The sequence below is a fragment of the Pseudorasbora parva genome, chromosome 8, assembly GCF_024679245.1.
Source record: "Pseudorasbora parva isolate DD20220531a chromosome 8, ASM2467924v1, whole genome shotgun sequence".
NCBI lineage: Eukaryota > Metazoa > Chordata > Actinopteri > Cypriniformes > Gobionidae > Pseudorasbora > Pseudorasbora parva.
Genome location: NC_090179.1, coordinates 40653824 through 40725912, shown reverse-complemented (window position 1 = coordinate 40725912; position 72089 = coordinate 40653824). Strand labels below are relative to the sequence as shown.

General features: G+C 41.6%; 4 protein-coding genes across 4 annotated transcripts; 1 reads left to right on the top strand and 3 right to left on the bottom strand.

Moving 5' to 3' along the window:
- Positions 1–36538: 36538 nt before the first annotated feature.
- On the top strand, positions 36539–38731 carry si:dkey-96g2.1 (uncharacterized protein LOC795315 homolog). The gene is given in 3 exon segments (XM_067450835.1): positions 36539–36607; positions 37694–37806; positions 37956–38731. Coding segments are annotated over 3 exon segments (846 nt in total). The 3' UTR covers positions 38620–38731.
- A 6497-nt stretch (positions 38732–45228) lies between these two features.
- On the bottom strand, positions 45229–48434 carry LOC137084545 (sentrin-specific protease 1-like). The gene is made up of 15 exons (XM_067450834.1): positions 48396–48434; positions 48207–48307; positions 47994–48113; positions 47824–47871; positions 47638–47721; positions 47466–47531; positions 47246–47334; positions 46892–46952; positions 46758–46808; positions 46554–46598; positions 46421–46482; positions 46175–46227; positions 46047–46087; positions 45793–45946; positions 45229–45464 (listed from the first exon to the last, which is right to left on the bottom strand). The coding sequence occupies exons 3-15, from the start codon at positions 48096–48098 to the stop codon at positions 45229–45231; spliced, it is 1095 nt and encodes a 364-aa protein (XP_067306935.1). The 5' UTR covers positions 48099–48113; positions 48207–48307; positions 48396–48434.
- Positions 48435–48460: 26 nt separating this feature from the next.
- LOC137084544 (uncharacterized) lies at positions 48461–50261 on the bottom strand. Its single transcript, XM_067450833.1, has 5 exons — positions 50254–50261; positions 50127–50200; positions 49219–49866; positions 48527–49121; positions 48461–48479 (listed from the first exon to the last, which is right to left on the bottom strand). Exons 1-5 carry the CDS (start codon positions 50259–50261, stop codon positions 48461–48463), a joined length of 1344 nt encoding a protein of 447 aa, XP_067306934.1.
- Positions 50262–51266: 1005 nt separating this feature from the next.
- On the bottom strand, positions 51267–53648 carry LOC137085312 (uncharacterized). Its single transcript, XM_067451864.1, has 2 exons — positions 53445–53648; positions 51267–53361 (listed from the first exon to the last, which is right to left on the bottom strand). Exons 1-2 carry the CDS (start codon positions 53614–53616, stop codon positions 51785–51787), a joined length of 1749 nt encoding a protein of 582 aa, XP_067307965.1. The 5' UTR covers positions 53617–53648; the 3' UTR covers positions 51267–51784.
- Between the last annotated feature and the right edge of the window lie 18441 nt (positions 53649–72089).

Genomic DNA, 72089 nt, shown 5'->3' with positions numbered 1-72089 from the left:
TGATGTTGTGTGAGACTTCATGCTCCCCACCGAGGGTTTGGGGATCACGATATCGTGGAGGACACCATAGGGCCCTGCAGTTCCCCTGTCTGGTGGCTAGAACAATTTTCTGAGATGCCATTATGTGGTCTGTTTAGTGCTAGCTTTGCTAGGAGGGCTGTGTGACAGTTTTTGCTTCCTCTCTGTGTGATGAAGCAGTAGTTGAGGCAACCGCTCATTCTTTCGGGAATGTGCTGTTGTTTTAGGCGAGTGTGTTCTCCTAGTCAAACAGGAAGCTCTTAGCCACCCCAGGGTAAAGGGGTTAGTGTTGTCCCTCGTGGAATTTCATAGACAGGAGGGTTTCAAATTGATGTCTAGCCTCGCAGGGCTCGGACAAAGTATTATTGAGGTTTTTTCGCTTCCCGAGCCTCGGATAATACTCATATGCAGGCTGGCCCTCTCCGGGACGCCGCATCTGTTGGCCTAGGCTTTTTCGGGGTGGGGGGGATTTCTTTCCAAAGAGGGAAAGTAATTATCGCCTGAGGCCCTCTTCTTGAATATTGCAGGGGTTTTTCTATTTTGCATTCCTAGTCAGCCTCCTCTTACATTAGTGTCGTCCGGCCAAGGCACGCCCCCTTCTCTGCTTTCTGGGGTTTTTAGTAATGCAGGTTGGTGTGAAGCAGAATGAACAGCGACTTAGCCAGTGGTCGTGGGGCGGGGTTTGGTGTCCCACGCTTGTACATGGGCGGGCTAGTTTTGCTGAAACCCTGCTTTTCAGAGCTTGTTGTGGCCGCCATAGCCAGGCCTGGCTACGGCTCTCAGCCGTGGCCTGGCTACGGCTCCCCAGACTGTCTCACTGGCTCATCCGTACCATCAGACTCGGTTACGCGATTCAGTTCGCTCACCGGCCACACAAGTACAAGAGCATCCTCTTCACCTCCCTGCGAAGCAGAGATAGTCATGTCTTGAGGTCAGAGATCAAGGTCCTACTGGTGAAGGGCGCGGTCGAGCCGGTTCCTCCAGCCGATATAAAGACGGGGTTCTACAGCCCCTACTTCATTGTACCCAAAAGGGGGGGGGGGGGGGGGTTACAACCAATCTTGGACCTGAGTGTCCTGAATCGGGCCCTGCACAAGCTCCCATTCTGGATGTTAATGCAGAAACGCATTTTCGAATGCACCTGTCCCCAAGATTGGTTTGCAGTGATCGACCTGAAGGATGCGTACTTTTATGTCTCTATCCTTCCTCGACACAGACTGTTCGTACGCTTTGCGTTCGAGGGGAGGGCATACCAGTAAAAAGTCCTGCCATTCGGGCTGTCCCTGTCGCCTCGCGTCTTCATGAAGGTCGTGGAGGCAGCCATTTTTTCGCCCAGCGAACGCATCCTCAACTATCTCGACGACTGGCTAATACTCGCCCAGTCTCGGGAACAGTTGTGCGAACATGGGTGCTCAGTCACCTCAGCCTGTTGGGCCTTCGGGTCAACCGAGAGAAGAGCAAACTCTGTCCCACACAGAGGATCTCTTACCTCGGTATGGAGTTGGATTTGGTCAATCGGACTGAGCGCCTCACAGAGGAGCGAGTCCAGCCAGTGTTGAACTGCTTGAATTCATTCAAGAGCAGGACAGCGGTCCCACTGAAACTGTTTCAGAGGCTCCTGGGGCATATGGCATCTGCAGCCGCGGTAACGTCGCTTGGATTGCTTCATATGAGACCGATTCAACGCCGGCTCCATGGCCGAGTCCTGAGGTGGGCGTGGCGGAGTGGCCGTTACCGGGTCCTAGTGACTCCTTACTGTTGCCAAACCTTCAGACCGTGGTCCAATGCTTCGTTTCTCCGAGCCAGGGTGCCCTTAGAACAAGTATCCAGGCATGCTGTGCTATTCACGGATGCCTCTGCCACGGGCTGGTGGGCCACGTACAATGGCCATCCAGTTGCAGGTCTGTGGACGGGGCCTCAATTGCATTGGCATATCAATTGCCTCGAGTTACTGGCAGTACACTTGGCACTGTGCCGCCTCAAGGGGCGGCTACGTGGCAAGCATGTACTGGTCTGTACAGACAGCACCACGGCTGTTGCGTACATCAACCATCAGAGTGGTCATCAACACCTCCTCCTGTGGAGTCAGAAGCAGCTGAGGTCGCTTCGGGCCATTCACATCCCAGGTGCGCTCAACCGGACAGCCGATGAGCTCTCTCGGCAGTCGACACCTCCGGGAGAGTGGTGACTCCACCCCCAGGTGGTCCAGCTAATATGGGACCTTTTCGGAGCCGCAAAGGTAGACCTGTTTGCCTCTCCGGACTCGACCCATTGTCAGTGGTACTATTCCCTGACCGGGGGTACCCTCGGCACAGATGCACTGGTGCACAGCTCGCCCCGGTACCTAGGCAAATATGCGTTCCCCCAGTGTGCCTTCTTGCACAGACACTGTGCAAGGTCAGGGAGGACGAGGAGAAGGTCTTGTTAGTTGTGCCCTACTGGCCCAACCGGACCTGGTTCTCGGAACTAACTCTCCTCAGGGACAGGGCACTCTATGGCACCCGTGTCCAGACCTCTGGAATCTCCATGTCTGGTCCCTGGACGGGACGTGGAGGTTCTAGGTGGGCTACCACAGGCAGTGGTCGACACCATCTCTTAATAATAATAATAATACGTTTTATTTATATAGAGCCTTTCCAGAGCGCAAGGACACTTTACAATAAACTACGACGCAGAGGATTTAGACCCCCTCTGCCATCTATAATACTTAGCAACGTGACCGTTGCGGAGCAAAATGGACGAGCTCCGTGTCAACATTAGATACTGCCACGAATACAGGGACTCGTGTATACTGGTGTTCACTGAATCGTGGCTAACAACAGATATTCCGGACTCTCTGGTGAAGCTGGAAGGATTTACCAGCTGGCGCTCCGACAGGAAAGAAACATCCGGGAAGAGCAGAGGAGGAGGCATATGTGTCTATGTGAGTAACAGCTGGTGTAAACAAGTCACTGTTAGAGACGTACTTTGCAGCCCTGATTTAGAACTGTTATGCCTCTCTGTGCGCCCTTTTTATCTGCCAAGAGAATTCGGCAATATCATAATCTGTGCTGCATATGTTCCTCCCAGTGCTAATGCTAAGAGGGCAGCTAGCCTACTCGCTGACTGTTCTCATACACTCCTTCAGCGTACCCCATGGGCTCCTCTCTTCATTCTTGGCGACTTCAATCACTGTAAGCAAGAAGTGGCACTGTCTGGCTTTTATCAGTTTGTCAAATGCTCAACCAGGCACAGCTCAATCCTTGACAAGTGTTACAGTAATATTAAAAATGCCTATAAGGCAAACTCACTTTCTCCTCTCGCAAATTCAGATCATTCTACTGTTTACCTGCTGCCCACTTATAAAACTGTGCTCAAGTCCAACAGGCCCTAGCACAAAACTGTGTTGCAATGGACCGAGGACAGCATCAAGACTCTGCGAGGCTGTTTCCATAGTACAGACTGGAGCATTTTTCACCGACTAGATCTCAACGAGGCAACTGAGGCTATAACGGATTACATCTCGTTCTGCACAGAAAATATTGTGCCTAAGAAAGACATTGTACACTATCCGAACAATAAGCCATACATAACAAAGGATGTTAAGATCTGTATTAACAAAAAGAAACAGGCCTTTAGGAACAAGGACAAAACAGCTTTAGCTGTGGCACAGAGAGAGCTAAATGTTGCTCTAAGGAATGCAAGAGTCAAACATCAAGAGGCTGTCGAGAGCAGTTTCAGCTCCATGGACAATAAAAAACTGTGGGACACTATGAAAAGCATCACTAACATGAACCCCAGCAGGATCCAGCTTTCCACCACTAATGACACTGAGAGAGCTGATGAACTCAATGACTTCTTTCTCAGGTTTGAGACCATGAATCCTCCCCAAGGGTGTGCTGGATTTTTTGACAGCTTATCGATTAGTGCTGCTTCTTGTTGTCCTACTATCTATCCTAAACAGGTCCACACAGTTTTTAGTAAGGTCTGCAATAAAAAATCAGCTGGACCGGATGGCCTTTCAGCCATCTTACTGAGGACTTGTGCCTTGGAACTGACTGCTGCTTGGTGTCCAATTTTCCAAAAATCCTTATTGAACTACTCTGTCCCCGCTCTGTGGAAGAAATCTGTAATTATCCCGGTGCCAAAAGTATCTTGTCCTACTGTTAACAATGACTTAAGGCCTATAGCCTTAACATCTGTGGTTATGAAGTGCTTCGAAAAGATTATTGTGGATAAGCTTAAGACGGATGTTCACTCTAGTTTGGATCCTCTCCAATTTGCATACATATAGCCTTAACATCTGTGGTTATGAAGTGCTTCGAAAAGATCATTGTGGATAAGCTTAAGATGGATGTTCTCTCTAGTTTGGATCCTCTCCAATTTGCATACAGACAGGGTCGCAGTACGGAGGATGCCATTGCTACCCTAATGCATCTTATCAACAAACATGTAGAAAACTAGGGTCTTATTTGTTGATTTTTCGTCTGCATTTAACACTGTACTACCTCTGCAACTGGTCCAGAAACTGTCTGATTTGAATGTGAACTCTTTTATTATCAAGTGGTTTTATTCTTTTTTAACAGGTAGACAACAGCAAGTTAGAGTACATGATGTCCTCTCTCCAATCAAATACTCTAACACAGGTGTTCCTCAGGGCTGTGTGAGCTCTCCTTTTTTATTTACACTGTACACAAATGGATGCAGAAGCCGTCTGTGTAACAATCATGTCATCAAGTTCTCAGACGATACAGCAATTTTAAGCCTACTGTATAAAGATGATTGCCCTTCTGTGTACATGAGATCAACTATTTTAAGAGTTGGTGTGAACAACACAATCAGGTTTTTAATGTAAAAAAGACCAAAGAGATGATATTTGATCCAAGAACAGTGAGAGATCATGCTCCTGTTATAATTGATGATAGTGTGATCGAGCAGGTCAGCACTTTCAAATATCTTGGTTTTCTAGTGGATGGTAACCTGAAAATGAATGAACATGTAGATTTTCTGTGTGGGCAACTGGCCCAAAGACTGCACTTCCTCCGCCGGCTCAGGCTGTTCCGTGTAAGCAGGGCAGTTATGTGGATCTTTTATTCTGCAGTTCTTGAAAGTATTATCAGATATGGAATGGCTGCATGGTTTGGTGGTATCTCAGTCCAACAAAAATCCAAACTTCAAAACATCATAAAAACAGCAATGAAAGTGATAGGCCAAAATGATGTGCCTTCTTTGCAGTCCATCTACGAAGGCACTGTTTCTAGACTGGCTCATAGGATTGTTAATGATCCCTCTCACATTTTATTTACAGAGTATGAGCTTCTTCCTTCAGGCAGAAGGTACAGAGCTTACAAATGGAAAACTAACTGTCTGAAGCTCTCCTTTTTTCCTACATCCATTACTCTGCTCAACAAAGAGGCCCATTAATTTACTTGATTTTATATTCCTTATATTCTGATCTGCTCACAGGAATGGTTTTATTATTATTATTTTTATATGTTTGTATTGTAGATTTGTTTTAGCCGATCCAAGGTTTTATTTTAAGAATGTCTTTGCTTTAGAGCCAGTTGATATTATTTACTTGTTATGCGGGGTTTGCACAGATTGTGTATGGTTACAGTACTGCTGCTGTATGTATGTATGTTGTATGTTGTACATTTACGTATGTATTTTGTTGTTTATCTGTGTACTGTATGTTCTACTGCTGCTGTGGCACTGCGCCTAAGAAAAATTTCCTTCGGGACAATAAAGTATATTTGACTTGACTCACCAATAGGTATTATATAGATAATAAATAATAATGGCCAAAGAACGGATCCCTGAGGGACACCTTGCTTCAGGGGGACAGTGGGTGAGTGAAAATTCTGAAGAGAAACGTAGAATAGACTGTCAGAGAGATAGGAGGAGAACCAAGAAAGAGCAGCACCAGAAATACCCACTTCCGAAAGACGCAGAATGAGTAGTTGATGGGAGATGGTATCAAAGGCAGAGCTAAGGTCAAGCAGCAAAAGCATAGACAGAGAACCAGAATCACCAGAGAGAAGCAAATCATTCAGTACCTTAACTAGAGCAGTTTCAGTACTATGCAAAGGGCGAAAACCAGATTGAAAAGGATCGAAAAGATTATTTTCAACTAGAAAAGACTGAAGCTGGGAGGCAACAGTACTTTCCAGTAATTTGGCTATGAAGGGGAGATTTGAAATGGGACGATAATTAGATAAAACTGAGGGATCAAGGTTGGGTTTCTTGAGAACGGGGGTAACAGCTGCAGTTTTGAGTGACAGAGGAAATGAAGCAGAAGTAAGAGAAGCGTTGATGAAATGAGAGATAGGTGCAGAAATGACTGAATGGCAACGTTTTAGTAGAGTAGCAGGAGCAGGGTCAAGATGACAAGATGTAGGGTTAGATTTCAAGATTAACTCAGAGACAGAAGAGGGAGTAGACAGAGAAAAAAGCAGCAGGGATTGACCAGGTTGATTCGGCAGATAACTAATGTTGGTGGCATCATTAAAGAGACACTGGTTTACGGCATCTGTCTTTTCAAGCATGTGAGCTAAGAATGAAGTGCAGAGTTCATCAGAAGCTAGAGCAGCATGAGACGGAGGTTTGATAAGTTTGTTTATTGACTTGAATAATGCTTTTGGCCTGTTGCTTGATTTATTAATTGTAGCCGATACAAAACTGGAACGAGCCAAATTCAGAGCCGATTTATAATTTTTCATATGTTCTTTGAATGCCGAATGGTGAACAGTCAGGCCAGTTTTCCTGTAGTAACGCTCAAGCCGTCTACCAGTGGCCTTTAAGATACGGAGCTCAGGAGTGTACCAAGGAGACGAATGTGTGGAAGGGACACTTCTGGTTTTGACTGGAGCATGCTCATCTAAGATATCCGAGATTATGGAGTTATAGTTGGATAGTATCAGTGAGGGTGAGGAGATATCAAAGACATCAGAGAGATTCGAAGAGGAAATAGAGGTACAAAATAATGAAATATCCACCGCTTTGAGATTGCGGTAAGATATGACTGTTGCAGAACAATTTTTATGGATAGGCAGGCTGAAACTAAAATCAAGAAATTTATGATCAGAAATACCAGTGTCAGTAGAGGTTATAATAGAAATATCAGCCCTTGATGTACAAATCAAATCTAGAGTATGACCACGAGTATGAGTTGGAAAATTAACATGCTGAGTTAGATTAAAAGATTCAAGAATAGAAAGTAACTGGTTGGTGTTAGAGCAAACAGCATCAACATGAATATTAAAGTCACCAAGCAGTAGAATGGGAAATGACAATGAGCAGGCAATGGTCAACAGTTCACTGAGTTCAGAAGATTATTGGCATGGAAGATTATTTTTGGTCCAGATGCAAGGAGGAGAGTCAGGCTTTGAACAATGTGAACTCAAGAGTGTGCGCTGCGAACGGTGTGTGTATCTTGGGCGACAGAGAATCCCTAGTCTCTGACAGTATTCGTACGTCACCGAATCAAGACGCGGGCGGCAGTTAAAGGCCCTCAGTTGAGATGTGGAATATTCAATATCCATCACAGATGTAAGATAACAAAAAAATAAGGCACAGGGAAAAAGTGTTTTTGCACAAGGCATGTTGATACTGAGAAAGTGAAAGCCCAACCACAAGCAAAACTATGTTAGCCAAACCTGAACGTCACTTCACCAAAACAGCAGACTAAATAGGAGGCAACGCACCCAGATAGTAAGCAGTAAACAAACGGCGCAACCGATAGAGAGAGAGCGGTAACTCACCCATCAGAAGAGCCGAGTGTGGTAGAGATGTAACAGGGAAGAAAGCTCGCAGCAGCCCGATGGCAGACTTAACAACAGTTCAGTTCAAAGTTTAAACAGTGGAAAAAGGATTAATCCAACTAGGCGCGAAACAGCCGCACAGTCTTCACAGCGTCTAGCATACAGCAGAGGTGGTCAGTCCAGAGCAGCAGAGGTGGTCAGTGCAGTGACAACAGTCCAGGCCAGGTGCAGTGACAACAGTCCAGGTCAGGGAAACGGAGTAGTCAACACTGAGTTCCGATGAAAAAAAAGAATAGAATATAAATAAATATATCCGAACCAGACAAACAGTACAAACAATCCAGGATACGAAGCGGCAGCACAAACGCGCACAGCATACTCGACCAGGAACCGGAAGTGGGGGTGGGGGGGTCTAGGAGGCGCCTCTACGCTCTGAATTGGAACCTGTTCATTGAGTGGTGCTCTTCCCGCCGGGAAGACCCCCGAAGGTGTTCGATTGGTGTCGTGCAAGATGGGTTGGAGCGAAGGCTGTCTCCCTCCACCCTCAAAGTGTACGTCACAGCAATAACAGCATATCACGACGCAGTTAAAGGGAAAGCATGACCTAATCGTCATGTTCCTCAGAGGTGCGAGGAGACTAAATCCTCCTTGTCCAAACTCTGTCTCCAAGTAGAGGTTAGCCCACTGGATAGTGGATGCTATAGTCTTGGCTTACCAGTCCCAAGACGTGCCTTGCCAATTCGGGGTGGGAGCACACTCCACAAGGAAGGGAAGATGTGATCAAAAAGGGAAGTCATGCAGTTAATGCAGTTAAATAGAAATAAATAAATAAATATATATATAACCCTCGTTCCCTGAAGGAGGGAACGGAGACGTAAGTCGGAACTGACCGACGATTTGGGATCACAGAAACAGCCTGACCTCCCTGCTTGGAGCCCTGACTTCCGTACCATAGTAGACGGTACAGTGCGCTCAAGCAGGAAACTGGAAGAGCCAGCCTCCTGGAATTTTGGTAGGGATCCCAATTGGTCGGTCAGTTCCGACGTACGTCGAACGTGACTGACTGAAAGGGAATGTCTCGGTTACATATGTAACCCTCGTTCCCTGAAGGAGGGAACGGAGATGTACGTCCTGTCGCCAGGTGCTGTGCTTCCGCTAGGAGGCCAAGTCACTAGTCGTCTCGTCAGCAGAAAAAAACGATGATCTACCATTCCACTTCCTTATTTATACCCGTGCTGCGATGAGGAGCGTGGAATGCGTGGATCGCATGCCAATCTCAATTGGCTCGATTTTACACACTCGAAGTATATTGGTCTCTGAAATCAGATCCCAATTCGTTGGTCAGTTCCGACTTACGTCTCCATTCCCTCCTTCAGGGAACAAGGGATACATACGTAACCGAGACGTTATTTAAATATATATATATATATATATATATATATATATATATATATATATATATATATATATATATATATATATATATATATGTTTTTTTTATTGAACGCTTCATTGATGCCTTAAATATGGAACAATTCCATATTATATGGAATGGTTGGCAACCCTAGTCTTAGCACATGCTGTCTTTGTTTGTGTTTGCCATATGTCCCTTTTGTCTTGCCTCCTTGTTTACTGTTACCACGCCCCCTTGTTTAATCCTTGTTAAGTCTTTGTTTCACTAATTGTGCTCACCTGATCCTCATGTGCTGATCCCTTTAATTGAGCTCCGTCCCTCTTGTATTTGGTTTGTTGTGTTCACGCAATTCTCTAGCTCCTTGTCAGTCAGAGTTAGATTTAGTTTTCCATGTCTGAGATCACCCTTTTTGATCAATTCTAATTTTTCTTTGTTCCTGAATTTTTACCCTTGTCTAGTTCTAGTCTTTACTTTTGATGAAGGTTTCCCTACCTCTATTATTTAGCTGTCTTGGTTTTAAAGGTGCCCTAGAATGAAAAATGTAATTAACCTTGCCATAGTGAAATAATACAAGTTCAGTATATGGACATCACATACTGTGAGTCTCAAACACCATTGCCACCTACTTCTTATGTAAATCTCGTGAATCAAAAACTCAACAGAAAAAAGTGCTTCTCAACATGAACCCAACCGTGACGTAAGCGTTGGGGATCATTTATATGCATGCCCCCAACATTTGCATCTGTTCAAACAAGCCAAATCTACTGATGGTAAACAAGACACTCGAGGATAGCAAAAACGGCTCTCATGACACATGGTTGAGGTTTATTATAATCCGATAACACAACAAATCGTTCGTTTGTTCTGCCCATTTCAAGCAAGCTTCACTCAGCGTCTTCACTAAAGAAAGGGGCAACTATATTCCTGCAAGCAGTAAGTAATTTATCCACTTATAGACTAGCTGTTTAAACAATTTCTGATTAAATTGAAAGTTTCTTAGATAGACCGCATTGTCTAGATGAAACAAGATGCTCGTAAAGTAACAATAGGAAACTCCAAGTACCAAACAAAACTAAATAGTGTGTCTAATGACAAAGGTTAATATTATTTTGTTTTACAAAATACAACCGTAGATACTTTGCTTACAGATCGTTCACGCAATCCTTCTAGCAAATGTCACCTTTTTTCACCATATAAGTTAAAATGATAGTCAATGGAGATTGATAAAATGCAGCTCACTTGTTTATTGGTGTTTTCAGATCATCCGCGCGCGAGAGAGAGCTCATGTGCATATGGTTGCCACATTGGACATGTTTAGGTAAAACACTGGATAGTATACGAGTTCCCTTTATCGAGGGAACTCGCACTACGTCATCAAGTGACGACACTCTGGGGAACGCCCTCAGCGTGAGGCGTCTGAAGCATGAATGAAATCTGTCACCAATCTGATTGGTGCTGCATCATGACGTAGTATGACGCAGCACCAGAAGAGGACACCGGCACATAGTAGAGATAGCTTTCGCTCTTCAGCGAGGCGCTCTGTGAATTAATTGTTTGTCTATTTGGTGCTGTTTGTCCAAAAGTATCTTGTGTAGTTGGCAGGCTCATGAGCCAATGTCGGTTTCGCATCTGTTGAGGCAGTGCGGCAGATCGGTGGGCTCGCAGCTAAGTATCGTGCAAAGTATCGAGGTAGCGAAGTAAATGAGAGCTTGCCGCTTCATAATGCAAGGCTTAATCTCGCGTTGCCAAGGCAGTGCGTAGATTACGGGTCTGCAATAAGAGTGAACACAAGCCATCGGTGTACAAGAGATACTGTTTGGCGCGAGGCGTTGTAGCGTCTATGGTCTCTCTCACATCAGGATCAAAGATGAGTCAATTCTGATGTTTAGGGTGGATAGCTTTTAGCCACATATAAATTAGGGGCCCGATACCAACGAGTCTGGGCAAGTGACATCTTAGACAGGTTTGTGGCCGAATTGAAATGAGACAGGCAGCATCTTTGGAAAACTGTGACAACTTCAATCAGATTGTTCTGTCTTATCTGGTCACATGACTTGAACCCTGTTCCCCCCTCACATTCTCTCAGACAGAGAGACGCCGATGATTCTCCCAATACACACAGACCCACAAACACACACACACTTTCCTTATGAAGCTTTAATTAAGACTATTCTAGACTGTATATGATGTATCTTTGTGTGTATGCATGCTCCTTAGGTCATACCAACCTAATCATGATGCATAAACAATGTAAGTTCATTTTAAATGCTTGTATTTCTGTGTAAGAATGTATCTCTGCTTTAATATCTCCCAGCCATAACGTGTTTGATATCTAAATATTCCTCTCTCTTTGTCTTAATCAACGATGCACAGAATAGGATTATGAAATGTATCATTAATACGTGTAGCAAACTTGGGAGTAAAACTGTATAAAATCAACACCCTTTACGACACCTGATAAAACATGCAAAGCAGGTCGTAAACCAAGACAAAGAGAATTTTTCCCACTCAGAATTCACCCTCTGGATTGGGTAAACTAACCCAGAAGGGGTGTGGATTAATTGTCTTAAAAGACAAGTGGAAACATTTCTTTGGGCTTTTTTCTTCTTCTCTACTGGTCCTCGGACCCTTTCCTCCCGTCCTCTGAAGCCGGCTCACCTCTTGCCATGAGGCTTCGGCCCTGGCTAAGAGGTGAAGTCAGAGTGGTTGTTTCCTTTGAAGTCAGCGTGCTCCGCTACTCAGTCCTTGGACAAAGGCACTGAACACCGTCAAGGAACTTCCATAACTTCGAAGGAAACCTTCCTCTCCTTTGGCAACATTCACTTTCAAACTACCTTCAAACTTCCCGCTGATCGGAGATCACTTGGAAGAACTGAGAGAGAGCGCTCCAGCTCACAGAACACTCCCTCTCTCTTGCATCGCATCAAACGCCTCAGAGCGATCTACCAACTTTCCAGCCCCCGAGGGCATTCTTCAGAGAGAGAGAACTCAGCCCACTTAAAGAGACCCGCCGCTCCACACCGACCTCAGAAAGAACCGCCGGACACGCAGGACATTGGAACTCAGAACACACGCACACACGCGAGAAGCCAAAACTAAAGCAAGTATTCTTATTTCTAAAATCCAAACTGCTGTTAAAAGGGTCGTGTTATTTCCCGTTGGGACAAGTTAACTCCGTGAGGGCTCTGTGTAACGAACTGAAGTGGACGCTCTCTCTCTCTCTCTCTCTCTCTCTCTCTCTCTCTCTCTCTCTCTCTCTCTATCTCTCTATTTTTGGTCTATTCATTATTTTCGTTTATGTACCATATTCTTTCGTTTACTATCTATATTTCTACTCTCTTTATGCATATTTAGTATGTACTTTCTATGTGAATTGTAGTGTTAATTTTAGTCTGTGTTTATTAAACTTCCAAAAGACATTTAATGAATTGAATCTGTTATTCTTCCACATACACGAAGTCAATGAAACTTACGATCCTAACGTTACCTAACTGCTTATGCTACTATTCTAGTAAATTAAACTGTACGACCATTTGAAATATTGATTTTGTCCTGATCAGTAAAGTTAATGTTTCTTATGCGCTCATAAAGCAGTAATCCCTTATTGAGAATTGATTTGAAAGTCTATAACTAATTTGCAGGACAAACTTAGTAAGATAATTTCAAGCAATTCCGTAAAGGGTTACTTGTATTTAATTAAACATTTTTCCTTATCAGAAAATTTTAATACGTAATGAACGACTAGCAAATTATATTCATAAATTCATGAATATTGAATATTGAATCCCTTTTGAGTTAATTATTCCCCGAGACATTAAACTCATAAGCATATTTGCTACAGCGTGCTGTCAGTCCTGAGGGTACTGGCTGTGTTCATTGAGAAATATCTCGATGAGCACAGCCGTGTGCTTTTCAGGTGTTTCTGCCTCACGCCTGTGGTCTTTCATCTCGAGGGATGAAAGCCACCTAGTAACGGTTCGAATCTCGCGTTGGCCGAGGCAGCGTGTAGATGTCGACTCCGTGGGAATACATATTAAAACAGTATCGTCTGGTGATTATGGCTGCATTTAATTCTGAGGACTTAAAGTGAAATATTATCTGACTTTGAGGAGTTAGATATGTTTATTCAGCCTATTATTCAGACCATATTCACTATATGGGTGATTTTGGTGGCATTTAATTCTGAGCAATTAAATGGGATTTATCTGACTTTGAGGAGTTAGGTATTTTCAGCCTATCATCCAAATTGTGTTCACTTGTATATATATTTATTGCTCCCGGAGAGTGATCGAGGTCGCCTTCTCCATGGAGTTTTCTGGAAGTCAATGCTGTGATCCACTGTCTACGATGCTCGGGCCACATCGATTTCCAGCAGACCCATCCTGCCCCAGCCGCCTCTAGAGAGACTTGCAGCTGGGCAGTGAACGCGTTCACACTCCAAAATCCCTCCTGACTAAGCTCTACCAGGTGGCCGCTTCAGGGGGTCGGGCAGGAGGTTCGGTGGGTTCCAGAGACCAGCCTCGAGTGGCTGGTTCCCCTAGCAGAAGATCTCGGTGCGTGGTTATGCCTCCCGAATATAGCTACTTGGGTCCTGTGTACCGGGGGCGAAGGGTACAGACTGCAGTTCAGCGTTCCACTACTGAGGTTCACCGGTGTGGTCTGGACTGTAGTATGCCCCGTCCAGTAGCCTGCGGGCCAGCCCCCTCTCCTGGGGAGCGATCGAGGTCGCCTCCGTCATGGAACTTCCTGGAAGTCGATGCTGCGATCCACCGTCTATGACGCTCGGGCCACATCGACTTCCAGTGAACGCATGCTGCTCCAGCCACCTCAAGAAAGACCTGCAGCTGGGCAGCGAACGCGCTCGCACACCGAAAATCCTCCCCGACTAAGCTCTGCCGGGTGGCCGCTTCAGGAGGTCGGGCAGGGGGTTCGTTGGGTACCAGAGACCAATCCCGAGAGGTTGGTTCCCCTAGTAGTAGAATATCTTGGCACATGGTTATGCCTCCCGAATATTTCTTTTTGGGCCCTGTGTACCGTGGGAAGGGGGTACAGATTGCAGTTCAGAATTCCACCACTGAAGTTCAACGGTGTGGTCTGGACCGTGGTCCCCCCTGTTATGGAACAAGAAGTATGAAGGAGGCCATAGAACGTATTCCTCCGCCAGACAGGGAGTCAGGCTTTTACAGCCGTTACTTCATTGTTCCCAAAAAGGATGGGGGGGGTTGCATCCTATAATAGATCTGAGGTACTTGTATCGGTCACTGAGGAGATTCAGGTTCAAGATGCTCACTATTCCAGACATCGTGAGTCAGAGCCAGTTCGAGGACTGGTTTGTCACGATAGATCTAAAGGACGCATATTTCCAAATCCCCATCCTCCCTGCCCACAGGAAGTTCCTGAGGTTCGCTTCTGGGGGCAAAGCGTACCGGTATCGGGTTCTTCGCAAATTAATTTTAACGGCACTACATATATATATATATATATATATATATATATATATATATATATATACAGGGCATTAACTTTTTTGCTTTGGTTTTCCAAAGTTACTAGCCACTCAGCATTTTCACCGGCCCCAATTTTGCTGTTTGGAAATTACATTGTATATGTTTAAAGTTGACTTTGGCATTCGTAAATTACTTGATTTTGAATCATTTTACTTTATTTAGAAGATTTAAAACCCTTTCAAGCTTTCAAATGCAGAATGACCCCCCAAATCTTGTATATCAGCTGGGATGTGCAGGTGGGCAAGGGGTGGGCAATATAATAGATTATAATAGAATATAATAGGCTAATATGAGAAAGGTAATATGACAGGCTTTGAGTTATTTTAGTTAGGATATATATATATATATATATATATATATATATATATATATATATATATATATATATATATATATATATATATATATATATATATATATATATATATATATATATATATATATATATATATATATATATATATATATATATATATATGTATATATATATAATTTAAAAAAAATACCCTAAGCAAATTACAAAAACAATAGTTATTAAAAATAAAATAAAATTTCAGATACTAATACATATTTATTTTATATGTATACATTTATTTAACATCTGTAGTCGTTTGATTAATATTAATGACAGACAGGTATTTAATTGGGCTGCTGAATGCATGGATGTAATATTTGTGACACATATCCAGTTATTACCCACCTGTTTACGTACACTTAAGCCATAACCAACTGTGTTCATGCGATGGAAATTTTGATGAATATATATATTGTTAGTATCTTAATTTAATCTTTGTTTTATTATTTTATTAGTTCTTTAACTAATTGTTATTGCTTCACTCTGCTTCTTAGCAAGGCTTTCCTCCTCTTCAGTCACATACTCATCCTATGGAAATGTTAAGTACACATTTAAAACTCAAGCAATGCCCATACTCATCACCTCAAACGGCCATACTTAGCGCATGAATATGTCCATTTGAGAGTGAAAAGACCATCATTATTATGGCTATTTGAGTATGAAAAGACCACCATTAATATGGCCATTTAAGTATGAAAAGATTTTAAAACTAGTTTTATAGGCACACTGTGCTTTATTTCATAAACATGCGAGCTCTGAGTTCTTCCATCATGCCCATGACCTCACATGTGATTGGAGGAGCCCGACAAGCCTTCTAGCCCCCGTCCAATCACGTGCGAGGGAATGGCCATGACGACTCATACAGCAGTACCTGCAAGACGAGCATAAACAGACGTATTCACTCCTGTACTCAAACCCTTTCCTCCATTCCCTGTGTTTTTGCTACTTTGCGGTGTTGTGATCTACAATGGCTGGACGGCGTCTCCCCTTCAACTCCTCTGCATGGACGCGATCAACCCCTTTCAGCCAGTCCGCAGACCGGCGGTAAGAAACATCTGAATGCTATCATTGGGCTATCTCGTCAGCTTGCTCAGTTTGCTGCCGATTTTAACGAGCAGTTCACTTTAGTAATCTCCAGGTTGCTGTCCATAGACGATAGGTTGCTTGCTTTGGAGTCGAAAAACTGTGTGGAAGCTACTAACTTTAAGAAGAGAAGACGAGTGCACAATCCTAAGATTGCGGTAAGACTGTTATCTAAGCTAAAGTAACCTAAAGCAAAGCTTTTTAAGTAGCACAAGCTGAAATTAGCCTTGTAAAAGAACAAATGTAAGTTGCTTTATATATAAAAGTGTTTTCTTTTTCTGGTCATTTTACAGGAAGCAGTACGCCGTCTTCACAACTTCGTCATAACACTCATTTAATTGTTTTCCAGCTGCATGTAAGACATAGAGACAGTACGCAGGAGGTACAAACATCCAGTTCTTGCATCGCAAACAGAAGCTGTGAAGAGTTCAGCTCGGAGTCGATTGAGAAGAAAGAGGGTAAGATTTATTAGATTAGATCAGTTTTTGGTCAGTGTGACTATTTTTCAGGTGCATTTTACGCAGTACATCGCGCAATACTGATTGTCTTTGTTGTTTTTACAGCTGCTACAAGCAAGAAAGAGAGTGTGTTAGCTGAGGATGAGGTGGGCCTTTGGAAGTGCGCTACCATAGACCTGATGTCTGATGAGGAAGACGGCATCGTTCGCGCGGTGTCTGGATGGACTGTTCGACCAGCCAGGAGCTCGCCGAGCTCTGTGCCACGCTGCAATCGAGATTAGAGGCGATTCCAAAGTACAGGGCAACGCACGACAGACGTCTGAAAAATGGACTGAAATCAGACAGAATGGCGCTAGTTACCTACAGCTCTGAAGCAGAAAACAGAGACTTCATGGTGCTGTAGGATTTTGGGCTTCTCGTGAGCTTCCTATTGTTGTGTGGGCAGATCTCACACGTTGTGCATTTGGTTGTGTGTTTGTGTTTGTTCTAATAAAGCTCTTTCTTTGAATAAACTGCATGTCCCTGGCATATTTTCCTTTCCTCAATAAATGAATGTCCTTGATGGTTATAATAGCGTAGTCCATAGGATAACAATGACATGAATATAAAACATAATAGCATATCACATGAATATAAATATATAAAATTAAAAAATAATATGCAAATCATAATTTTACATTATATATATATATATATATGTGTGTGTGTGTGTGTGTGTGTGTAAAAGTATTATAATTTGGGGGTTTAAATTTATTAATTTATTACCCAGGTTGACCAATAGTAACAGATCTGCCAACCAATCACGAGTGATATTTCTTGTTTCAATGTAGTAGTTTCAACCAATACTGAGTGAGGAAATTCAAGCCGTTCCGGCAAGGCGCCGCCCAGAGCTGCTATTCATATGCTAATTAGAGCCATTAGCGCCGGCGCCAGCATGACTCCGCAAGCTCCACATACGTCATGGTTCGTTTCCGTCAATATGTGGCACAGACGAACGCGACGTTCACAGGCTGTAAACTGACGTTAATTGTCGAAAATCAGGGAGATTTCCGGCCGTTTACGGGGATGAAAATCCCACTTTTCATGCAGTGAGGGGAAACTGTCATCTCTCAGAGCGATGTATGTCCCAGGGGACCAAAACCGGGGAGCAGACATCCTGTCGAGGCAGGGGCAATGCCCGGGGAGTGGCGACTCCACCCCGAGGTGGTGGAGGCCCTGTGCGAGAGGTTTGGCCCAGTGGATCTGTTCGCGTCTCGAGAGACGACCCATTGTCCACTGTGGTTCTCCCTCAGGCATCCGGCTCCACTGGGGCTGGATGCCATGACGCAGATGTGGCCGAGGCTACATTTGTACTCATTCCCCGATCGTTCTGCTCCCGGGGGTTCTAGAGCGGGTCCCCAGGGAGGGCATCAGCCTTCTCTTAGTAGCACCCCGGTGGCCGACCCGGGTCTGGTTCTCCGACATCACGGCCTAGGTGGCCTTTGTTGGCAGGTCCCTCTGAGGAGGGATCTGCTGTCTCAGGCAGGGGGTACAGGCAGGGGGCTCAGTACCTAGGGGATGGCCTGTCAGCCGGTGTCGTTAAAACCATTCTCAGCTCTAGGGCTCCCTCTACGGTTCCTTCGTGGGGCTAGGAGGTTGAGGCCTGCGGCTCATTCCAGGGTCTCAGCCTGGGACCTGGCAGTGGTTCTCGAGGGGGTGGCTGAGGCCCCCTTTGAGCCATTGGACTCGGCTGGGGTGAGAAACCTGACTCTTAAGGTGGCTATTCTCCTCACCATCACTTCTCTGAGAAGAGTGTGGGACCTCCAGTCCTTGGTGGTTTCGCCAACTTGCTTGAAGTTTGTTTGTTTGGCTGGGCTATGTGCCCAAGGTTCCATCTGTGGGGATGAGGTCAGTGTTTCTTCAGGCATTCATCCTCAGCCTCATGCGACGGCTGAGGAAGCCAGGCTTCACCTGCTCTGCCAGGTTATGGCATTGAGGATCTATCAGGAGAGGTCTGCACGGTGGAGGAGATTGGACCAGCTGTTGGTGTGCTTCAGTGGTGGAGGAAGTACTGAATCTCAGTACTTAAGTAAAAGTACAAATAACCAGAGCCATATTTACTTAAGTAAAAGTAGAAGTACTACAACAACAATCCTACTTAAGTAAAAGTAAAAAAGTACTTGATTTTAAATGTACTTTTAGTATTAAAAGTAAAAGTACTTTTTACAATTTATTCTCTTAATGTCTATATTCTAATAATTAAAAAGAAGAAAACAGTATGGGCTGTGGCGTTTTAATTAAGTTGGTTTTGGGTTAATAGGCTAATTGTGCGTATCATCTGTTGCCCAGTTTACATTCTGACTCACAATATCAGGGCGATCTGCAGAGTTAAATATCAATATTCATGTTACGTCACCATTAAATAAACATGAAAATGGAATAACATAACATACAAAGGCAAGGCCATAGAGACGCAATGACGGTGCAACAATTTTGTTTAATTAAAGATGGAGCTTAACAAAAACAGAGCATGGTGGGAAAATAACACACAAAAAAACAACCCTAACTACACATGTCTGTAAAAGAAAGGTGAAACTTGCCTACCTCCCGTCCAAACAAAAGACAAGTTTGTTGTGAGTCTTCCGGTTCCTCTAGCTGCTACACTAAACTACCGACAAGTTAAACAACGTGAAAACCCGTCACCTTCCTCCCACCAGCTCTCAAAATAACCCATAAACTAAGACAAACGATTATCCCTTTCAGGAGCATAGTAAGGTGTGTGAGAGCTGAGCTTTCGCTCCGTCTACGGAAAAGAGCAGGTGGAAAATAGAAGCCTCCATCCGGACATCAGACAGGTGTTTTTAAAGCGGTTGCCCAACCCACAATTAGCAATCAGCGGCACCCAGCGCGGCCTCTAGAGGAGACGGAAGAAACAGCAGCAGCACAACCGCAACAGAGCATAGTTCCTTTTCACTCTTTAGCGTAACAATTCAGAAGTAACATTTTCATCGGCTTTGATGTATTTAAATCTTCATATTTATGAGGATTAATCTTAAATATAGGATATGCTTCAGCTTTCCCTTTAAATTCTTAAATTTGATAAATAAATTAAATTAGAATAATGCTATATGGTTGTTAAATTAAATAATTTACACTGACAAATTACAACTGCATTAAATAATGTTATGAGATTGTTTTAACTATATAGTTTTAATACAATAAGAAATGTTGGAAAGAATGTTTAAACATGAAACTAAACTACCAGTAGGTGGCGGCAGGTCTTAATGAGTGAGTCAATGAGTCAGTTCGTTCAAACGGCTGATTCGTTCATGAATGAGGCAGTCGTTTACGGACAGATCATTGAATCTTTCATTCAACCGATTCATTCAAACGCTGAATCATTCATTTTAACACACTATTGCTGTGAGATGCGTGGTTCTGATCTTGGAAATATTTTCGCTGCTGTAATAGAACAAAAGCAGCTTATATTGCATCTAAAATGTAAGTGACTAATTTTAATGAATTGTTTATGGATCTGTCATGAAATCAGTGACACATTTTCAGTCCTGACGGTATTCATGAAAACAGCACTGTAAGTCGTGTCATGTGAAGTTTTTTAAATGAATTGTACGTTATAAAATATAAAAACCTTCACATTTTGACTATTTACTGCAGTATGTTACTAAGTTTCTCGAGCGGCGTTGGTTTGTTTTTCATTTCTCCTCGAGAGGCTGCACGATTGTCAACAGCGCAACCATCAGTTCATACATTAGCCTATTATTATCCATTAATTATCCAAACAAACCTTAATCTTGAGCCCTGAAACTGATCAGAAAATGTAACAAAAATGTAACGAAACGTTGTAGAAATGTAGTGGAGTAGAAAGTAAAATATTTGCTGCAAAATGTAACGAAGTAAAAGTAAAAAGTATGCACTACTGATTCTACTTAATATTTGTACTTAGTTACATTCCACCACTGGTGTGCTTTGGTCCACCCAAGAAAGGGCTGCCTGCTGCAAAGCAGACGATCAGTAATTGGATCGCCCAGGCTATAGCCGCGGCTTATTGGGTGCGCAAATTGCCTTCACCCGTGAGGGCTCACTCTACGAGGGGCTTGGCTTCTTCCGTGGCCCTCCTTTCTGGAGCTTCGCTTATTGAGATTTGCGAAGCGGCGGGTTGGGCTAACCCTCACTTCTTTATCAGTCTACAAGGTGGATCTCCCTGTTACACGTGATGCCAGGGTGCTTGCGTCCTAAGTGTGCCTGGGGGGCCAGCCTCACACTAGGACAGGCGTTCGGTGTGGCATAGTGGGTATTCGTTCCCCAGTGTCCTCACTCGATGATGCAGTGCAAGTTCCCCCGATAAAGGGAACGTCTCGGGTTATGACTGTAACCCTTGTTCCCTGAAAGGGGAACGAGACACTGCGTCTCGTCGCCACACCTTCTCATGTAGAGCGCCCGCTTCATCGCAAAGCTATCTCTACTATGTGCCGCCGTCCTCTTAATGCTTCCGCATATGCTGTCACATACTACATCATGACGCAGCACCAATCAGATTGGTGACAATTCCATTCATGCTTCAGACGCCTCATGCTGGGGGCGTTCCCCAGAGTGTCGTCACTCGACAACGCAGTGTCTCGTTCCCTCTCAGGGAACAAGGGTTATAGTCATAACCCGAGATGTTTTTTTTCACAGAAAAGCTCTGTTTGGGGGATTTAATTACTGAAATCTGGCAACCGCACGAACGCGAGCTCTTTCTCACACGCAGATGATCTGATAACACCAATAAACAAGTAAGCTGCATTTTATCAATCTCCGTTTGAGATTTTTTGTTGAAAGTGTGTCATTTGGCCGGTCTGTGTTCTGTCAGAGCGGTCAGGACTCACGAGCCGCTTCACTGAACTGCTGTGAACTGTAAGCTGCTGAAATAAGCCAATCAGAGCAGAGCTCAACATTAATATTCATGACTCTTCCAAATAAGGCACAAACAGAGCATTACATCCAAGGGACAATTTATAGGGTTGTAAATGGACCTGTAAAACTGTATCTGGACCATTTTTGTCCTTAAATAAGCCACATACCCTCTATGTTGATATCAGAGAACAATTTAACATATTGTTTCAAATCATTCTAGGGCACCTTGCCCTTTTATTTTATTTCTCTCCAGTTTCCTGAAAGAGTGCAGTCTTATTTTTTTCCCCTTTTTATTTTTAGTAAATTTATAGAGATTGGTTTTATATTATTTTTCTCTTTTCCTTGCTCCAGTTATTTAGGTTCATTTGTTTTCTTTAGTCGTGTGTGTGTGGCTTTGTGTCTTGTGCCCTGAGGTTCCCCTGGCCACTTACTGCCTCACAGCCAAGATTGGAATTGCTTCTGTGAGAGAATATAATAACCTCAAGTTCCTGCCTGGATTTCTCCACCATCGACTTGCCTGGTGTTGCCTTATTGTTCATTCTGCGCCTTGGCCCTCCCTTATTCAGCAGCCTTGACACTTATGGTTTTGATGTTAGTATTTATTTTTGATTAATGCATTACTAAAACCGCAGTGCTTCATTATGCAGTGAATACTGGACTTTTTTTTGACAACATAATAGTGAATTTAGTTTGCTATGTTCATTTTTGAGAGCAACTACATTCATTTGGAGAAATGTCAAATCGATTGAGAAACTATAATTGTTGTATTTCTTATTGACCATTTTGAGGAAGTCCATATGGTGAGACACAAAAATAATAAGTGACATAATTAAAAGAGTCAGTGACACAAATGTGAAGCTTTTTAATTGGTCTTTTCATGGTGTTGAAGAAGGGGGCTGGTCGTGTGTCAGAATAAAAACCATCTACTTCCTCTTCCTCATCACTCCTGATGACTCCAGCATCTCTGAACCTTCTGATCTGAACAACAGTTAAAATGGTAAGTTATACTCATACTTAATCACTTAATAATACCATTATTAGAGGCTCCAACATGATCTCATGGTAATGCATATCAATAGTATGACATTAGAATGAGAGTGTGACATCTCGTGGAATGGATACGCCAAAATGAGTTTTGCTGTGCAAATGCTTTTTTCGCGTGAATATGATACGCACTTTATGGCGTGTATATGACACGCTCTTGGGTAGGATTAGGGTGGTGGGGTGGGGGGTTCCTACGTATAATACGCCATAAAGTGAGTTTCATATGCACGCGAAAATCCGCGTACCATATGCACGCCACACTCGTACTATTGATATGCATTTACGGATCTAAAGCATCACTTTTGCTCATGTTGCTCTGGTCAAAAAAACCTAAAAAACTAAAAAGGGCACATACAAACTTCAAAGAACATTGCGTTATAAACAGAATGCCGTTTTCACAGAATATCTGTGCTTTAATGTGCTTTGTGTGTGTTTGCTTCAGGTTTTTGATGTACCGCTGAGGATCCTCCTGATCTGCCTGCTTCACTTTTGTACTTGTGCTGTGGGTGAGGATGTGGACCCAATAACGCTCATGCACATTGTGAGGACATTTGTTGATGAGTAAGTTACTTTGATTGAACATATTAGTACTATTTAAAATAATCAAATCATCAACCTACGCATACATGATCAAAATCATGAAATTACAAGAAATATACCCGCTGGGGTTCTTCGGGTCAAAAACGACCCGAAGCGCTTAAAAAAAAAATAGTTAAAAATCTTAGCTTCATCGGAATAATCCGAAACTTGGTGACTTTATTGGTACTTGGTACATGAACACCCCAAAAAAATTGGGGACAGGATTTGAAAAGTCTAAGTGGTCATAAAAAAATTAGTCACACTCAGTTCCTGAGTGTCAACAAGGTCCTGAGTGTGGCCCCAAAAATGAAGAACCCCAGAGGGTTAAGAAAAACTATAACAAAGACTGTAAAAGAGATTGTATTGAGTTCTAAATCAGGGGACGTATTCACAAAACATTTTAAGGCTAAAGGTAGCTCCTAACTTATCAATTTAGGAGAAACTCTTAAAAATAATGGGTGTGTCAGTCCTATTTTTAGGACTCCTAAGTTTTTGCTCTAAGAGTATTTCACAAAGCATTTTATCTCTAAAACTAGCTCTTAAATCCGTGAAATGCTACGAGTAGTCAAGAGGACACCTAAGTCACTAAGACCAAATCACAAACAACCCCCCTAATGAATGTTGCTGCAATCTGCCCAAAGACACTGCAATGTTGAAGCAATAGTGATAATTAATGCATCTTTAATAAAAAAAAAATAATGTCAAACTATCCGTTGTAGTTGTTTTTATGAGTTGTTTTATTATTAAAAAATGATTGAATAAAGTAAAACAATATAAGCATATTTGATGTGCTATCTGAAGTGATCGAGGGCTCTGAATTAAGCCCAAACCCAGAGTTCTGCCCCCTATTGCAGACCGAGAGGTATATACACTGTGGAGGTATAACGTTAGTTGAGTCGGATCACGCTGATTAGATGGACAGTTTGTCCTCTCACAAACGTGCTCTCACAAACTTTGTTTATAAAAAATCATTTTTGCTTGAATACTGCAATTTCTCGAGATGCAGACATGTTAAAGGCTGACAATTAGTTGAACATATAGTTTAATTAGTGACACTTGGCCTACGTTATAAAATCTTTCTTTGAATATGGCAACATTTTTATTTTAAAAATTTTATTTGAATATAGCAACATGAAAATATTTCTATAATTCAATCACCGACAGAGATTCCTCCCCTATCAGCCAATCACTGTGGTCATAGTTAGTAAGTGTGATGACATCATCCATAGCAACAAGGTCAACCACGCCCTAACTCTCTATTCCTTAGTAAAAGTTGCTCAGCAGTTTTGTTAATAGATTTTAAGAGCGCTCTTAAGAACTTTTTCCATTTACGAGAACTCTTAGCAGTAAGATAAAATGTTTTGTGAATACGGCCCCAGAATTATTTATATGTGTGTGTGTATATATATTGTTAACTAGGGGTTATGTGTGTATGTGTGTGTGTGTGTGTGTATATATATATATATATATATATATATATATATATATATATATATATATATATATATATATTAGGGCTGTCAAAGTTAACGCATTAATAACGAGTTAACGCAAATTCATTTTAACGGCACTACATTTATTAATGCGCGTTAACGCAGCGCGCATTATCTGTTTGATCCGTGGCATAGCCCGTATTTGGAAAAAGTGAGAGCAGTCTAGGGACCTATGTGATTTAGAAATTACTCCCACATCTGAGTTTTGCGTGGCGCATTCACATGGGATAAGCAAAGCCTGTGATTTTACTCAAATTTACTGACTTCTCCTGCTATAAATCCTTACATAGACCCATAATAATAATACTACTTTTCATTTGTACCTGTGCTCTTCCTACTTTTATAACAATTTAACAAGTAGGAAATATACATCAATTGTTATCATTTTGCTATGAATTATATATAGATTAATCCTCAAAGGTACTGAGGTTATTTAATCAACAGCAGAGCATATTTAGTGAGCAATTACTTTAGTTCTTTAAATTATCATTATATGTGGTTACTGTCACTTTAAAAGATCTTCCGCTGTTGCACATGGTGCGGATGTGAGATGCTGAAGTTGCAGTTATAAAATGTACAAAACGTACAAAAAGTGTGACTGTCCCCTTACTTGCTCCTCTTCAGAAAAATTAAATTAGCTGTCCCATTGATCAAGGTATTTCCACGAGGGTTTTGGTTTTTTGGCAGGAGTAAGATGGAAGGTCTTACGTCCATCATCCATCCCTTTTTTGTTTTTGTTTTTCCCCACGTTGTCACTCATCATCTGACCTCACACACTAACCTCGCGATAATAGCAACCTGCAGTACTGTAGGCTACTTCAGATGGCAGTTATCACGAGGCTAGTTACAAAGCTCAGATTGGAAATTTTATTTTTATTTTTTCTCCGGTATTATTTTTTAATAAAGCAGGTTAAAATACGGGATATTTACAGGAAAATACTAACACGGGAGGACGGCGGGAAAGTATGGTAAAATATGGGACTTTCCCAGCCAAAACGGGATACTTGACAGGTATGTCTATGACCTTTGATACGTCTAGTCTTCATGCTTCAGCCAAAAGTATAGTTTCACTAATAATAAATGTACATTTGCATAAAGCATGCATATATTTGTCATGTTGATTAGAGTATTAAAAACTTAATATAAACTTAATTTAAGATACATTTACAATTGCTAAAAATGTGCGATTAAATTGTGACAGTTAACAATCATGCGATTAAACACAATTAAATATTTTAATCGATTGACAGCCCTTATATATATATATATATATATATATATATATATATATATATATATATATATATATATATATATATATATATATATATATATATATATATATATATATATATATGCACATGCAGTTTCTTTCTATTACTATTTGTTATTTAACAAATGAGCTCACAAAATTCCCACTGCTTTAATTTCCAGGTTAAGGGACATGGGACAATTCACTATCGTGCTCAGAGTCGAGAAGGACCAATGTCGTCCAGGTTCTGACTATTCAGGTCCGGACTTAAGTCTAGTGAAAAACCAACTTAAATACAATGAGTCTTATGTGACCAATGACCTCATCGCTGCGAGGGCTGATAAAAATTCCAAAACTCATTCAGAGTACCACCTGAAGGATTATCTGAAGCCTGTCTTGAATGTAACAGATAAATGTGTGGTTTATTTCACTTTAAATTCACCCTGTTTGGCTAAATGCCTTAACAACTCAAATACACGCAACATTATAGACAGTATTTTAAGGTTACAAAACTATGTGGGAATTAAAGCCTTTGCATTCCAAGACATCTGGAAATATGATAAATTGAATGCTGTGATAACCAGACTGAGGGAAATAGCGTCTACTTTGCCATATTATAGGTGTCAGGCATACAGATCTCAATGTGATCCCCTATAGGAAGAAGGCTGATGCTTTTCTTCTACACAGGCAGTTTTATTTTGCTTTTCCTTTTTAATTCCAGAGCAACATTTAAGCTAGCAAATAAAATCTATAATCCGTAAAATGCAAATGTGATATTGCGCTTGATTAGATGCCAGTTATTATTAGACTAATGTCAGTATGTCTGTTTACTGCTGAAGCAAATAAAATACTTTTATCAAGCATCATTTGTGGTTCAAGTATTATTACATTCAAACACTCTAGATACATTAAGTGATGTTATTCAGTCATTTCAGATCAGGATAGCTGTATAGTTTTCTATTCATACAACTCACCCTGTGTGACGAAGTTCAGACCGAATTCAGACCAAAGACAATATTTTGCCAGGTCTTTCAAACAGGAGAAATATACAAAAAGGCCCAAAGAATGTTTTTGTCTTTAACACGATCTGGCAGAATGACACCTGCAGGAAGAATCTGGACAAAGAACTCCTAAAGATCAACGAGAAAGTGCCTCTTTATCGGTGTAACCAGTGTAAGAATAATGTGATGCAGTGTCAGTAATGTGTGGAGAAAAACACTGAAAATGTGATTCCTTTCTGTCTAAAGAAAGATTAGGAAAATGATTGTGTCAATGCATTACTCATTTTTAATACATTTAAAATCAACATTAATAATTGTATTTCTTATACATCTTTTATGAATCTTTTAAAGGGGGGGTGAAACACTCAGTTTCAGTCAGTGTCATGTCAATCTTGAGTACCTATAGAGTAGCATTGCATCCTGCATATCTCCGAAAAGTCTTTATTTTTTTAATAATTATATAAGAAAGATGCGCTGTTCCGAGTCTTTCCGAAAAAAGCAGAGCGGGTGGGGGCGTGTCGTGTGAGTGGAGCTAAATAATGACGTGTGCTCGCTGCTGCTATGTTGAGTCGAGTGAGTCGTAAAGCTGTGTCATCCCTAACAGCGGGAAAAAACTTTATTCAAAATAAAAATATGGCTTTTGATCAGATACAGCCATACATCTATGATCCGGAATCAGACCCAGAGGCTGCAGTTGAACAGGAGCAGCAGCAAAAACGACTAGAGCAGGACGTCTGTATGTGGTACAAGTTATACACTAACTATATAATATGCTTAGCGGCTTGTGTTATTTACATATTTATACTTGAATTATATCGTCGTATTTTTGTCTTTGAAGGTGTACATGTGGGAAGTGCAGTTGTGCACGTGTGTGTGTGTGTTTACGCGTGGTTTGTGTAGACAGTAAGCGGACTAAAAAAAACACAGACATTTGAAGCAGTCTCACTCACCCTTCTAACGTTGGGACTGCTCCATCCTTCAGCATTAGGCGATTGGGAAAATCCGGCGTCGAGCTGGGCCTTGTTTATGAAACAGTCGGCACCGAAATGCAGCGAACAGATATAAACATTCGCGCAACTCAGTTGCTGATCCGGAAAAGCAAATTACATCCACTGTTGCCTTAACGCGGGGTTTTTGGTGAATCTGGCCAGTCTTGGTCTGGCAACCAAAAACGCACTTTTTTGGTGACATTGTTATGTGCACATCATCTGTCCAGCATCCTACAAGCCAGCGCTTTGATGGGCATAGCCTGTTACTTTCGCTCTCTCCCTCTCTCTCTCTCACGCGCTTCCGGTAGAATTGTCCGTAAGGCCCATACAAGGAAATTCCGCCCCCATTAACGTCAAAGGGGACGCATGATCTCAAAAAACTTGCCGAAACTTATGACTAACCGGAAGTAGTATTTTTGACAAAGAAATACTCCCATCAAACGTCCACCTTAACTTTTGAAACTTTGTCTATGTTTAGTATGGGATTCCATGTCTTTAACAGTGTAAAAAGATCAGTATGCATGAAACAGCATTTCACCCCCCCTTTAATCTCTTTGATGTAGAGCACTTTGAATTACCATTATGTATGAAATGTGATGAATATATAAACTTTTCATCCGCTAGAGGTCACCTATTCAAAACAAAGGTGTGGTTTGATGACGCCAAGTTTAAGCGCAGCATCTTGGACATGTGGTCTTCACCTCACAGCCGGTGGAAAATAGGACTCAGGCAGAAATCCAGCCTAGGCTCATTGGAAATACGTGACTCTGCCTACATTTTTGCAACACCCAAAATATGTACCTCCAGGTACGTTTACCTGCACTTTTTGGGTGAAATGTCCACCAGAGGCGCTAAGTGGTAATATTTTTAAATATAAAATATAAAACCTTCATATCCGTGTGTATGTCTACGCCATGTGATTCCGCCAACCTGATCTCACAGAATGAATATTTATAGCCTAATTTTATATTTTGGAGCAACTAACTCCACTCCTACCCTAAACCTACCAACTCTCAACAATATAAAACACGTAACAGCCAAATAAATGTACAGTCACATGTATTTATTGCAAAAAACTGACCAAAAAACAGTATAGAAGTATTAACTCATTTTGCATTCCAAGTCTTCTGAAGTCATACGATATCTTCTTGTGAAGAACAGAGTTGATCTTAATGTTTTAGTCGTTAAAATGATGATCGCGCTCCTTTGCGAAAAGAAAACACACACGCACTGGTTCATTCATATTTCTAATTCAAATGATACACACGGCAAGTGACGCGATCGGTCACGAGACACACGAGAGCCAATGGCATTTTACAATCAAAGCTGATGTAATGACGCAATTGGTCATGAGACACACAACAGCCAATGCTGTCAAAGCTGACCTGACGTTTCTTCCAGCGGCAATATTTTAAATTTATTATTAATCTTTGGCGGATGGATTCGACGTTACTGATCGCTTTTGGGGATTTTCTTCACACAAATCAATCGTTTGGCCTCGGAACACTTGGGATATTTGTACTTTCTGAATAAATTATGTATGCAGTCGTATCTGCCTGTTATATCCTGTTTCTTATAATGCACAAATGGGTAGGTTTAGGGAAGAGATACGCGTTCAAAATGTGTCTGAATATGTGTGTCCACAAGGTAAATGGATTTATAAACATACTAAATTGTTTTTTTGAAAATGTAAAATTGCAGAATGTTTCTTGTGATGGGTAGGTTTAGGGGCAGTGTGTGTGTGTGTGATGGGTAGGTTTAGGGGCAGTGTGTGTGTGATGGGTAGGTTTAGGGGCAGTGTGTGTGTGTGTGATGGGTAGGTTTAGGGGCAGTGTGTGTGTGATGGGTAGGTTTAGGGGCAGTGTGTGTGTGATGGGTAGGTTTAGGGGCAGTGTGTGTGTGATGGGTAGGTGTAGGGGCTGTGTGTGTGTGATGGGTAGGTTTAGGGGCAGTGTGTGTGTGTGATGGGTAGGTGTAGGGGCTTTGTGTGTGTGATGGGTAGGTGTAGGGGCTGTGTGTGTGTGATGGGTAGGTGTAGGGGCCAGTGTGTGTGTGATGGGTAGGTGTAGGGGCAGTGTGTGATGGGTAGGTTTAGGGGCTGTGTGTGTGTGATGGGTAGGTGTAGGGGCTGTGTGTGTGTGATGGGTAGGTGTAGGGGCTGTGTGTGTGTGATGGGTAGGTGTAGGGGCTGTGTGTGTGTGTGATGGGTAGGTGTAGGGGCCAGTGTAGGTGTGATGGGTAGGTTTAGGGGCAGTGTGTGTGTGATGGGTACCGTATTTTCCGCACTATAAGGCACACTTAAAAGCCTTAAATTTTCTCAAAAACCGACAGTGCTCCTTATAATTCGGAGCGCCTTATATATGGATCAAGGCGCTCAGTCAAAATGTTTCAGTATGAAAAACCAATAAAAACTCGCGTCCGGTCTCTACAGTCACTATTTTAATGAAGGCAACAGCACTACTATGGGGCATGAACATCAATGAATTTCGAGGCGGTCCTTCTTGGTGCTTTCGTTTTATGAAAAGACGTAATCTCTCCATACGCAAACGTACTACCGTCTCGCAGCAACTGCCAAAAGATTACCAAGGCTGGGAGATATTGTTAATATGCACATCAACGTTTGAACAACGTTACCATGGGAGTGAATGGAGTTGTCAGAACGCTTAATAAAGTTTGACTTAAGCAATATTCGCAGGGGATTAGTATCTGGGATTTCTGTGATTTAGAAATTTCTCCCCCACATCTGAGTTTTGCGTGGCAGTGGCACATTCGCACGTGATAAGCAGACCCTGTAATTTTACTCGATTTTACTGACTTCTCCCGGATATGATGTCATTACTTGTAAATGTTTTTTCGTTATAGCTGTATGAAATCATAAACAGTCGTATCGATATCGTTTTGATAGTTTTATAGTAATACAAATTGTTTCGTTCAGTTAGAGAACACGCTACAATTAAAAACTGAACTGAGCACAGACCAGCGGCAGGAGTCAGATTTCATTCATATACGGCGGAAGATTGAGTTTCAAAGCTAAATGTAAAAGCGCCCATTTAAGCGAGCTTGTCATTGTACTGTTCTATTGTTATGTTTTTCATTAAGAATAGTATTGATGTTAATATTAAACACACCATTCAAGCAATTTGCTCCCAAATTGGTACTCATTCAAAAGTGAAAGTATAATCCGTGCGGGAATTCATAACGGTGCGCATAATGAATGCAGCCTCCATTCTTCGTGAAAGATAATTGATAAATATGCGCATGTAGTACCCTCACCGCCTGATGAGGGGAGATATAATTATTAACAAAACACAGGACACGGAGCTGCAGCTGCTTCACCATCAGAGTCTGTGTATTGTCTTTATAAACATTTTAAAAGAGTTCAAATATTATTATGTCAATGAATTACAGAGCATCAAGTCACAATATAAGAATACAATCACTTATACTCAGTTTACCTTGACTATTGAGTCCACAAATTAACATATATAATATAATATACATTTATAACAATATTACTCGTATATAAAGTTATACATAGCATCATAAACGTTTTCTTGTGTTTTACACTTGAATAAAAATTGGATTTCCTTTTAAATCACAGTAAACTGCAACTCATAACTCATAACTGTTGCCTTATTTATCCAAAACACATTACATTTGTCATTTCACTCGAAAAGCATGCTCTTTCTGAGGCCACATGTTCTCCATCATTAGCATGAAATGCATAACTAGCACATGCAATACAGACGTAACTCGACGCAAACTTTTACACCCTCTTTAACAGTAACTCATTTTTACACTTTAAACAACATACTTTACATTTATCGTAATTCTGACATGTAAAGAACATACTCTTATTGAATTTGTGTTTCATACCTGATGAGGGGAGATATAATTATTAACAAAACACAGGACACGGAGCTGCAGCTGCTTCACCATCAGAGTCTGTGTATTGTCTGAGCAGCGCGCCCCCTCCCCCTGCAGGTGAACACTCCCAAGGGAAAAACAATCAAATAATCGATCGATCATTCATTCAAGGCTGAGCAGGGAACATCAATCGTCACAGAAGTTAATACACAATGTAAAATACATTTTTTCCAACATTTATTATGCATTTATTTTTTGTAACCACCACACGCACAGGAAAAAAAAACCTTGCAAAAATGATATACGATCCGCCCAATCCTGGCCAAATCACAGAGATGCCAATTCGCACGGGACTAATATTATCACAGGACTTAGTGTTCGGCGAAATATGGTAGGTAATTTGCGGGGGAATTTTTGCTTTACAAATTACAGACATGGCCGATTTGCACGGGATTAAGATCACAGACAACCTCTGCAATTATTACAAATCACCAGAGGTCCCCAGATAATACTAATTCCGTGCGAATAGTCAGTTTGTCTGACTGTTTTGTTGACATTCCCTTTAGCACAGCTCCATCTAGTGGATGCATAACGCAAACCCAGTCCAACGTTTGACTGCAGTAGTTTCTAAGCTATTCTATGCGCCTTATAATCCGGTGCGCCCTATATATGAAAACAGTTTTAAAATAGGCCATTCATTGAAGGTGCGCCTTATAATCGGGTGCGCCTTATAGTGCCGAAAATACGGTAGGTGTAGGGGCTGTGTGTGTGATGGGTAGGTGTAGGGGCTGTGTGTGTGTGATGGGTAGGTTTAGGACCAGTGTGTGTGTGATGGGTAGGTTTAGGGGCAGTGTGTGTGTGATGGGTAGGTTTAGGGGCAGTGTGTGTGATGGGTAAGTGTAGGGGCTGTGTGTGTGTGTGTGATGGGTAGGTTTAGGGGCAGTGTGTGTGTGTGTGTGATGGGTAGGTTTAGGGGCAGTGTGTGTGTGTGATGGGTAGGTTTAGGGGCTGTGTGTGTGTGTGTGTGTGTGTGTGTGTGTGTGTGTGTGTGTGTGTGTGTGTGTGTGTGTGTGTGTGTGTGTGATGGGTAGGTTTAGGGGCAGTGTGTGTGATGGGTAGTTTTAGGGGCTGTGTGTGTGTGTGATGGGTAGGTTTAGGGGCAGTGTGTGTGTGTGTGTGTGTGTGTGTGTGTGTTTTGGGTAGGTTTATGGGCTGTGTGTGTGTGTGTGTGTGTGTTATGAGTAGGTTTAGGGGCAGTGTGTGTGATGGGTAGGTTTAGGGGTGTGTGTGTGTGTGTGTGTGTGTGTGTGTGTGTGTGTGTGTGTGTGTGTGTGTGTGTGTGTGTGTGTGTGTGTGCGTGTGTGTGTGTGTGTGTGTGTGTGTGATGGGTAGGTTTAGGGGCAGTGTGTGTGATGGGTAGGTTTAGGGGCTGTGTGTGTGTGTGTGTGTTATGGGTAGGTTTAGGGGCAGTGTGTGTGTGTGATGGGTAGGTTTAGGGGTAGGGGCAGTGTAGGGGGTTAGAATGAAACGGCGCTGATAAACACGCTAAAAAGCGATTATGCGTCTTGACAGCACGCCAAAATGGCATACGAATTGGCGTGTCATACATACACCATTTCATGAGATCAGTCTGGGAATGGAGAAAAAATATTACCACTTAGCGCCTCCGGTGGACATTTCACCCAAAAAGTGCAGGTAAACGTACCTGGAGGTACATATTTTGGGTGTTGCAAAAATGTAGGCAGAGTCACGTATTTCCATTGAGCCTGGGTTGCAGAAATCACATTCATGAATGCGGTTATTAACGTTACTGTAGTGTGAAGCAGAGCAGGGCCGAGTGTTGTGGAGCTGAGCACGGTTTCTGGAGCGATTGTTACACAAACACCCGACTCGCAAATACCGGGGCTTTTATTATGGCGGGACACAGTCGCCAGGCGCGCGCACTATTTCTGCTTTTCCGGTCATTGGTATGAGGTGATGCCATGGGCGTCGCTAGGCCCTTTTAAGGGGAGCTTCAGCCCCCCTAAAATGAAAATCTTAGAAACGTCCCTGGGTGATGCAGCTCTTTTTATCATATCAGATACATTTAAGTGTGTTTAAAACAATGTTATGATGTTATTCTGTGCTTCTACAGGATAAAACCGGAAACTGAGTGATATGACGCAATCGACAGGCGACTCCTATGCTAACACGTCCCGGCTCATTGGTTAAAATAGCAATTTTCTCATAATTTACAAATAGTTGGAAACATTTGTGATATTGTAAGTACTCAACTGAACAAAATATATAACACTGGCCTGCATGGTGTCTTTTGGATATTTTACTGCCAAAATACTACATAGTGCACCTTTAATCATCAAACTTTGACATGTTAAAGAATTATTTGCACCTCATATTGTTCATAAAACTCTTTTGCCTAATGGGATCGCTAGATGAGGGCTTATTAACCCATTTTTGTGAAAACCTCAAAATCATCCAAAACGGTAATTTTTCACTTGTTTTGCTGTAGTTTGAAATTATCCTGTGCGCATTCCGACTCATTTTGCCAACACGCGTCACAAATTATTATATTTATACATATATTATACCTTTATAATATATGTACTATAAATTGCATATGTGTGTGTGTGTGTGTGTGTGTGTGTGTGTGTGTGTGTGTGTGTGTGTGTGTGTGTGTGTGTATGTCTCTGTAGCCCTCTCACCAATAAATATGGCCTATTATGTCTAGGGGACCTTCCAAAAGACACTAACTTGGGGAGAGGCTCATTTCTAAATTTATTTAATTGCAGTTAAACACAAAACCCAGATCTTCAGATACCACTATTTTAATGAACCAGTGCGTGTGTGTTTTCTTTTCGCAAAGGAGCGCGATCATCATTTTAACGACTAAAACATTAAGATCAACTCTGTTCTTCACAAGAAGATATCGTATGACTTCAGAAGACTTGGAATGCAAAATGAGTTAATACTTCTATACTGTTTTTTGGTCAGTTTTCACAATTTAAATTGGAAGTAATTACAAACTGGTGTTCAACAGTTCACAACGTAAATGCTGTGCACGTGTGTGTGTGTGTGTGTGTGTGTGTGTGTGTGTGTGTGTGTGTGTGTGTGTGTGTGTGTGTGTGTGTGTGTGTTTACGCGTGGTTTGTGTAGACAATTGTAGTAAGCGGACTGGTTTTGCACGGCAGGCTAGTGTTTACATAGAAAGACACGGAATAGTAGCGCATTTGAATGAAGAAGCGTGCTTATTTAGTTCAACATATTTCCCCCCTCTTTGTGTATTGTTGTTTGGAGTGCTTTTACAATACACAAACATAAAGTTACACATATAGTGGCCAGCTAAACAAATGTACACGCACTACACATCGCATGCTCCATTGATCAATTAACTATACGTGATCATGTTTGGGCTACTTGATGGGACTAGGCAAAAACACAGACATTTGAATCAGTCTTACTCACCGCCTGCGGTTCTAACGTTGGGACCTTTATCGTTGGGACTGCTCCATCCTTCAGCATTAGGCGATCGGGAAAATCCGGCGTCGAACTGGGCCTTGTTTATGAAACAGTCGGCACCGAAATGCAGTGAACAGACATAAACCTTTGCGCAACTCAGTTGCTGATCCGGAAAAGCAAATTCCATCCACTGTTGCCTTAACGTGGGGTTTTTTGGCAATCTGTACAGGACTGTCTTGGTCTGGCAACCAAAAACGCACTTTTTTGGTGACATTGTTAATTTCTTGAAGTCACATCACCTGTGCAGCGCAGCCTACAAGCCAGCGCTTTGATGGGCATAGCCTGTTGCTTTCGCTCTCTCCCTCTCTCTCTCTCACGCTCTTCCGGTAGAATTGTCCGTACGGCCCATACAAGGAAATTCCGACCTTTTAACATCAAGTGGACCCATGATCGAAAAAAACTTGCCGAAACGTATGACTAACTGGAAGTAGTATTTTTGACAAAGAAATACTCCCATCAAACGTCCACCTTAACTTTTGAAACTTTGTCTATGTTTAGTATGGGATTCCAAGTCTTTAACAGTGTAAAAAGATCAGTATGCATGAAACAGCATTTCACCCCCCCCCTTTAATAACCGTGTGCATCTTTATCGGTGTGTGACAGAAAATAATCAAATTAAATGTTATAAGTGTGGAGATGCCGGCATTGAGAATGCCTTATCTTATCTTATCTCTTTTATATAACATAAATAATACACTGAGACAAGTGCCCTGATAACTCTAGTGTCTTTACTGAGGAACTCAGCTTCTTCATGCATTGGTACAACATACAAGTGGAGTGCTAGAGCGCCATCTAGTGCATAGAGACATTAAGTGCATATATCACATATTCCTCCTCACATAATGTCATTTTACCCACTTCAATAGAGATGTTACATACACTTCAGAAGGTGTATCTTTTCTTGTTTTTCTTTTTTGTTACTCTTCAATATTTTTTGCATGACCATGAAACCAGAAATAGAAAACAACTGTGATTGAACATTACAATCATTAGATTAACAATTGTGTTTACAATTGTGTTGCCAAAATGTATACAACTTATACCTCCTAGGTGAACCTTATGGGCTAAACCGTGCTTAATGGTACATTCAGGGTATCTCAGTCTCTCTATGTGAGCACTTAACACCTCCACCTTTTAGTTTTGGAATGAAACCACAGGCTGTGCCGAAGCAGTCCGTGGAAGTGATACTATCGCTGACACTTAATTTTCAATAGGATCTGCCTCATGAACATTTCCTGACTTCTGGTCCCAGTTCATCTACATTGTCAGAGTCAGCATCTGATCATCATGATGCCTCCAGTGAACTGGAGGCCTGACTTTGTGCGCAAACATGAAACCAAAGGAACAGAGGATGACTCAGATTCTGAAGACACCACTGAAGAAGAAGAGTTCTGAAGATGTGTGCTTTAGATAAGATAGATAGATTAGATAGATGGATAGATTGATCCCAAACTTGAAATTAAATGTTTGATATTATATATATATATATATATATATATATATATATGTGTGTGTGTGTGTGTGTGTGTGTGTGTGTGTGTGTGTGTGTGTGTGTGTGTGTGTGTGTGTGTGTGTGTGTGTGTGTGTTTTTCATGCCAACAATGTTAATAAAATAATCAAATGCATTTAGTGGCACTCATAATTTCTCTTATTTTCACCGAAAAACATTTGGCTGGTAAAAATTCTGATTGGCTGGTGATCAAAAAAGTTAATTTAGAACCCTGGTGGCCATACGTCTGAATTTTGGCCGGACAGTCCGGATTTGTGTGTATTATATAAATTTGTATTTATATAAATATATTTATTTATTTGTCCGCACTCATTATTTGTTTATGTATGTATTTCTGTGATTTCAGAATCACTGTATCATGATAGCATCAATATGATTAACACACAGTTGCGAGTACACCAGAGTTTTATATAATTATTCTTGCCCTATTAAATGCCGCAACGAATCCCCCTTTTTGTTTTATGGAAATGGCCACCCTAAATGCCACTATTTTTGGGGTATTTTTGAAAATATGAATTATTTGCAGACACAGTTTTTAATGTTTTATGTTGTTATTTTTATGAAATATTTGTATTGACTGCATGATAATTTGATAACTCTTTGGTGAGTCTCAATGTCATATTCAGGTCTTATTGGGTGAAAATGTTTAGGAACTGACCTATGTACTCACTTTATCTCTCAACAGTAAACCAAATGTTTGCAATGTAAATTGACGAATCCGATTTGTTAATTATAAACTTACATTTGGGTCTATATATGTGCTTCATTTCCTCCTTATCATCAGAAGAGAAACAACAGAGCTTCAGATCTGAAAATAAAAGCGTCCGTTTCCTCATAATTCAAGCAGTCTCAATGGTAAGTTTCAATTCAATAAGTAAACTTTCTTTTCAACTTTTAAACACGGATGCTTCAGATCATCTCCTGCATGAAAATAACTCAAGTTTTGTTCTGAAATGATTGATGTTTTTTCTTCAGGCATCATTGAAGTGTGTCGTCATCCTCTGCCTGCTTCATCTGTGTGTTCAAAACATTCAGGGCGACGTGAACCCTGCCGTCCTTGCTAGAATGATCCAGTATTTTGATGGAAAGGGTTAGGGTTAAGTAGGTCTGTTTCAAATTAATTGAAATCAACATAATTAGTTTTAAATTAAAAATGGATGTAAAAAGTGTTGAGTTTATGAATATAAAAAGGCACAAGGAATCGGGTGATAATCTTATGTTATGTAATGTCTTCCAGCGTCCAGCCGAAGACCCAGAAGGGAATTTGAGCTCAGTATGCGATAGCGATTACTGTCCCACTGGATAAGTGTACAGATGAAAAATTTTATATCCAGACTGTATTTAAAATGGAGGATGCAAAACATGTAAAAGATCTTCTCGAAAACAAACAGACATGTGTGCTCTGCACAAATTCACAAAATGTCATTGCTGCACGGCCAACTCAAGAAAAGGAACACGCTGAGCATGTTCTGCTCTATCCTTTAGGCATTTCTCCAATGGACAAACTTCTAGCAAAGGCAGATAAGAATAGCTGTGCATTTTTCTATTCGTACAACTCACCTTATGTGACGAAGTGCATTCAAAGCAAAGACAATATTTTAGATGGGCTTTCAAACTGGAAGAATAACCCAAAAGAGACAACAAATGTTTTTGTCTTTGAAAAGATCTGGCAGAAGGACAAATGGAGGAAGGATATGGAAAAAGATCTCCTACTGATTCATGCTAAAGTGCCTCTTTATCGGTGTGACATCATCAATAAAGTAATGCAGTGTCAGAATTGTGTGGAGAAAAACACTGGGAAGGTGATTCCTTTCTGTCTGCCTAAAAAGAAATCACTACTTTTCTATTTCCAGAAAACACTTTTGTCAATGATCAAACGTGTGGGCCGTATTAATGAATGATTTGCCCTTCATAACAAGCAAACATAAGAAATCAGAATTAATACTCACCAAACATGAATGACTATTGTTAAACACATGTTCTGTGTCTAATAAAATATAATCATGCATGTTTCCTTTGTCTATTAGCAGTTTATTATGTGGACTCTTGCAGACTCTTACACACACACACACACACACATACACATTTTTGGCGCATGTGGATGAAAAACAACAACTCCCAGAATGCACTTGCTTCGCTGCCCAACGAGGTCACTCCCAAAGCCACCGCTACGGAACTACTGGATCACTTGCCCACCGTGGCACCGCCTCTACCGCTGTGTTCATTTTCATAGTAATAAAACCATTTAGTTCAGTTAGAGAAAAGACACAACAAATAAAAACTGATTGTGTCTGTTCAATATAATGTGAGTGAGCCAAGCGAGCAGTCAGATTACATTCACCACGAGATCAAATAGCTGAGATCAGCTGAGCTAATCGCAGGCGTGGCAAACATTCACAGCGCGTGTTCAGTCTGGCGCATTTTAAGATCATGCCTATGGATTGGAAGCTTAACTTTAATAGGAATTGATTTGAAAAGTTGAAATACTCACTTTGCTTAATTTAACATTTTTAGTGAAATGTGCTTATTTATTTTAAAGCTGCAGTCCGGTACCTACCTGTCTGGCCTGAAATAGTTCCAATATAAACACTCATTCATTATAAGTGTACCATAATGATTCAGGGTAAGACAAAAACACGGTTATCATTGTATTATTATTTTGTAAATCTTGAACACAAAAAAATTATGGACAATAGCTTTAAATTGCCTTTAAAAAGGGGGTATACTTTAGAGTAAATTGAAACAATGTTTATTTTTGTTTTATTTACTTATATTTGAGTTTTCGTAATTAATAGACTGTTTGCTTTTAACACAGCACAATTACAAACAAACATGTTATTGCATAGGCAATAGCAAATGTATTGCTCATTGAACAAAGCAACGTGCATCAGTATGAAGTTACCTATGGAGCCAGATCAGCGTCAATAATAATGCATTTACAAAACAAAATTTATAAATGCACAGCACAATTCACATCAAAGCACTCCGTGGACACCGTAGTGGGGGAGGGGGAGGAGGGACCCCAGTGTAGCCTTAGGCCGCGACCCCATTGAGGGCAGAGAAGGCGGAGGAGACCACGGGAAGACACAAGGATCTCCCGGACCACGTGCACTCCTCATGCATTTCAGGAGCGAAATGGCATTCGGGGCGGGGCCCGCAGCTGTCGGTTGCCACCCCCCCCCAAAAAAACAATCGCCCAACCGCTAGCACTCGTGACAGAGCGGAGCTCCACACCAGCCCGAGGCCCGCGGATACCCGAGATAACATGGCTGTCAACTCAAGGTCGGATCCAACAGTGCTAACACACCTGGAGGCGGAGCATAAAATATTTTACGTAACGTTTGCAAAAACACACTTAAGGCAATATCTCCGCAACGCTTTGTCGTATTCAAACCAAACTTGGTACGTGTCAACACAAGCATGACCTGAGGCAGCATGCAGTGTTTCGGCGCAGCCCCACCTACTGGTCCAGAGATACAAAAAAATGCCTATTTTTGATTATAACTTCTTAACCATTTATCCAAAAATCATCAATTGGTCTCATTAGATTCAGGGCGTCATGCCCAGTCGACTGATATTCAATTTTACCATGTCGGCCATTTTGGATGTCGGCCATTTTGAATTATGTGCTAAAATGCTGTATTTTATGAACGCTTTGTTATGAAACTTGGTATGGGTCAAATGGACTGCATTTATATAAATGCACTGGGGCGGCAGTGGCTCAGTGGTTCATGTAGGTTGTCTACAAACCGAAAGGTTGGTGGTTCAATCCCCGGTTCCACCTGACCAAGTGTCGAAGTGTCCATGAGCAAGACACCTAACCCCAGCTGCTCCCGACGAGCTGGATGGCGCCTTAAATGGCTGACATCGCTGTCGGTGTATGAATGGGTGAATGTGAGGCAAAAATGTAAAGCGCTTTGGATAAAAGCGCTATATAAATGCAGTCCATTTACCATTTAGTCCATTTGGTATGGGTCATCACCACAATGCCCTGAAGTAGCCTGAGAAGTTTCGAAACAGCGCCACCTAGTGGATTTTTTTTCTTCAAACGCCTATAACTTTCGGTGTGGTTGACATATTTTAATGGGAGTGACTTTTTTGGTCTCCTGAATCCTTGCCGAGTCCAACGATACCAGCGTTATAATTTAGTGCTTAAAAAACATTTGCTGATATCTTCGAAACCGCTAGTCCGATCGAGTCAAAACCAGCGTCAGAAGTTCAGAAACATAGGTCGATAGCTGTAGGCTAATGCCCAAATCTCAAAATATTGATAGTAAGGGGTAGTAAAATCCAATCAAAGTCAGGTGTCAGTCATTGTTTACGTGTTTTTTCCTATAAATGTCTATAACTCCAAAACAAAATGAGATATTTTCACCAAACTTGACACACATATGTATGGGCTCACTCTGAGGACACATTAAAAAAATGGTGGGATTGTGCCACTTGGTGGCGCTATAATAAAACAAAACATGAAATTCCCATTGACTTCAATGCAGTATTATGGTTTAAAATGCTAATGCTATAATTTACGAATGCATTAGCGTATCGTTACAAAACTCGGTTTGTGTCTTCTGCTCCATGTCCTGAAGGTACTCAAAAAGTTTCAGGGCAGCGCCACCTTGTGGTCAAAAGTTGTAATAAAATGCACAAAAATGCTAATCATTTTTGATTAAATTAGCCCATTGTAATGAAACTGGTCATAATACATTAATTGGCTCATGCCGAGAACATGGATACCAATTTTGCCATATTTTGCAAACCTATCTGTCCTCCATCTTGTTATTTGTTAAAAACCTACATTTTTAAACTCATCCTAGCAAGTTTGTCAGATTTTCACCTAAATTCAACCATATCGTCTTCAGACCATGCTGACACATAGTTATGGATTTCATGTTGATAGACAAAACAGTTTTCATATACCACTGCAACAGAGTTGAGCCATGATGCAAAAATGACTCTTGAGGCTGTATCTCTGCAATGCTTTGACATATTGACACCAAACTTTGCATGTGTCATTGACATCTCAGTCTGACTACGCCGCATTAGTTTTGTAACAGTGCCACCTATTGGTCGAAAGTGATAAACCATTAAATCATTATTATTAACTGTATTTCAAATTGTACTGCTATTTTGCCTAAAATCAACTAAATAAGTCTTTAATGGCTCATTGTTGCAGTTGGTTTGACACTTCCAGCCATGCTGGCATGTCTTGTCTTCTTATTTGCGCTTGGCCCCCAATAATGGCTGCTTGCAGCTATATTTTGTTTTGTTTCTTTTTTTTAAACTTTTACAAACTTGTGCTGTCAACAACAGATCAAGGGTCTGTGACTTAAACTCTATAGTGTCACAAAGTTCTCAAAGTTTAGCTTTTATTTAGCTTTTGAACTTTTAAATCAAATGTACTAGACGAGAGCATATATTCTGCCATTCTGAATTTTGTTGACTGTCCAAATGTTCAGATGATGATGGCAAAAATCGTTTGGATGTCATAGAAAACCAGAAATGTTGCGTGCGTGCGTGCGTGCGTCAACACAGTTTACAAATATTTAAACATGTCTGTCTTTAAACCGCATTTAAGTATTATATTAAAAATTGTATCTCCAATACAAGGAAACCGGCTTTACAGGACGACTAGCTAGACCAACAAAACCATGTTTATATATGAGATCATGAATAATGATAATGTACAAATAGACCAGATATCTGAACAGAGTTGTTTTATTTCACCATTTCTTTTACGTTAATATTTTTTCATGACTATTTATGTCTCAGTGAAAAACTGTAATGAGAAATAGCCTAGTCTATGTGAAAGTGACAATGCAAAATATAGCAGAACTTTAGCTTCTTAAATTTAGCTTTAAGTTTTTATTTAATGCATATTTAAATTTTTTGACAACAATTAACCTACATTAGTTTAAGATTATCTGGTTAATTTGGTTCATCCCTGGTTTTCACGGTGCTTTGGGACTTTTTAATGAGACAGCCCTACACTGTTAAAAAAAAAGTCTCCAAATGAAAATTTTCTAGTGACTGATCACATCTAAATTTTTCAGTTGGCCGAATTGAATTTCTGTGAATTAAATTGCATCAATTCACAGAATTTCAATTCGGCCAACTGAAAATTTTTAGATGTGATCAGTCACTAGAAAATTTTCAATTGGAGACTTTTTTCTTTCTTTTTTTACAGTGTAAACATGTTTACTATAAACATAAAAAAATGCATGATTGCAAAATAAAAATTCTTATGTATTGATTAAATCAAACATTAAGTTGTAAACATTATTAAGCTGAGTTCAGTTAAAGGTGGGGTAAGAGCTATCTGGTAACCGTTGTTGATATTTCAAATCACCAAAACAAACACGCCCCTACGCCCAAAAAGGTCTCGCTCCTATTTTGATAGCGCCGCCCTACACATACATAAACCCAGAGGCATCAACGGCTATGGCAGAATCTCTGTGTATCTAATCCAGGTCGAATATTCAATGAAAAAGTAATCCCTTCTATCACAAAAACACAAACCGTTTTTGTGAACAACTAGATAGTACACGAGTAAGACAGTCCAACTAACGAACATATTAGGGTGCTTTCACACCTACCTTGTTTGGTCCGGATTTTCAGACTTTTCAGTTTGGTACGAACCAAAATTACAGGTGTGAAACCTCCCTCGCACCACGGTCTGGACCAAACAGACTAAATTTGGTCCGACGTCAAGAGGTAGTCTCGGTCCGGACCAAACAGAACAAAGGTTAATTCGGTTCGTTTCTTGTGTGAAAGCATTTTCTGTATAGTTCGGACTTTCAGACCATTTACAGGAAGTTCTGGTGTAGGATTAGTGAAAAAACACAGATTAAACTCACAGCACACGTGAGCAGCAGTGATCGCGCAGCATTTTAAACAGAACCGCTTGTGTAGTCATGTCAGCTCGCGTGAACGGCGTGCTCTGCTTGACTATATGAGTTTCAGTTTAGTTATGAGACCGCTCCAGTTCATGTGCAACACAAATGATCACTCCGTCACGGGATGTCTGCTATATTATTTATTTAAGCTTATTTATTAAATTCAGGCAAATGATGAAACATTTATTAAAATTAAGATACAAAATAAAGCTTTCTACAAAACAAATCTAATGAAGTGGTCAAAATTATTTCTGACTCGATGTCTTTGCATATCTGTGCACGTTTCATAATCAATATAGCCTAGATGAAATTTAAAAATAACATTATAATATTTAAACATAAATAGGCTATAAAATAAAATACATTGTTTGGTTAAAAAGCCTATCTTCTAGGAGCTCCTCCTTTCCTGTCGGCGCCGATAAAATGTTTGCATAACGAGGATGTTCATTTGGTGAATTTGCCTCGAGTATAGTTGGTGCTGCAGATAGTAATGCCATAATATTAACATTATTGGCAACGATATGTATCTGTTCATTCATTCCTGTCAAAGTTAGCCGCTGAATTGACAACACACTGACGTCAGACGCACGTCCGCTAACAAACCAATCAATGTTCAGATGCAGGCCACATAGATGATGACGACAGGACGCCAGTGCGTCATGTAAAGTTATTTGGTGCGCTGACATAACTGCAATGTGAAAGCAAACCAAAAAGAACCAAATGTCCAAACACAAACTTTGGTTCGGACCTGAGATACCCCTCGCTGCAGACTGTAGCGCGCTGACGTCACGAATATACGTCACGTTTGTTACGTATTGAATGTCTTTAAAACGCATGCGCTTTAACTTGGTGACAGCGCATGCGTGTCCTATTTGAGTCACGCGGTATTGTCACGTGATTTGGCGTCTTGTGTGACGTCCCACGTCTATAAAACGCATGCGAAAAGTTAATAAAATGTCAAAATGTTAAAAACGCCTAAGAAATAGCTTTATCAGAATCGGAAAGAGCTTTATTGCCATGTGTGTTTACACACAAGGAATTTTTCTAGGTGCCGAAGCTTCCAGTTCACATATACAATACAAACACAACAAGAACATGGTTATATAGATTCTAAGAATTAAAAAAATATATATAGGAGTAGCCTACACATATCCATGGTTTTGACCATGTCATTTGAGGTAAAATTATGTAATAAGGAATTATGGAGTATCTTTAATGTGTCTGTAGTATTTTATTTTAAAGGTTATTTTCACATTCTGTTGCACTTCACTGTGTATATTGCAGTATTACTGTAATGGCACCTTATGTACTTATTTAATTTTATCCTGTCATGGTTTGTTTATTTTTGTGTATTACATTTTTGGACAGTTTCCGTCGCTTTGGCAATACTGCATGCAAAATATTTATGCCAATAAAGTAGTTTGAAGTTAAACTGACTACATAGGGTGCATTTTCAGTCTCTGTATATCATACCAACTAAAAAAAATCTAAAAAAACTGATAACATTGATTAGTGACCTTTTATTTAAAAACAAAGCAGATCTCTCTTTTACAAATATAGAAAAATAAAAATAAGAATTACGCACATACAGATTATCACACTCAGTATAATTTTTTATATCATGTAAGTATGTGTGATTGTATATACCCAATATATAAAGTCAACAGAGCAATAGCCCTCAAAGTCCTTAATTGAATAAAATCCTCGCAGGACTCCCCTCCTGCCGTCGCCAACATACCCGGGTGGGCAGTCCTTGAACAGTGCAGAGCAGTGCAAGCACCTAGTCACCGAGTAGGACACCCGAAACTGTTGCTTGTATTGTGTCGAAAAAGCACACCAGTTCACAACACCTAAATTAGATAAAATACAGAACAAACAATATTGAGTCATTATGAAGAAATGCATTAACATAGTACAGGGTCATACAAGGACAATATTTTAAGTATTTTTAAGTTCATTATAGGAAGATGTTAGAAAAAAATATGCTTTAGTGTTATTGGATTTGTCTGTAAAAACATTTACTTTATGAACAACAAACTAGAGGATAAAATTGTCAAGACAAACTTTAGATTGAGAAAGCCTAGCCTGAAAGTTTTAAATAGTTTTAAAAGCAGACAGATAAACATACATTAAAGACAGACAGACATTAAAGACAGATAGTCAGAGAGACGGACATACTGTCCAGCCATATAAAGTGCGCCTGTTCCTTGAATTTGGGATTGCTGACAATGTCCCTGAAAATCTGGCATGTCAGCGAAAGCCTCAGGTAAGCCACATCGCCATCATCTATGACAACTCCCATCAGGATCTGCCACAGGATCTCAGGTGGCATCTGTCCAAAACAGCCAACAGTTAGTCCAAAATTTAACTTTACATAAGATATATTAAAAAGATAAAACTGATAGATTGATAGTTGTTTATACTGTACTTACCTTGGTCATGTAATCCACAGGCAATGGGGTTTCCATCACCTCTAAATTAGAAAGTAAACATAGGAATAGAATTAATTTCAAAACCCTGTTATTTGTGCTGTTTAAAAAATAAAAAGTGAAATCCATACCTGCCCTCTCCGCTCTTCTCTTCTTCAGGAGTTCCTTTCTTTCAGCGTCTGACCTTCAAATGTTTAAAATATAAAGAGGTCATGAAGACAGTTTGTACTTAATGACATCCCCAAGATCCACTTAGGTAGACTGATGTTTAATGGATATTAGTATTTATTTTAAAAAGCTACTTTTTTAATGCTGGAAAGCTATGTTCACAGTTAAGTTGACAACATTTGACATACAGTACAACTTGATCTACTTACTTTAAAGGGTAATTATTCAGTAGTAGCATGCACCACCACCGTCTAATTGTCAGCATGTCACTCTGTAAAACAGAACACTGATTAGCTATTGTTAACTGGATTTCAAAATAAGTTTTTGAAAATGAAAGCTTACTTCATTGAAATCAAAACGCCCCTCCATTACAACGTAGAGTGCGTACTACGATATGAATTGAAGCAAATTAGAGCAGACATTACAAGAAATGCACAATAGTATACTAAAATTATTTTGTATTCATTATAAAACATGCACAATCTTTCAGATGTAGGACATTTATAATATTTTCATGGTGTGACTTAGGTTACAACGCTGACTTACCATCAACACAAACAATCCACAATTATTTGAGTGATGTTGTCTGGGAATGCCCTGAGAATTAAAAAATAGAAGTGTTAACAGCTAATGCATCAAAAGCATGTAGGACTGTTATGCTTAGAATGGTTGCTGCTTACTGCAATGTCGTCACAGCTGTACTCCCTCCACGTCCCAGGATTTACACGTTTTGCTAGTTGTCTGCGAAGTGTGATATTAAAACACAAAAAGGACAAATGGAGTATGTTAATACAAACTTATATGGGTGCTTGACAAAGCCTACTCTGAAAGTATAAACCAATTTTAAAAAGCTCTGATATTCTTACAGGGCCTAAGGTCAGACAGACAATCAAATAAACACACAAAATCTGAATTAATTAATAAATTAAGATAGAAAAGGGAAACAAATAGCAACCCAAAATGGGGATATATGGTTTAAAACAGAACTACCATAACCCTGAACTCATGAACTCTGAACATTTCACTTGCAAGACCTGTAAATGTTCATGTAACGGGAATCGCTGAAGCCACGTCCGCAGAGGGAATCAAGCCAAAATATCTTTCTTTTTTTTGGCTTCATGATCTAAAACAGTGTAACTTTGACATCAACTGTCAAGAGCTAGCATTTTGCTTTACATTTTAAATGTTTTCAACTAAACAGAACATATAAACATTTTATGAATATTTTAACTAAAAAAATATTTTGAGACCTACACAGATCATCCAATGATTTCCCGTCCAGGAAGGCAGCAGAATGAAATCATGACTTGCTAGATTTTCCTTAAAAAAATAAATATTAAAAAAAAGATATAATATTTAGAATATAAATATATTTTTAAAGGGCTTTTTTAATGCCTCAATTACAAAGTCTTACAATTATACTCACAGGAACATTAGACATTGGGTCAGCAAATAAGGGTGGCAACCAAGTCACTGTCACATATGAGTTGAAAACATGGACCATTATGCCCTGTTAAGTAAAAGTGCAACAATTAAATAAGGAACCACACTCCTATTTTTACACCTATTTTATGCATACAAAATATATGATCAAGGTAATAATTTGCATTACCTGAAAGTGTGCAATATCCTTTACAGCTGAAAGACATGCATTCAAAATCTGTTAACATTAAAAGAAATGCATTTTAAAATATGTCCAATAACATTCAAGGACCCCATACTACTGTACTGTGCAGTATGTTTTAAAATGTAAAATACAGAAGTATGTTTGCTGCTTCTCACTGTTGCTTCAACATAACGAAGATGGCCTAAAGTACGGAAATCCTTCCTGGTGAGGACTGTGGTTCCACAAGAAGCCAAAAATTCACTTTTTGGTCCCTTCTCCATTAAGGCATGGTTCAGCTATGAAAATAATAGTGAAGTACTACAGTATGTCTCTTTTTATTAGTTGTAAAATAATAAAAGAAACCTAACAGTAATAAAAAATAAACTAACCTGCTTCAGCTGGACTCTACTGGGTGACTTGTTCCAGCATGCCTTGTTTGGTTGCACATGGCACAGCGCAGTGATACCCACCGTGGCACACTTAATAGGGACTGAGGAGCACAAAAGTGAGAATAAATTTATTTAAAAAAAAAGATCTGGATTAACATCACATTACTTTTTTTTTAATTACATGCATACATTGGTCATGCTCTGGTGTGTCTCCTGAGGGTCTCTCATGCCCTGGTGTGTCTCCTGAGGGTCTCTCATGCCCTGGTGTGTCTCCTGAGGGTCTCTCATGTCCTGGTGTGTCTCCTGAGGGTCTCTCATGCCCTGGTGTGTCTCCTGAGGGTCTCTCATGCCCTGGTGTGTCTCCTGAGGGTCTCTCATGCCCTGGTGTGTCTCCTGAGGGTCTCTCATGCCCTGGTGTGTCTCCTGAGGGTCTCTCATGCCCTGGTGTGTCTCCTGAGGGTCTCTCATGCCCTGGTGTGTCTCCTGAGGGTCTCTCATGCCCTGGTGTGTCTCCTGAGGGTCTCTCATGCCCTGGTGTGTCTCCTGAGGGTCTCTCATGTCCTGGTGTGTCTCTTGAGGGTCTCTCATGCCCTGGTGTGTCTCCTGAGGGTCTCTCATGTCCTGGTGTGTCTCCTGAGGGTCTCTCATGCCCTGGTGTGTCTCCTGAGGGTCTCTCATGTCCTGGTGTGTCTCTTGAGGGTCTCTCATGCCCTGGTGTGTCTCCTGAGGGTCTCTCATGCCCTGGTGTGTCTCCTGAGGGTCTCTCATGTCCTGGTGTGTCTCCTGAGGGTCTCTCATGCCCTGGTGTGTCTCCTGAGGGTCTCTCATGCCCTGGTGTGTCTCCTGAGGGTCTCTCGTGCTCAGGTGTGTCTCCTGAGGGTCTCACATCAATTTGAACAGATTCTGGAGGTGTGCCTATAGATAGATAGATAGACAGACAGACAGACATTAATGCTCTCACAATAAAAAAAAAACACATACACAAAAAACATAGTAATAAGAGAAATCTTACCTACAACAACTTGGCCATTATCATTTAATATCAGCTGATCATTTGGTGACACAATTTTTCGGAGGTTTTCTTTCACACGTTCATTCTGTGAATTGTTGTAGTGGTGGATGATGTTGCGCATTAAGAATACATGTGCTGAAGGTGTAAGCATGTTCATAAAGTAATTATTTTTCCGCATGCCAGCAAAGAGTTGTTCGGCCGTTTGGGTATTTAACCACCCACTTAGTTCAGGGACTAAGTCAACTCTTCTGAGGACATCTTTTGGGTCTTTTGTGTTACATTCGTGAAAGCGGTCATACAGAACATAATGCTTAGAAGAACCAGTTAGAGGATGGCAGGTGGGATCATTTTCCATCTCTTTAACGTTTAACCAGGGCAGATTTACAGTGAACTTGTTCTCTTTCGCCAGCTGAATGTTTTCAGGGGTTGGCTCTGCAAGTCTGCCTTCATGAGGGCTAAAAGGTATAGTCTCTGGTTCACGAAGGTTAGTGTGTGTTGCTAGCCCTCTGGCAAAATCATATATTGAAACATTAGGAAAGTGCTTCCATGACAAAAGCAAATCCGCAAAGTCTCTTGGAGACTCTGCTCTAATGTTAAATTTAATCGAGTATACTACTCCACAGGGACAAGTAATTACTGCCCATCCACCTAAAAAAAAAAGAAAGAAATAGTCAGTAGAAAGTACAATAAAGTGTTATGTAGTAGTCTATGAAAATTGCATAAACTTTTAGAAACATAACTATAGTTGGAAATGTACTCATGTTGGAAACGATTGTAGTATTAAGCATACTGAACCCTTTATGTTTTTATTGTTATCCATCAATTGTAAAGAATATAACTTAAATCAAATGTTACATTTTATATATATATATATATATATATATATATATATATATATATACACTTACCAGAAGCACCTTGTCGTATGAGGCACGGTTTTGCATCTCCTCTCTCAACCGCAACACAAGGTCCATCTTGGATCCTTTAGACTCCAAACCACATTCTTTGCAGAGTTTCCGTATGGCTTCAACCTACATCATCATTATGCCATAAATCAAAAGCATTGACTACTTTATTTAAAAAGTATTATCTAGGATCTCACCTTCATCTTGAAGAGCTCATCTCCGAGTCGTTCTTCAGTTATGTCAAGATCAAGCATGTCACATGGCTTGGTTTTCTGAATTTTCGCAAATTCAGTGTTCAACACCATTTCAGATTTTCTTGTGTTGACACCAATCCATGGAGCCCAAAAATCATAACTCGGAGGAACTACGAAGGGGTTATTCCTGCCACCTTGCATTTATAAAGTGTCTCCATATTAACAAGCACATTGTACAGCACACAAGTTAACAATTACAATGTATGTATGTATATGTATGTGTGTATATATATATATATATATATATATATATATATATATATATATATATATATATATATATATATATATATATATATATATATATATAAAAACAAGGTTAGGAAAGCAATCATGAAGGCCAGTGACGATGTAACAGCAGGGTTTTTGTGTTTTTGTGCAGTGTAAAAAGGACCGCAATATATTGCTATATTATGCTCTGACTGACATCGTCTTAACGTATACATACATACACACACAACATATGACATCAAAGAGAGTAGACGCTCCTTATGCTTTTGCATCGCAGTACTTTGATGTCATAAACCGATAGGTCTTGCAGTGTGCAGCGTTCAAGTCGAACAAGCCTAATTTCTTTTCTCTCACAATCTTAATAAAATGTATATAGGCTATATAGCAAAAAAGAAAAAAAAACATAAACAAGACCATCTAGTGGCAATGGGAAAGGAGTGTATCTACTAATGTCAGAGGGGTGAACCGCAGTTTAAAAAACAAGGCAGCATGTCCCAATATAATAATTCCCTACTAAAGCATATTAGCAATATCAGCTTATATAACTAGTAGCTAATGTTAGCATCTTACCTGCTGCACTGTCTGCTGCTTTCTCGTCGTCAGACCGATAGCACTCCTTTCACTGGTGACTTTGTGTTTGAGGCCACAAATGCTACAAAGCTGTCATTAAGTTGAAGTTATCGCACAGTCCTCGCTCAAGCCGCTCACTCGCTCCATTTGGTTTCATTAAAGTGTGCTCCTTAGCACTGGGAGCTCCCTCTGCTGTCCATAAGATGCATCTGCGCACCAGCTATTTCAAACCCAGCCTCCAGTATTTGGGCCACGCCTCCTAATTTGCATACACTCCCCAATCCTCAATCCTCAAATGCCCAATCCTAAATCCCCAATTCTCAATCCTAAATGGCTAAATGATTAAATGCCCAATCCTAAATACCAAATTCCCAATCCTAAATCCCCAAATCCCCAATCCTCAATCCTAAATGGCTAAATGACCAAATGCCCAACCCTAAATAGAAAATGCCCAACCCTAAATAGAAAATGCCCAATCCTAAATAGAAAATGCCCTATCCTAAATTCCAAATGCCCAATCCTAAATACCAAATTCATTTTCGACTTGGACTTTAAGTTTCAAATTTAGATTTTTAGTTTTGGTTTAAGACTTTTAGTTTTAGACTTTTAGTTTATAATCTGACTGAAAAATCCCTCCATACCTGTGAAGGTCAAAATCCTCGCTCTTGATGTTATGAGGATTGGCTCACTTAGCATCTGTTTGCCCTTGCATTGTGAGCAAAAAGTTTCCTGTGGAACTAGGCTGCGTGGGAATTCACACTTCGGTTGAAGGCCATTTATGAGCTCCTTTGGCAGGTCTGCAGGAAGTAGTTTTTCTGTCAATAAATACAGCACCATTTTCTTTATGCCTGCCTCATTAGGTGGGTATTGTGTATCTTGTTGAACTTCTGTTTTGTGGATGGGATCAGTCCTTTCTGTGGTCCTTACTTTTCTAAAAAGGGACTTCTGAGTTTGAAATAAGTGCCACTTGGCAATCGCTTTGTGCACACATGACTGTTTTGTCTTGTTACATGGGCAACTCCATCTGATTTTTTTGGAATCATAACCAACAATTACTCTTCCAAGCCGGCTATAATACGACATTTTGGGCTCATACACTGAAATATATTTACTTGATGAGGGTCCAGCAATTGTCACCTCCACTGAGAGTGGCACACCTAAAATACTTGCGGTCCGCTGCCTTTCAATGCACTTCTTCTTTCTGTCTTCTCCGAACCACTTTTGTTCTACCATCTCCTTCAGTACTTCTTCATTTAGAATGATAGTGTCATCAGTGCTTCGAGGACAGTAAGCCAAGGATTTAATATGGTCGCATTCAAACGCCTTCAAACCACTTCGAAATGCAAATTCAGTGTTTGTGTTACACTGGTCTACCTCACACTTGATTCTGTGGTTTGCCCCCCATGTCCTCTTCTGCACATGTATTGGCAGTGATGGCCCAAAGAAAGATTTTTGAACAGCAAAAATACCATTGTCACTGTCAATGCACTGGCTAAGAAAGTGGCGTTCAGATGTAATTGTTTGTTTCACTTCTGTGTGTTTTCTTCGAATGTGGAGGCGTAGGTTTTTCTTGTTAAGTTCAATTCCACAGTGAATACATTTCACTCTGATTTGTTTTGAACCACTTGGGACATGATCTTTAGGAGACACAAAAGTCTGCGGTTCACTTGGTGAAGGTTCAACTTGAAGTAAGGGTGCTGACAGATCAGACCCTGAAGATAGACGTTGGTTGGTACTCAGAGATGGAAGGGGTTGTATCTTAAGGACTTGGTTTTGAGATGGATGATTAATGGGTGTAGAAGACACACATGTATTTGGTTCACTTGGTGAAGGCTGAGGTTCAACTTGAAGTAAGGGTGCTGACAGATCCGACCCTGAAGATAGACGTTGGTTGGTACTCAGAGGAGATGGAAGGGGTTGTATCTTAAGGACTTGGCTTTGAGATGGATGATTAATGGGTGTAGAAGACACAAACGTGTGTGGTTCACTTGGTGAAGGCTGAGATTCAACTTGAAGTAAGGGTGCTGCAGTTCTTTGTGAAGATTGAATTTGTTCCTTCTTTTGCTTACAATTTGTGAGATGTATTTTAAATTGTGCCTTGCGCAGAACAGTGGCAGAACAGTAAAAGCAATGAAAATGTGAATCATCTCTGCATTTTAAGTTGCACCTGATGATGATGAAATCTGAAAATGTAAACAACCATTGTAAAATGCATATATAAAAACACAAAGGAATATGTTTATGGATGTTCAAGCACTACACACACCATCTTCCTCGATAGCTGTCTGCAGATGATGCTCAACATGTTTTGCAACACTGTACAGCTCTCTTGGTTTGTAGACCCAGGTCTCACAAAAAGGGCAGTGATATTTATCACAACATGATCTGCATTGATTTATTTTTATGCTTTCACCTTTCTTAAGGACACTAACATGCATCTAGAGGAAAACACATTTACAATCAAGTTAAAAGTTGCTTCACTCTACACGTCACATAAATGTCAATGTAAGATTTCCTTCAGCATTTTTTAAGAGAGTAAAGATATATATATGAGAGAGAGAGAGAGAGAGAGAGAGAGAGAGAGAGAGAGAGAGAAACACAATAGGCTTTATGACCATAAAGTATTTTTTAAAAAAAGTAAACTATTAAAGAAAACTATTTCAATAGATATCCATTACTTTTTAATTTATTTTACCCCCCAACCCAAAAAAACTAGTAACATAACCTACAACATACACTACATACTGGGACATAACTTTTACACTACGCTCTGATCATGCTGCAAAAATGCTGTTGTTCCTAGTGTCTAATGTTTATTTAACCAAGATGCATTTACTGGAGACACAAAATGACATAAAATGTGAATTCTTAAAATTTATCAAAATAAAGTGAGGTTATAATTAAGACAATAACAAATAGCATCCCAAAGATAGGAAAATTAACTTATTTTAAAGGGAAGGTCTTTGTAGCTCATTGATATTTTTACAAAAAAATCAATGAGTTACAAACAAAAATCCACACTTTTCAAATCCAGTCTTTTGAGATTCCAATTTTGCATCCCATGTAACTGCATCTCGGTTTAAGGATCTTTAAATATGTGTTTTGGAAAGCAGGATATAAATGCTGAGGAACAATGCAAAGCATTTTTTGCAATGCATGCAACAACAATCAATGACATGGCTTCATTGATTTAAGTATTTCTGCTCTACTTTATACATCTTTAAATCCTTAATTTGTTAAGAGGCGAATTAAGACTTTTACAGATTTTTTTTTTTAACACCAGAGAAACCCTGTCATTTCGAATGCTAACATGCATCATAAAACATGTAAACTTTTTATATGGCATAGTGTGTTCATAACACACTATATGGCATTCCTTTATAATTAAAAGACGTTAACACAAACACACAATTGTTACAAACGACATAAATAATGCTTATTGACTTACTGTCACGGAATCCATCGCTTTCGATCAAACTTCATCCACGTGTGAACTGACGCGCATGGGCGGAAACGTGACGTTATTTGCGCGCATGCGTATTACGTGCATACGAAACGTCATTTTGCGCATGCGCAGTAACACGTACGTGACGTCAAAATACGTGACGTCACCGCGCTACAGTCTGCAGCGAGGAGTATTTAGGCTTGTTCGACTTCACCTAGCGATGCGCAGACCGATCGGCGGCTGACTTGAAGCAGTGCATGCCGGTTAGAAATGTTGTCCGACTTGAGACAGCGCCGACAGCACGTGACTGTGACGCAGTGGCGGCTTGTCAATAGAGGGCGCTGGGGCGCCGCCCCCATCACAATTCCAGAAATATACATGTATACAAAAATTATATAAAAATGAAATAAAAATAAAATAGTTTACTCATATGATGTATGAGTGGGTAATTAAGAGCCTCAGCATTTAATAAAAAAAACTATTTTATATGTTTTTTAATGTTTCATGCGGTTTCATGGGCGAGGGACGCCGGACAAATGGATGTCTATCTCAGTCCATAAATCGTCGGGCAGCATGTGACCTGAAGCTGGTCTCTAATTGGTTTCTTAAAGATTCTCCTCCGGGCGCAGGTCGCTGCGTCCCTGGCGAATCAGAATTGCATACATGTTTTTTGATCCAATCTGATTGGTTCTCGTCAACTGTCATTCAATGTTACGCTCTTGGCCACTACTGCGAGAGAGCGTTGGTGACAACGTCACTCCGACCCCGCCCGCCTAAACATTCGTAGAGATGGCAGCAGTCAAACTAAATTTTGTGATTGATTTACAAAAAAATCCTTTCACAAGGCGTTCGCTGGAAGAAAAAATAAGAATTAAGGATCTCGGACCGGACCAGTCCGATTTACAAATTCAGCAGCAGTCCAGTGACAGAGGACGAAGCTACACTCGGAGCTTCACCTGCTCTCGTTATGAGAAAAGGAGGTGGCTGACTGGATGTGACGGTAGCATTGCCCTTTTTTGCTTTCACTGTCTCTTATTTCAAAGTGAGTGAGAGGTGTTTTTCGACCTTGAAAAGAATAAAAACTTTTCTCAGAAACACCATGACCCAGGGCTGAATGCACTTGCATTGCTCTCCATGGAAAAGAGACTTGTCACTGAGATGACTGACTTTAATCAGAGAGTAATTGAGAAATTTGCTGGCCAGAAAGAAAGGAGAGCAAAATTTATGTTCAAGTAGTCAACATGCCAGTCTGTTGTTGCTACTTTTGTTTTTTCCTTTCCTTGTTCAATTATATATGGGAAATAAATATGTAAAAAGATAAAAAGTGCAGACACTGTTTTCTCTTTAATGCTTGAATTTAGTCAACATGCTTCTTGGTACTGCTTTGTATTTATTTTACTTATTTGATTTATAAATAAGTAAAATAATTTATAAGTAATTATACTTATATATACTTATATACTTATTATTATTATTATTATTATTATTATAATTTATAAGTAAATTATACTTAAATTAACATAATTATACTTAAATATACGCAATTATTCTTAAATATACGTAAATCCCCCCCCCCCCCCCCCCCCCCAAAAAAAAACCCCGCGCCCCCCCAAAAAAATATATCACCAGCCGCCACTGCTGTGACGTATGTCAACAAAGTACCGCGAGAGCGAATCGAGAGCAGCCGGCTGATGCAGCCGGTGCAGATTCTCAAGGGTGGCTGCAGGAGGCTGCTCGAGCTCTGATGACGACACAGCTGATCCACGATTGGCCGGATTCACCGCATGACAGCGACCACGTGTGTTTCATGTTTATTCTAAAACCTTATGTTACACTAATGCTCACAAATCATTTATTTATAACAGTAAAACCTCTTTTCATGTAGTCGCGACGTTATATTGTCATGTTTATCAAACTAAAACTGATAAAAACCGTTGACAACACTTATATGTTGAACTTTAATCTTGTCCAAATAGACGCTTTATTAAACAGTACATAAAGTATTGGATAAAAATATCATTTGAAACATCTGTGTATTTGAGAAATGCTGCATTTATTTAACTTCAGCTGTGATAAAGTTTGCAAACGCAGTGCAAGCGCAGAAAGTGTCCGACTTCACGTCTCCGTTTGCAGCTCCTCCCCGCCTGCACTCGGCTACTCTCGCCGATCGCATGCATCCAGCCGCAGCCGATGTCGAACACACCTTTTGTCGGACCTTGGTGCGGACTTTCAGGTGTGAAAACGCCCTTACAATTATGACAAGATTAGAGTTACAGCAATCACAAAAACACACACAAACCGTTCTCATGAACAACTCGATAGTACACAAGCACACAGTCTAGCAAACGACATATTACAATTATGACCAGATTAGAGTCATAGCGATCACAAAAACACAAACCGTTCTCATGAACAACTCGATAGTACACAAGCACACAGTCTAGCAAACGACATATTACAATTATGACCAGATTAGAGTCATAGCGATCACAAAAACACAAACCGTTCTCATGAACAACTCGATAGTACACAAGCACACAGTCTAGCAAACGACATATTACAATTATGACCAGATTAGAGTTATAGCAATCAAACTTTCTCATGAACAACTCAATAGCACGAGCCGACAGTCTAACTAACGACATATTACAATTATGACAAGATTAGAGATAGCATCAAACTGTTCTCATGAACAACTCTATAGAACACAAGCACGACAGTCCAGCTAATGACATATTACAATTATGAATGGATAAGGGTTATATAGATCATGAAAAGAGTAAGCAAACATATATTAGGAGTATAGTATCTTACTTGTCGGAGACGTTGTGTGAGCTGATGCTTGAAGCACAGTGATGAGATTTAGATGGCTCCATAAAGTGTGGAAATGAACGGGTCTTTGTCATCGCTGAAGTGAGACACAAATGGACTAACACGCGAACATGACACACGAGCATAGTCAAGCAGCATATATTAGGCTAGTTCTCGGCTAATATCAGTCATGTGTGACTCGTGTGTTTTGAATAATGACGTGCGCAGAGCGAGAGCGAGCGCTCTTCTCACCATTAATAGTAGACACGCCCCTTACTTGCTGATTGGCTACAAGTTTGTTATTCCACTCGCCAGTGTCCTTTTTCTAAAACGGTTTTGAAATAACACTTATCCCACCTTTAACATTTTAATGTTTATCCTGACATTAATTTAATAGTGTGTAATATACACAAAATTCCACTTTAATCAAATTTCTTTAAAAAAATAAATAATAACTTAATGAAATGGTCTTGTTAACTTTGGAAATGTGTGCAAACAGACATATTATTATTATTATTATTATTATTATTAATAATAATAATAATAATACTAATAATAATAATAATAATATTAACTAGAATGTACATTTCCTAAAGACAGTGTGAGTGGTGCTTGCAGTGGCAAAACTCGGCACTCGGTTGCTAGGGTGTTCTGGGTGATTGCTAGGTTGTTGATATGCAGTTGCTATGGTATTCTGGGTGTTTGCTAGGGTGTTCTGGGTGATTTGTATGGCATTGCTAGGCAATTGCTAAGGTATTATGGTTGGATGCTAGGGTGACCTGGGTGATTGCTAGGGCATTGCTACATTGCTGCTAGGGTATTGTTGGTGGTTGCTAGGGTGTTCTGGGTGGTTGCTATGGTGTTGCTATGGTATTCTGGGAGGTTTGTAGGGGCATTGCTAGGCGGTTGCTAAGGTATTCTGGGTGGTTGCTAGGCAGTTGCTAGGGTGTTCTTGGGGATTGATAGTGCTTTGCTAGGCGGTTGCTTGTGGTGTTGTTGTTAAGGTATTCTGGGTGGTTGCTAGGGTGTTGCTACTAGGAAGTTGGTAGTTGTCACAGATGTTTACCATGGAGTGTTTATTGAGTTCTTAGCATGTTCTTAACCTGATTTAGAACTTAGCTAATCAGTTGTAACAAAGTTCAGAGTGAGGTGAGGAAGAAGACGAGGGGTCGGCATTTCTGGGACTCGTGAGTTCTCTTTATTTTACTACTTTCAGTAAGCAAACGGTGTGCACATTGCACATAAATAAACAAAAGGTTCTCCTCAAAGTTCAATCGTCAGTTTGGGCAATTCTTCTCTGCTTCTTGGGCAATTCTTCTCTGCTTCTTGGGCAGTTCCTCTCTGCTTCTTGGGCAGTTCCTCTCTGCTTCTTGGTTCCTCGAGTCCCAGAGAACGTAGTGTTACACTCTCACTCTCACTCTCACTCTCACTCTCTCTCACACTCTCTCTCACACTCTCTATCTCTCTCTATCTCTCTCTCTCTCTCTCTCTCTCTCTCTCTCTCTCTCTCTCTCTCTCTCTCTCTATCTCTCTCTCTCTCTCTCTCTCTCCTCCTTTCCTGCATACTTTTATCCTGTCTCTCCATGGCAATTACTGTAACAAGAGACAGGTGTTCGTCATTTGCACTTGACCTACTTACTTGACCGCTCTTGACCGCTCGGCCTCTGACTCTCTCTCCCGGCACAGACCTTGCTAAGCCACGCCCCCTCGCCACATCAGTATTAGCATGTAGCTATTTACTGATAGCATGTGTAGCATATTGGAAGTCCTGCTTGCTAGCATGTGTCAAAAGACCCAACCCCCAGTATAGTATATTGGAAAATATGGGATTTATTGGAAAGTAGGGGAGAGTGGGGTAATGTGAGACATCGTGTAATGTAAGACACCCCCTGTATCTGGTCAACAAAACACATGTATGGTTATATGACCATTATGTTTTCAAGGCCCTCCAGTTTCCCCTTGGCCATGAAGGAAAGGACCTCATGGTGCTGTGGTCAGTTAGCCTAGAAATCTAGACGCACCCTAGCGGCAGCAAATTTAATCTGGTCTCTGGAAGACTTGGAGTTAAGCTTTTCTCTGAGAAAATAACAAAGAACGGCACTTAAGTCATTCTTAAAAAGGGAAGATGTGTTCAGAGTTTAGTCGACCGGATACGGTGAATGTTCAATCTGTCAGCGAGCTCTGCTTCACCTTCGTCGCTCTGGTTGGTGTAGCGCTATCCTATCACATGCAGAGGGAGTTTGAAAGACAACCGTTTATCCCGCCCCTCGGATTGAGCTGTCAATGGTGAGTTTCCAGACCAAACATCTTGATGTGGGTCTGGCTTGTCAGGCCAGTGGTCAGTATGTTTAACCACGCGTGGCACACCATATAGCCATATATTGAAATATTTTAATGGCAGGTGTAGGGATGGCGAAAACTAAACATTTTCTTGACGGACCACCGAGCCTCATTAGCCGGTTGAAACCAGTTAACCGATTAGTTTAAAATATGCTGCGCTATTTGAAATAACAGCCGCGAGCCGCGCACACTCTCTCTCTCTCTCTCTCTCTCTCTCTCTCTCTCTCTCTCACACACACACACACACACACGCGCACTGTCCTATCGCTGCCGCCTCCCTTCCACTCACGTCACTTTTTTAAAATCCCCCACAGCGCGAAACACGAGTCCCGCAAGCGCGCCGCTGAGGAGCTTGTTTGTAATCTGAGGACAATGGCTCCTTAGTTTCGAAATGGTTTGGGTACAAGGTGATCGCGTTGAAAATAAAGGCATTTGTCTAGCGTTATGAACTCATTTGAAACATTGCCGCGGCTCATTTAAGAAAATGACAGCTCTGAAGAGACGCCGCTTTAGTTCGAGGTAGTGCTAACAATAATAAAGAAAGACGATCAACACCTTATGTGTAACCACTGAAATGAAGATGTAATATATTTCCAAATGTAAGCCCATCTTAAGCGAAATGCCGCTTCATACTGTCTTCTGCCCTGGCTCTAACCTCGAGTGTTTAAGCCTGTTTACTTTTTGCAAACCTTGTGAGCGCACAAATCCAAACGCTGTGACCTCACGTCAAATGTTTTTATTGGTTTATTAAGTACAAACAGGCGAGTTATGAAAAATTGAGTGTGAGGGATATGTTCACTTCACAGAAAAAGATTTTGGAGTGAGACGGCTAACTGTAATAGCGTTTAGTCCACTGTATTTAGATTATTTAGTATTAAGCCTAATTTAGAGACTTTTTTTTTTTTTTTTACCGACAACTTTGATCGGTTAACGTTGACACGGTCAACCATCGGTCAAACGGTCATCGGTTAACATCCCTAGGCAGGTGTTAACTTTACCAACTGTCTTGCTTGAAAAAAAGGTTCTAAATAAAATAAAAATGTAGTCCATACTACCTTTATTTGTTTTGGATATCATTTCACTGCATTTCCACATTGCAATTTTGTATAGACTATTCATAAACTGAATTAACAGAAAAATTGCTATATCGTTATGTATATCGTTATCGGGATATCAAATGAGCTATATCGGGATATGAAATTTTGGCCATATCGCCCAGCCCTACTTTGACATATTGACACCAAACTTTGCATGTGTCATTGACATCTCAGTCTGACTACGCCGCATTAGTTTTGTAACAGTGCCACCTATTGGTCGAAAGTGATAAACCATTAAATCATTATTATTAAAGGGGGGGTGAAATGCTGTTTCATGCATACTGATCTTTTTACACTGTTAAAGACTTGGAATCCCATACTAAACATAGACAAAGTTTCAAATGTTAAGGTGGACGTTTGATGGGAGTATTTCTTTGTCAAAAATACTACTTCCGGTTAGTCATAAGTTTCGGCAAGTTTTTTGAGATCATGCGTCCCCTTTGACGTTAGTGGGGGCGGAATTTCCTTGTATGGGCCTTACGGACAATTCTACCGGAAGCGCGTGAGAGAGAGCGAGGGAGAGAGCGAAAGCAACAGGCTATGCCCATCAAAACGCTGGTTTGTAGGATGCTGGACAGGTGACAATTACACATAGCACATAACAATGTCACCAAAAAAGTGGGTTTTTGGTTGCCAGACCAAGACAGTCCTGCACAGATTCGCCAAAAACCCCGCGTTAAGGCAACAGTGGATGTAATTTGCTTTTCCGGATCAGCAACTGAGTTGCGCGAATGTTTATATCTGTTCGCTGCATTTCGGTGCCGACTGTTTCATAAACAAGGCCCAGCTTGACGCCGGCTTTTCCAATCGCCTAATGCTGAAGGATGGAGCAGTCCCAACGATAAAGGTCCTAACGTTAGAACCGCAGGCTGTGAGTAAGAGTGCTTCAAATGTCGGTGTCTTTGCCTATGCTCATCAAGTAGCCCAAACATGATCACGTATAGTTAATTGATCAATGGAGCATGCGATGTGTAGTGCGTGTACATTTGTTTAGCTGGCCACTATATGTGTAACTTTATGTTTGTGTATTGTAAAAGCACTCGAAACAACAATACACAAAGGGGGGAAATATGTTGAACTAAATAAGCGCGCTTCTTCATTCAAATGCGCTACTATTCCGTGTCTATCTATGTAAACACTAGCCTGCGGTGCAAAACCAGTCCGCTTACTAACGTTACAATTGTCTACACAAACCACGCGTAAACACACAAACACACGTGCACAACTGCACTTCCCACATGTACACCTTCAAAGACAAAAATACGACGATATAATTCAAGTATAAATATGTAAATAACACAAGCCGCTAAGCATATTATATAGTTAGTGTATAACTTGTAACTTACCACATACAGACGTCCTGCTCTAGTCGTTTTTGCTGCTGCTCCTGTTCAACTGCAGCCTCTGGGTCTGATTCCGGATCATAGATGTATGGCTGTATCTGATTAAAAGCCATATTTTTATTTTGAATAAAGTTTTTTTCCCGCTGTTAGGGATGACGGACTCGACTCAACACACAGCGCGCTGCCGCACACGTCATTATTTAGCTCCGCTCACACGACACGCCCCCACCCGCTCGGCTTTTTTCGGAAAGACTCGGAACAGCGCATCTTTCTTATATAATTATTAAAAAAATAAAGACTTTTCGGAGATATGCAGGATGCAATGCTACTCTATAGGTACTCAAGATTGACATGACACTGACTGAAACTGAGTGTTTCACCCCCCCCTTTAACTGTATTTCAAATTGTACTGCTATTTTGCCTAAAATCAACTAAATAAGTCTTTAATGGCTCATTGTTGCAGTTGGTTTGACACTTCCAGCCATGCTGGCATGTCTTGTCTTCTTATTTGCGCTTAGCCCCCAATAATGGCTGCTTGCAGCTATATTTTGTTTTTTTTTCTTTTTTTTAAACTTTTACAAACTTGTGCTGTCAACAACAGATCAAGGGTCTGTGACTTAAACTCTATAGTGTCACAAAGTTCTCAAAGTTTAGCTTTTATTTAGCTTTTGAACTTTTAAATCAAATGTACTAGACGAGAGCATATATTCTGCCATTCTGAATTTTGTTGACTGTCCAAATGTTCAGATGATGATGGCAAAAATCGTTTGGATGTCATAGAAAACGGCTCGGGTTATGTATATAACCCTTGTTCCCTGAGAGGGAACGAGCACTGCGTCGGAACGACGATTTGGGGGATACTCCCTTAGCATGAACGCGTCTGAAGTATGAATGAAACTAGTCCAATCCTTATTGGTCCTACGTCATGACGTAGATGTGACGGCATACCCGGAAGCTATAAAGGGGAGCCCGGCGCATAGTAGCGTCAATTATCGCGATGAAGCATAATGCTCTCAGGCGATACGCGGTGTGGCGACGAGACGCAGTGCTCGTTCCCTCTCAGGGAACAAGGGTTATATACATAACCCGAGCCGTTCCCTATATCGAGGGAACTTCGCACTGCGTCGGAACGACGATTTGGGGAACGAGTACCCACTAGGCCACACCAAGGATACGCCTGCCCTATTGTGAGCTGGAGACCAGGCACAATCAGGACTGGAGTACCCTGCCGCCGGGGGTCGCAGGGAGGTGTAGGCTGTAAAACCTTATAAATGTGTGCTGAGTAGCCCAGCCAGCCGCTTCACAGATGTCCTGCATAGGGACTCCGGACAGAAGGGCCACCGAAGAGGCCATGCCTCTGGTCGAGTGGGCTCTCAAGGCAATAGGTGAAGGCAGATTGCGCACCTGATATGCCAAGGCTATTGCCTGCACAATCCAATTACTGATAGTAGGGGTTGACGCAGGCAGCCCTTTCTTGGGTGAGCCAAAACACACTAAAAGTTGATCTGATTTCCTCCACTGAGCTGACCTTTCCAGATAGATCCTTAGGGCCCGAACTGGACACAAAAGGAATAATCTCCCTTCTTCCGCCGTCACATGGGGCGGAGGATGAAAAGCCTGAAGAACCAAAGATCTGACCGTACTGGATGGAACCTTCGGCACATACCCTGGCCTAGGGTGGAGTACGGCCTTTACTCCTCCCGGGGCAAACTCCAAGCAGGTTGGCGTGATGACCAAAGCTTGAAGATCTCCCACTCTCCTGAGAGAGGTAATAGCTAGGAGGAATGCCACTTTAAGCGTTAGATTCTTAGGTTCTGCTGTCTCCAGTGGTTCGAAGGGGGCCTCAGCCAGGCCTTCGAGAACCACTGCCAGATCCCAGGTTGGAACTCTGGTACGCACTACAGGTCTTAACCTACGCGCCCCACGAAGGAAGCGTACAACCAACTGATGCCTACCCAAAGGCCCATCACCTAACGGAGCGTGGAAAGCTCCAATAGCTGCCACATACACCTTAAGTGTGGACGGGGTAAGCCCTGCAGAGAAACGATCTTGGAGGAACTCCAGTACTGAAGCCACTGGGCAGTTAACTGGGTCCACCTCACGTTCTCTACACCAAGTGACGAAAACATTCCACTTGAGGCTGTACAATCTCCTAGTAGACGGGGCCCTAGAGCTAAGTAAGGTCTCTATAACGTCTGCCGGCAGGCCCTCCTCTCGGAACCTGGCCCCCTCAGGGACCAGACCCAGAGGTTCCAGATTTCGGGGCGGGGGTGAAATATTGTGCCCCCCGCCTGTGATAGGAGGTCCCTCCTCAGAGGGACCTGCCACGGGTGATCCGCCAGCAGCGCTATTATGTCCGAGAACCATACCCGAGTCGGCCAACAAGGAGCTACCAGAAGGAGACTGACTCCCTGTTGCCGAACCCTCTCCAGGACCCCTGGGAGCAGAGCGACGGGGGGAAATGCATACAGACGCCGCCTCGGCCACGTCTGTACCATGGCGTCCAACCCCAGCGGGGCTGGGTGCGTGAGGGAGAACCACAGTGGAAAGTGGGACGTCTCTCGAGACGCAAACAGATCCACTTCCACTGGGCCGAACCTCCTGACAATCGCCTCCACCACCTCTGGGTGGAGCCGCCATTCCCCGGGCCTCAGCCCTTGCCTCGATAGTATATCTGCCCCCTGATTCTGTATCCCCGGGATATACATTGCCCTGAGGGATAACAGTCTGTCTTGTGACCAGCGAAGAATGAGATGCGCCAGTTTGCATAGCGGGCGCGACCTCAACCCCCCCTGGTGGTTCAGATATGCCACGACAGCCGTATTGTCTGTACGGACTAGAACGTGGTACCCGCGAAGCTCCGGGAGGAAACTCCTGAGAGCCCTGTAAACCGCCATCATTTCCAGGCAGTTTATGTGCCAGGTCGAATGATGGTCCTCCCATAGACCCCTCGCAAAGCGGCCTTCCATGACCGCGCCCCAACCAGTTAGGGAAGCATCTGTTGAAACGGTTTTCCGGCAACATGATGCTCCCAGGACTGGCCCTTGGGACAGAAACCAAGCTTTCTTCCATATACCTAGAGCCCGAAGGCATTTGCGCGTGACTCTGATCATACGGAATGGGTTCCCTCTGGGGGAAAACCCCTTGGTTTTCAGCCACCACTGTAGAGCTCTCATATGTAGCAGGCCGAACGGAATAATGTTGGACGCTGCCGCTAGATGCCCTAACACTATTTGAAAGTGTTTCACAGTGATACTCTGGCCTAGCTTTATTCTTGAGACTACCGCCAGAATGGTCTTGATTCGTGCGGGGGAGAGTTGCGCCCGCATCGAAACCGAATCCCATACTACCCCCAGAAAGGTCGTTTTCTGGGCTGGCGCCAACACGCTCTTTTTTGTGTTGAGCCTCAACCCCAAGCGTTGGATATGTGCTAGAACTACATCTCGATGTTGAACTGCCATTTCGGACGACTGGGCCAGAATAAGCCAGTCGTCGATGTAATTTAGTATTCGGATGCCCTGAAGCCTCAATGGAGCCAGAGCTGCATCCATACATTTGGTAAACGTGCGAGGGGAAAGAGCTAGACCGAAGGGAAGCACTCGATATTGGTACGCTTCGCCCCCGAAAGCGAACCTCAGAAACTTCCTGTGGCATGGAAGGATGGAGACATGAAAATAGGCGTCTTTTAAATCTATCGTGACGAACCAGTCCTTGGGCTGGATCTGACTCACGATCGTGGGAATGGTTAACATCTTGAACCTGAATCTCCTCAGAGACCGGTTCAGATACCTCAGATCTAAAATCGGCCGAAGCCCTCCATCCTTTTTTGGAACTATAAAGTACCGGCTGTAGAACCCGGCCTCCCTCTCTGACGGCGGGACCCACTCTATGGCCCCCTTTGCCAGCAAGGATTTTACTTCTTGTTCCATTACCCGAACCCGCTCTGGCACCACTGCAGTCCATGTCACCCCATTGAACTTTGGCGGGGGGTGATCGAACTGCAGTCTGTACCCTATTTCTACAGTACGCAGGACCCATGTGGATATATTCGGAAGGCATTTCCATGCGCCGAGATAATCTACTAAGGGAATCAGCCTCTCGAGGCTGGTCTCGGGTGTTATTTGAGTCTCGTTTCCCGTCCCCTGAAGCGGATGCCCGGCAGGGGACGAAATACGATTTTCGATATTTGGACACTCGTCCCGCCCAGTCGCAGGTCTTACTCGAGGCGACTGGATCGAAACGTGCCCTAGGAAAAACGATGTGGCCCGAAGCGTCTGTGACGGCGGGATTACCACATCGTTTTCCCTTCGAGAGCGTCGCGCGAGAGACAACCTCGGTTGTTCCCGCGCGAGGGGGACCGCTCTCTGAAGCCCTACCACAGCTAGGACTTCTTCCCAGCAGCCTTCTTAGCGAGAAGGACGTTCCTTAGATCGCCCTTCTGCACGGAAGCCTGCTGGTGAGAGCGCCGCCTCTGTTGCCAAGCTCCCGGAGGAGGGGCTCTAGAAGCGACGCTCTCTTTTTGCACCTGACGGTGCGAGGAGCTGGCTGACGGCTGCGGCTGCCCACTAGTGGCAGCCTTTGCTGGCTTGGGCCGACGAGGGAGAAACTGTCGGAAGGCTGCTGACTGTTTCCTCGCCTCCTGAAACCTGTCGACGACCGAATTAACGGCGTCGCCGAACAGGCCAGAAGGCGAGATCGGGGAGTCTAGGAGAAAAGTCTTATCTTTCTCCTTCATCCCCGACAGATTTAGCCACAGATGTCTCTCCACTGTCACCATAGAGGCCATGGAGCGGCCGAAGGCACGGGCCGTCTCCTTGGTGACGCGGAGAGACAGATCAGCAGCCTTCCTAAGCTCTAATACATCCTCCGGGGAGGGACCTTCTCCCTCGTCGAGCTCTTTTAATAGGTCGGCCTGGTACGCCTGCAATATCGATAGGGTGTGCAGAGCGCTACCAGCCCGACCCGCCGCCATATATGCCCTGCCCACCAACGCTGATGTGTCCCTGCATGGCTTGGTGGGCAGTACCGGGGCTTTTAGGGACGATGCCGATTCGGGTGACAGATAGCTCGCGAGAGCATCTTCCACCCGCGGCATCGTCCCGTAGCCTGCCTCGCGCGCACCCATAACATTAGCATAATCTAATACTGGGGGGTTGGATATGCGCGCGGAGTATGGTCTATTCCAGGACCTACACAACTCGTTGTGCAAGTCCGGAAAGAACGGCAAGCCCCGGCGAGGCGACTGAGCCCGGCGCGAGAGAAACCGGTCGTCCAGCCTGCTGGATGGCTGGACTTCCTGCCTCTCTTGTGGCCAATCGATATTTAACTTGGCCACGGCACGAGTCAGTACCTCGATAAGCTCCTCTTGGGCGGGTGGGTGCGGTGGTGACATATATGCGGCCCCACCCGCCTCGATGTTAATATCTTCCGGATCCTCGGATCCGGAGAGAATCAACATCTGATTCTCCACCCCGGGGGAAGAAGCCGCTTCGCGGGCTTCCACACGAGGTGGGAGAATCTCTGAACTATCAGAGGAAGATTGAGAAAGTGCCTCGGCAGTCTCAATCTCCGCTGATACGTCCAGCTGCGAGCCCCATGATCTGCGACGCCGCGCCGCCTCAGCGGACGCAGGCCCAGAACCACGGGGCTCGCGTGGTTGGCCGGCCTCGTCAAAGACCGCCAACCGAGACCTCAGCACCCTGAGCGTCAGCAGCTCGCAGTGGCTGCAGGCGGCTCCCTCGAGAGCCGCCTGAGCATGCTGAACGCCCAGGCACTGTACACAAAGAGAGTGCGTGTCCGTTCCCGAGATGTAGCGGGGACACGGATGCACGCACCTCTTAAACTCAGAACTAGACATATTATCTTCGTTCTACGGTCTCTTTTTTACTGAATATATATATATTTATATGGGACAGACAACAATAAATAGACAGACAATGTTCAAACACACACAGAGCGTTATGCTGAAGAGCGATAACTGACGCTACTATGCGCCGGGCTCCCCTTTATAGCTTCCGGGTATGCCGTCACATCTACGTCATGACGTAGGACCAATAAGGATTGGACTAGTTTCATTCATACTTCAGACGCGTTCATGCTAAGGGAGTATCCCCCAAATCGTCGTTCCGACGCAGTGCGAAGTTCCCTCGATATAGGGAACCAGAAATGTTGCGTGCGTGCGTGCGTGCGTCAACACAGTTTACAAATATTTAAACATGTCTGTCTTTAAACCGCATTTAAGTATTATATTAAAAATTGTATCTCCAATACAAGGAAACCGGCTTTACAGGACGACTAGCTAGACCAACAAAACCATGTTTATATATGAGATCATGAATAATGATAATGTACAAATAGACCAGATATCTGAACAGAGTTGTTTTATTTCACCATTTCTTTTACGTTAATATTTTTTCATGACTATTTATGTCTCAGTGAAAAACTGTAATGAGAAATAGCCTAGTCTATGTGAAAGTGACAATGCAAAATATAGCAGAACTTTAGCTTCTTAAATTTAGCTTTAAGTTTTTATTTAATGCATATTTACATTTTTTGACAACAATTAACCTACATTAGTTTAAGATTATCTGGTTAATTTGGTTCATCCCTGGTTTTCACGGTGCTTTGGGACTTTTTAATGAGACAGCCCTACACTGTTAAAAAAAAAGTCTCCAAATGAAAATTTTCTAGTGACTGATCACATCTAAATTTTTCAGTTGGCCGAATTGAATTTCTGTGAATTAAATTGCATCAATTCACAGAATTTCAATTCGGCCAACTGAAAATTTTTAGATGTGATCAGTCACTAGAAAATTTTCATTTGGAGACTTTTTTCTTTCTTTTTTTACAGTGTAAACATGTTTACTATAAACATAAAAAAATGCATGATTGCAAAATAAAAATTCTTATGTATTGATTAAATCAAACATTAAGTTGTAAACATTATTAAGCTGAGTTCAGTTAAAGGTGGGGTAAGAGCTATCTGGTAACCGTTGTTGATATTTCAAATCACCAAAACAAACACGCCCCTACGCCCAAAAAGGTCTCGCTCCTATTTTGATAGCGCCGCCCTACACACACATAAACCCAGAGGCATCAACGGCTATGGCAGAATCTCTGTGTATCTAATCCAGGTCGAATATTCAATGAAAAAGTAATCCCTTCTATCACAAAAACACAAACCGTTTTTGTGAACAACTAGATAGTACACGAGTAAGACAGTCCAACTAACGAACATATTAGGGTGCTTTCACACCTACCTTGTTTGGTCCGGATTTTCAGACTTTTCAGTTTGGTACGAACCAAAATTACAGGTGTGAAACCTCCCTCGCACCACGGTCTGGACCAAACAGACTAAATTTGGTCCGACGTCAAGAGGTAGTCTCGGTCCGGACCAAACAGAACAAAGGTTAATTCGGTTCGTTTCTTGTGTGAAAGCATTTTCTGTATAGTTCGGACTTTCAGACCATTTACAGGAAGTTCTGGTGTAGGATTAGTGAAAAAACAAAGATTAAACTCACAGCACACGTGAGCAGCAGTGATCGCGCAGCATTTTAAACAGAACCGCTTGTGTAGTCATGTCAGCTCGCGTGAACGGCGTGCTCTGCTTGACTATATGAGTTTCAGTTTAGTTATGAGACCGCTCCAGTTCATGTGCAACACAAATGATCACTCCGTCACGGGATGTCTGCTATATTATTTATTTAAGCTTATTTATTAAATTCAGGCAAATGATGAAACATTTATTAAAATTAAGATACAAAATAAAGCTTTCTACAAAACAAATCTAATGAAGTGGTCAAAATTATTTCTGACTCGATGTCTTTGCATATCTGTGCACGTTTCATAATCAATATAGCCTAGATGAAATTTAAAAATAACATTATAATATTTAAACATAAATAGGCTATAAAATAAAATACATTGTTTGGTTAAAAAGCCTATCTTCTAGGAGCTCCTCCTTTCCTGTCGGCGCCGATAAAATGTTTGCATAACGAGGATGTTCATTTGGTGAATTTGCCTCGAGTATAGTTGGTGCTGCAGATAGTAATGCCATAATATTAACATTATTGGCAACGATATGCATCTGTTCATTCATTCCTGTCAAAGTTAGCCGCTGAATTGACAACACACTGACGTCAGACGCACGTCCGCTAACAAACCAATCAATGTTCAGATGCAGGCCACATAGATGATGACGACAGGACGCCAGTGCGTCATGTAAAGTTATTTGGTGCGCTGACATAACTGCAATGTGAAAGCAAACCAAAAAGAACCAAATGTCCAAACACAAACTTTGGTTCGGACCTTGGTGCGGACTTTCAGGTGTGAAAACGCCCTTACAATTATGACAAGATTAGAGTTACAGCAATCACAAAAACACACACAAACCGTTCTCATGAACAACTCGATAGTACACAAGCACACAGTCTAGCAAACGACATATTACAATTATGACCAGATTAGAGTCATAGCGATCACAAAAACACAAACCGTTCTCATGAACAACTCGATAGTACACAAGCACACAGTCTAGCAAACGACATATTACAATTATGACCAGATTAGAGTTATAGCAATCAAACTTTCTCATGAACAACTCAATAGCACGAGCCGACAGTCTAACTAACGACATATTACAATTATGACAAGATTAGAGATAGCATCAAACTGTTCTCATGAACAACTCTATAGAACACAAGCACGACAGTCCAGCTAATGACATATTACAATTATGAATGGATAAGGGTTATATAGATCATGAAAAGAGTAAGCAAACATATATTAGGAGTATAGTATCTTACTTGTCGGAGACGTTGTGTGAGCTGATGCTTGAAGCACAGTGATGAGATTTAGATGGCTCCATAAAGTGTGGAAATGAACGGGTCTTTGTCATCGCTGAAGTGAGACACAAATGGACTAACACGCGAACATGACACACGAGCATAGTCAAGCAGCATATATTAGGCTAGTTCTCGGCTAATATCAGTCATGTGCAGTGTGCAAGTTGTTGTGCAAGTTACCTCCAAACTGTAATATATTATAGATTACTTATTACTGCTATTTAAAAGTAATTCATTACACTACAATATTACTGTCTCAGAATTGTAATGCGTTACATTACTCCTGTATTACTTTTGAGTTACTTTCACCAAAATAACTTCAGAAGTAGCTCTTAACATTCTAAGATGTAGACAGAGAGCATTTTACATCCAGTAGAAGGCGATATGATGAAGCATAATGACATGGGCTATCCAGGCTAACAGTAGAGAATTGGCAAAAAAGTGAATGCTCAAGACAATGCAAGAAATCATGACGATCCAACTCTGTTATAAGTATTATTTTAGAGGTAAAGTTATTATCTGGCAATATCTGGGAATAGCTTCTGTTCATAGACACAACAGAACTGTGTAAACTCTAAGTAATGACAATATGCGCATTTGTTATTTTCTTATTGTTGCGACATAGTTGCGAGATAGCCTTATTTCGGTTTTAGAAAAAGGTTGTATTTGACTGCATTTGCATTTGACTAGCCTACGTTCTTGTCCTCATCTCTGATAAACTAAGCAATGCGCATCCATCTCGCGAATGTACAGTAGGGATGAGACACTGCGGACATTTTCCCACCGGTTAATCAAAGTGTGATGACATCACCGGTATCTGGGCTTTTAAATCACTATTCTATTTAACCGAAAGGAACATGCGCACTGCCGCTTGGTCATTAATAACGGGAGCGGATGCAAAGCGAGTGCTTTCAATGAATTCCTATAAAAGTTAAGCTTCCATATGAACTGAAAACGCGCCAGTGCGCGCACACCGTGAATGACAGCTCGTTAGTAAATGCGCGCGTGCGGCCAAGCAGATTTTTAGTTTCG

Coding starts and splice junctions, on each gene's coding strand:
- LOC137085312 (XM_067451864.1), bottom strand. CDS start 53,616: ATGCATGTTAGTGTCCTTAAGAAAGGTGAAAGCATAAAAATAAATCAA. Junction 53,362..53,444: donor GACAGCTATCGAGGAAGATG/GTGTGTGTAGTG, acceptor TTACATTTTCAG/ATTTCATCATCATCAGGTGC.
- LOC137084544 (XM_067450833.1), bottom strand. Junction 49,867..50,126: donor CATACGACAAGGTGCTTCTG/GTAAGTGTATAT, acceptor TTTTTTTTTTAG/GTGGATGGGCAGTAATTACT. Junction 49,122..49,218: donor TAATGGCCAAGTTGTTGTAG/GTAAGATTTCTC, acceptor ATCTATCTATAG/GCACACCTCCAGAATCTGTT.
- LOC137084545 (XM_067450834.1), bottom strand. CDS start 48,098: ATGGAGAAGGGACCAAAAAGTGAATTTTTGGCTTCTTGTGGAACCACA. Junction 45,947..46,046: donor CTGTGGATTACATGACCAAG/GTAAGTACAGTA, acceptor TGTTTTGGACAG/ATGCCACCTGAGATCCTGTG. Junction 45,465..45,792: donor GCACTTTATATGGCTGGACA/GTATGTCCGTCT, acceptor TATCTAATTTAG/GTGTTGTGAACTGGTGTGCT.